The sequence below is a fragment of the Pelobates fuscus genome, chromosome 9 (assembly GCF_036172605.1).
Source record: "Pelobates fuscus isolate aPelFus1 chromosome 9, aPelFus1.pri, whole genome shotgun sequence".
Lineage (NCBI taxonomy): Eukaryota > Metazoa > Chordata > Amphibia > Anura > Pelobatidae > Pelobates > Pelobates fuscus.
In genome coordinates, this window is record NC_086325.1 from 169,867,569 (window position 1) to 169,939,657 (window position 72,089).

General features: G+C 41.0%; 1 protein-coding gene across 1 annotated transcript; it reads right to left on the minus strand.

Moving 5' to 3' along the window:
• Positions 1-3,800: 3,800 nt before the first annotated feature.
• LOC134573739 (uncharacterized) lies at positions 3,801-53,727 on the minus strand. The gene is made up of 19 exons (XM_063433516.1): positions 53,647-53,727; positions 53,030-53,150; positions 51,217-51,432; positions 50,590-50,730; positions 49,763-49,929; positions 44,385-44,497; positions 44,055-44,176; positions 41,339-41,557; positions 40,988-41,134; positions 31,765-31,925; positions 31,069-31,133; positions 30,485-30,600; positions 29,519-29,679; positions 29,216-29,328; positions 18,989-19,113; positions 17,610-17,825; positions 16,453-16,557; positions 12,881-12,970; positions 3,801-3,955 (listed from the first exon to the last, which is right to left on the minus strand). The coding sequence occupies exons 1-19, from the start codon at positions 53,725-53,727 to the stop codon at positions 3,801-3,803; spliced, it is 2,634 nt and encodes an 877-aa protein (XP_063289586.1).
• Positions 53,728-72,089: the final 18,362 nt, after the last annotated feature.

The window sequence follows — 72,089 nt, forward strand, 5'->3', positions numbered from 1 at the left end:
CATTACTGGGAGTATTATTGCTGTGGAGCTCTGTTATACACTCAGACACATTACTGGGAGTATTTTTGCTGTGGAGCTCTGTTATACACTCAGACACATTACTGGGAGTATTATTGCTGTGGAGCTCTGTTATACACTCAGACACATTACTGGGAGTATTATTGCTGCGGAGCTCTATTAAACACTCAGACACATTACTGGGAGTATTATTGCTGTGGAGCTCTGTTATACACTCACACACATTACTGGGAGTATTATTGCTGTGGAGCTCTGTTATACACTCAGACACATTACTGGGAGTATTATTGCTGTGGAGCTCTGTTATACACTCAGACACATTACTGGGAGTATTATTGCTGTGGAGTTCTGTTATACACACATACACATTACTGGGAGTATTATTGCTGTGGAGTTCTGTTATACACTCAGACACATTACTGGGAGTATTCTTACTGTGGAGCTCTGTTATACACTCAGACACATTACTGGGAGTATTATTGCTGTGGAGCTCTGTTATACACTCAGACACATTACTGGGAGTATTTTTGCTGTGGAGCTCTGTTATACACTCAGACACATTACTGTGAGTATTATTGCTGTGGAGCTCTGTTATACACTCAGACACATTACTGGGAGTATTATTGCTGTGGAGCTCTGTTATACACTCAGACACATTACTGGGAGTATTATTGCTGTGGAGCTCTGTTATACACTCAGACACATTACTGGGAGTATTATTGCTGTGGAGCTCTGTTATACACTCAGACACATTACTGGGAGTATTATTGCTGCGGAGCTCTGTTAAACACTCAGACACATTACTGGGAGTATTATTGCTGTGGAGCTCTGTTATACACTCACACACATTACTGGGAGTATTATTGCTGTGGAGCTCTGTTATACACTCAGACACATTACTGGGAGTATTATTACTGTGGAGCTCTGTTATACACGCAGACACATTACTGGGAGTATTATTGCTGTGGAGCTCTGTTATACACTCAGACACATTACTGGGAGTATTATTGCTGCGGAGCTCTGTTAAACACTCAAACACATTACTGGGAGTATTATTGCTGTGGAGCTCTGTTATACACTCACACACATTACTGGGAGTATTATTGCTGTGGAGCTCTGTTATACACTCAGACACATTACTGGGAGTATTATTACTGTGGAGCTCTGTTATACACGCAGACACATTACTGGGAGTATTATTGCTGTGGAGCTCTGTTATACACTCAGACACATTACTGGGAGTATTATTGCTGTGGAGCTCTGTTATACACTCAGACACATTACTGGGAGTATTATTGCTGTGGAGCTCTGTTATACACTCAGACACATTACTGGGAGTATTATTGCTGTGGAGCTCTGATATACACGCAGACACATTACTGGGAGTATTATTGCTGTGGAGCTCTGTTATACACTCAGACACATTACTGGGAGTATTATTGCTGCGGAGCTCTATTAAACACTCAGACACATTACTGGGAGTATTATTGCTGTGGAGCTCTGTTATACACTCACACACATTACTGGGAGTATTATTGCTGTGGAGCTCTGTTATACACTCAGACACATTACTGGGAGTATTATTGCTGTGGAGCTCTGTTATACACTCAGACACATTACTGGGAGTATTATTGCTGTGGAGTTCTGTTATACACACATACACATTACTGGGAGTATTATTGCTGTGGAGTTCTGTTATACACTCAGACACATTACTGGGAGTATTCTTACTGTGGAGCTCTGTTATACACTCAGACACATTACTGGGAGTAATATTGCTGTGGGGCTCTGTTATACACTCAGGCACATTACTGGGAGTATTATTGCCGTGGAGCTCTGTTATACACTCAGACACATTACTGGGAGTATTATTGCTGTGGAACTCTGTTATACACTCAGCCACATTACTGGGAGTATTATTGCTGTGGAGCTCTGTCATACACTCAGACACATTACTGGGAGTATTACTGCTGTGGAGCTCTGTTATACACTCAGGCACATTACTGGAAGTATTAATGCTGTGGAGCTCTGTTATACACTCAGACACATTACTGGGAGTATTATAGCTGTGGAGCTCTGTTATACACTCAGACACATTACTGGGAGTATTATAGCTGTGGAGCTCTGTTATACACTCAGACACATTACTGGGAGTATTATTGCTGTGGAGCTCTGTTATACACTCAGACACATTACTGGGAGTATTATTACTGTGGAGCTCTGTTATACACTCAGACACATTACTGGGAGTATTATTGCTGTGGAGCTCTGTTATACACTCAGACACATTACTGGGAGTATTATTACTGTGGAGCTCTGTTATACACTCAGACACATTACTGGTAGTATTATTGCTGTGGGGCTCTGTTATACACTCAGACACATTACTGGGAGTATTATTACTGTGGGGCTCTGTCATACACTCAGACACATTACTGGGAGTATTATTGCTGTGGAGCTCTGTTATACACTGAGACACATTACTGGGAGTATTATTTCTGTGGAGCTCTGTTATACACTCAGACACATTACTGGGAGTATTATTGCTGTGGAGCTCTGTTATACACTCAGACACATTACTGGGAGTATTATTGCTGTGGAGCTTTGTTATACACTCAGACACATTACTGGGAGTATTATTGCTGTGGAGCTCTGTTATACACTCAGACACATTACTGGGAGTATTATTGCCGTGGAGCTCTGTTATACACTCAGACACATTACTGGGAGTATTATTGCTGTGGAGCTCTGTTATACACTCAGACACATTACTGGGAGTATTATTGCTGTGGGGCTCTGTTATACACTCAGACACATTACTGGGAGTATTATTGCTGTGGAGCTCTGTTATACACTCAGACACATTACTGGGAGTATTATTGCTGTGGAGCTCTGTTATACACTCAGACACATTACTGGGAGTATTATTGCTGTGGAGCTCTGTTATACACTCAGACACATTACTGGGATTATTATTGCCGTGGAGCTCTGAATAGACACACCAACAATATGGAGCTCCTAGAAAAGAGGGACAGAGGGATTTGGGCCCACAATAGGGACTGTCCTCCTATGCAGGGACATTTGGAAGGTATGGATTCCAGCATGGAGACTCGTTACCCTGAAATTGCCTGTTGTGTTCACTGAAACTATCAAATCAAAGCCTTTCCGTGCTTATAATTAGTGAGCTATATGTCATGGCACAATATCATGCCACCAGAGGATCATGGGAAAGGTTATTTTGCATGGAATGCCCTGTCTGTGCCTTTTCAGACAGCAGTGATGTTGTCAGAGTGTAATTTTACACGAGTCACACCAATAACAACTACTGTGAAATGCTGAATTTATTATCTATCCAGCGTGACAGCTCCGTTGTAATAAGTAATACATGTGAACAGTGTAACAATTAGAACAGATCTCAAACAATTCGTAAATCTGCCATTGAATAAACTGCGTTCCTGGGGCGAAATCAGTCAGTTTACTATCAGTAATACGTTTCACTAGTCTGGGATTATAGAGACATAATATAGAGGAAATTCTTCCATCATAGCGAGTTTATGGTAAATTCTCCGTGTTTCACGGTTTAGCGAATCTGCCCCGGTATGTCACATGACACAATATAGCATTATAGAAATGAGATTTAACCCTTTAACTGACAATGCGATCGGCTTATCATGTTCCTGGCATTGGGAGATAAATGATCAGAATGTTTATATCACATTCATAATACAAAGACTTATCCCAGATACATGCAATAAACACTGCGGCCAGCCACGGGAAAGTGGTTATGGTTTGTTATCGCTGTACAGGATGTTTTTGGAAGAATTCTGAGGATCCACGTCTTTATCAAACGGAGACTGACTCAGGAACTGTAAAACCTTATTCTCCATTCCAGCCACAAATGAGACTTCTTCTCTGCTTAGCACCCCAAAACCTCCAACTGGGAGAGAATACAATATACTGAGAGACAGAGAGAGACAGGCACAGAGACAGAGACAGAGAGAGACAGTCAGAAACAGAGAGATAGAAAGAGAGACAGAGACAAACAGGCAGAGACAGAGATATAGAAAGAGAGACAGAGAGAGACAGGCACAGAGACAGAGAGATAGAAAGAGAGACAGGCACAGAGACAGAGACAGACAGTTACAGAGAAAGAGAGAGAGAAAGAGAGGCAGGCACAGAGACAGAGAAATAGAAAGAGGGTCAGAGAGACAAAGAGATAGAAAGAGAGACAGTCACAGAGACAGAGAGAGACAGTCAGAGACAGAGAGAGACAGTCAAAGAGACTGAGAGAAAGTCACAGAGACTGAGAGTCACAGACAGATAGAAACAGAGACAGTCAGAGACTGAGAGAGACAGACAGAGACAGTCACAGAGACAGACAGTTACAGAGACAGAGAGAGACAGTCACAGAGACTGAGAAAGACAGTCACAGAGACAGACAGTTACAGAGACAGAGAGAGACAGTGTCCGGATCCTATCCTGACAAACAAGACTTTTTGTTCGGTTTATTCTGTTCCTTTAAACCCAAGTTCCTGCACTGATTAAGTTTGACCACTATTGGCCTCCCTTGCCTCTAGGTCTGAAAACTTACCTTATAATCCTTACCTGTCTGGACTAATTGAGCCACCTACAAAAGGCTACACCCAACTCACCACATGGCCTTTACATTGAAGATGATGCTCAAAAACACACTGAAACACATCAGATCCTGGCTCATGTGAACCAACCTTTGCTTCAATCCTGCTTCCTTCCAAACCTGCTCAATACCAGCCTGAACTACTCTTCAATCCTGCTTACTACCAACCCCGCTCAATACCAGCCTGAACTACTCTTCAATCCTGCTTACTACCAACCCTGCTCAATACCAGCCTGAACTACTCCCCAATCCTGCTTACTACCAACCCCGCTCAATACCAGCCTGAACTACTCCCCAATCCTGCTTACTACCAACCGTGCTCAATACCAGCCTGAACTACTCTTCAATCCTGCTTACTACCAACCCCGCTCAATACCAGCCTGAACTACTCCTCAATCCTACTTACTACCCACCCCGCTCAATACCAGCCTGAACTACTCCCCAATCCTGCTTACAACCAACCCCGCTCAATACCAGCCTGAACTACTCCTAAATCCTGCTTACTACCAACCCCGCTCAATACCAGCCTGAACTACTCTTCAATCCTGCTTACTACCAACCCCGCTCAATACCAGCCTGAACTACTCCTCAATCCTGCTTACTACCAACCCCGCTCAATACCAGCCTGAACTACTCTTCAATCCTGCTTACTACCAACCCTGCTCAATACCAGCCTGAACTACTCCTCAATCCTGCTTACTACCAACCCCGCTCAATACCAGCCTGAATTACTACCAACCCCGCTCAATACCAGCCTGAACTACTCCTCAATCCTGCTTACTACCAACCCCGCTCAATACCAGCCTGAACTACTCTTCAATCCTGCTTACTACCAACCCCGCTCAATACCAGCCTGAACTACTCCCCAATCCTACTTACTACCAACCCCACTCAATACCAGCCTAAACTGCTCCCCAACCCTGCTTCCTTCCAAACCTGCTCAATACCAGCCTGAACTACTCTTCAATCCTGCTTACTTCCAACCATGCTCAATACCAGCCTGAACTACTCCTCAATCCTGCTTACTTCCAACCATGCTCAATACCAGCCTGAACTTCTCCCCAATCCTGCTTACTACCAGCCGTGCTCAAAACCAGCCTGAACTACTCCCCAATCCTGCTTACTTCCAACCCTGCTCAATACCAGTCTGAACTACTCCTCAATCCTGCTGACTACCAACCCTGCTCAATACCAGCCTGAACTACTCCTCAATCCTGCTTACTACCAACCCTGCTCAATACTAGCCTGAACTACTATTCAATATTGCTTACTACCAACCCCGCTCAATACCAGCCTGAACTACTCCCCAATCCTGCTTACTTCCAACCATGCTCAATAGCAGCCTGAACTTCTCCCCAATCCTGCTTACTACCAACCATGCTCAATACCAGCCCAAACTACTCCTCAATCCTGCTTACTACCAACCCCGCTCAATACCAGCCTGAACTACTCCTCAATCCTGCTTACTACCAGCCCCGCTCAATACCAGCCTGAACTACTCCTCAATCCTGCTTACTACCAACCCTGCTCAATACCAGCCTGAACTACTCTTCAATCCTGCTTACTACCAACCCTGCTCAATACCAGCCTGAACTACTCTTCAATCCTGCTTACTACCAACCCCGCTCAATACCAGCCTGAACTACTCCCCAATCCTACTTACTACCAACCCCGCTCAATACCAGCCTAAACTGCTCCCCAACCCTGCTTCCTTCCAAACCTGCTCAATACCAGCCTGAACTACTCTTCAATCCTGCTTACTTCCAACCATGCTCAATACCAGCCTGAACTTCTCCCCAATCCTGCTTACTACCAGCCGTGCTCAAAACCAGCCTGAACTACTCCCCAATCCTGCTTACTTCCAACCATGCTCAATATCAGCCTGAACTTCTCCCCAATCCTGCTGTGACGAAACCAATCTCGCCACATTGTATTGGAGGAGCCTGGTTGCCCGCCTGCTGCCTTTGGACTATGGGCCAGACTGTAAAAACTTATTTGCCCTGCAGAAAGGCTTCTTCGTGCCTTTTCTGCCGGGGTGTTCGGTAGATTGTATCTACCGAACAAACTACCGATTGCCAGGCCACCCGGGAGCTGGAGTGTGCCCTCAATTTACCTCCGTGAAGCTGCGGTTAACCGCAGCTTAATTGACTAATCCAGGGTGGTCTTTGTTCGTCGACCGAACACGTGGCGGCGGCCATTTTACAAGTACCGTACGGCCAGCGGTGTTCGGCACCTAACTTATGGGACTATAAACGGACACTTATTTGCACGAACACCGCTGAGCCGTCCGTCTCCTGGTTCCTGTTCGGGGGGGATGTAGCCGAACAGCCGTTCATTCGGTATTCTTATGTGAACTGTGGTAACCCAGATAGCTTGCCATGGAGCCTATTCGTGTGATTAAAGACTTTGGCTCCATGGCGATTAAACTGTATTCGTGTAGTCTGGGTGCCATTCACCTAATAATGTGCACCCAGACCTGAGCTATCTGGGGATATGTAACATGCCCATATTTAATGTGTAACAAGTGACTGTATATATTTTAAAGTATATTCTGTATTTAAGTCCCCACATGTGTAATGGAGGTTTGTCTTTGTCCTAGGAGATAATTGGATTACCTCTCCAATTATCTCCAGGAAACCAGGATGCATTGTGGGGATGTTTTTTCTCTGTTTGTCCTAAAATGCTAAGTGTCTGTCTGCTGTTTCAGTCTTCCATCTGGTCCCCTAGGGGAGTGTCCACCAGGTGGGAGACCTGCATAAATACAGGGGCAGGTAGCCCTCAATAAACAGACCACTGCTTTTCCCCCTCAACACGGAGCCTTGTCTCGTTCTTGGGGGGATTCACTGTATGCTGTTGGAGATTGATTGCTAAGGAGTGTAAGCTGATGTCTGCTTTTCCTATTCATCTGCTAGCAGCTATTCGTGAGGTTCCAGCTGGAGTGCTACCTTATTCACCTATATCCAGTTCGTGAGTTTTGATGTTCTGCAGTAGCTGTGCCTGTTTGGAAAAGGGGATTATCGCCTAAACCGATTTATTCCCTTTTATGCTGAAACGGTCCGTAACACCTGCTTACTACCAACCGTGCTCAAAACCAGCCTGAACTACTCCCCAATCCTGCTTACTTCCAACCATGCTCAATACCAGCCTGAACTTCTCCCCAATCCTGCTTACTACCAACCGTGCTCAATACCAGCCTGAACTACTCCTCAATCCTGCTTACTACCAACCCTGCTCAATACCAGTCTGAACTACTCCTCAATCCTGCTTACTACCAACCCTGCTCAACAACAGTCTGAACTACTCCTCAATCCTGCTTCCTACCAACCCTGCTCAATGCCAGCCCAAACTACTCCTCAATCCTGCTTACTACCAACCCTGCTCAATACCAGCCTGAGCTACTCCTCAATCCTGCTTACTACCAACCCTGCTCAACAACAGCCTGAACTACTCCTCAATCCTGCTTACTACCAACCCTGCTCAATGCCAGCCCAAACTACTCCTCAATCCTGCTGACTACCAACCCTGCTCAATACCAGCCCAAACTACTCCTCAATCCTGCTTACTACCAACCCTGCTCAATACCAGCCTGAACTACTATTCAATACTGCTTACTACCAACCCCGCTCAATACCAGCCTGAACTACTCCCCAATCCTGCTTACTTCCAACCATGCTCAATAGCAGCCTGAACTTCTCCCCAATCCTGCTTACTACCAACCGAGCTCAATACCAGCCCAAACTACTCCTTAATCCTGCTTACTACCAAACCTGCTCAATACCAGCCTGAACTACTATTCAATCCTGCTGACTACCAACCCTGCTCAATACCAGCCTGAGCTACTCCTCAATCCTGCTTACTACCAACCCTGCTCAACAACAGCCTGAACTACTCCTCAATCCTGCTTACTACCAACCCTGCTCAATACCAGCCCAAACTACTCCTTAATCCTGCTTACTACCAAACCTGCTCAATACCAGCCCAAACTACTCCTCAATCCTGCTTACTACCAACCCTGCTCAATACCAGCCTGAACTACTCCTAAATCCTGCTTGATCAATACTTACTCTCTCTCTCTCTCTCTCTCTCTCTCTCTCTCTCTCTCTCTCTCCAAATAAAGTACCTGAAGTCAACCCTGGCATAAGTTTCCACTCTGACCTGCTCAGAATCATGACAGACAGTCACATAGACAGAAATAGCTGGACATAGAGAAAGTCACATATAGAGACATACAAAGAGTGAGACAGTTATATAGACAGAGACATAGAAAGAGGAGACCAAAGAGAGAGCACTCAGTCCAGAAATTCACGGTACAGATGATAATGATAATTAAAGAGACACTACGGACGTTAATACGTTTCCCAGACATGCTGTGTTTTCATTGCTCAAAGTTGGCGCCCCCTGTGACACAGTTCTATGTACCCATCTTGACAGTGATAATAAAACTTGTCTGCTGCTCTGGAACCTGGTGATCATGGTAAAATCATGGTGTTTGCAGATTAACCGGGCATTTACCAAGTCTGCCAGCCTCACCTCAAACTCACCGTAACCTACACTCTAACCTCACCGTAACCTACACTCTAACCTCACCGTAACCTATGCTCTAACCTCACTGTAATCTACACTCTAACCTCACCGTAATGTACACTCTAACCTCACCGTAACCTACACTCTAACCTCACCATAACCTACAATCTAACCTCACCGTAACCTACCCTCTAACCTCACCGTAACCTACACTCTAACCTCACCGTAACCTACACTCTAACCTCACCGTAACCTACGCTCTAACCTCACCGTAACCTACGCTCTAACTTCACCGTAACCTACGCTCTAACTTCACCGTAACCTACGCTCTAACTTCACCGTAACCTACGCTCTAACTTCACTGTAACCTACGCTCTAACCTCACCGTAACCTACACTCTAACCTCACCGTAACCTACACTCTAACCTCACCGTAACCTACACTCTAACCTCACCGTAACCTATGCTCTAACCTCACTGTAATCTACACTCTAACCTCACCGTAATCTACACTCTAACCTCACCGTAACCTACACTCTAACCTCACCGTAACCTACAATCTAACCTCACCGTAACCTACCCTCTAACCTCACCGTAACCTACACTCTAACCTCACCGTAACCTACACTCTAACCTCACCGTAACCTACGCTCTAACCTCACCGTAACCTACGCTCTAACTTCACCGTAACCTACACTCTAACTTCACCGTAACCTACGCTCTAACTTCACCGTAACCTACGCTCTAACTTCACTGTAACCTACGCTCTAACCTCACCGTAACCTACACTCTAACTTCACCGTAACCTACACTCTAACCTTACCGTAACCTACACTCTAACCTCACCATAACCTACACTCTAACTTCACCGTAACCTACGCTCTAACCTCACTGTAACCTACGCTCTAACCTCACCGTAACCTACGCTCTAACCTCACCGTAACCTACGCTCTAACTTCACCATAACCTACGCTCTAATCTTACCGTAACCTACACTCTAACCTTACCGTAACCTACACTCTAACCTCACCGTAATCTACACTCTAACCTCACGTAACCTACACTCTTACCTCACCGTAACCTACGCTCTAACCTCACCATAACCTACACTCTAACCTCACCGTAACCTACGCTCTAACTTCACCGTAACCTACGCTCTAACTTCACCGTAACCTACACTCTAACTTCACCGTAACCTACGCTCTAACCTCACCGTAACCTACACTCTAACCTCACCGTAACCTACGCTCTAACTTCACCGTAACCTACACTCTAACCTCACCGTAACCTATGCTCTAACCTCACCGTAACCTACACTCTAACCTCACCGTAACCTACACTCTAACCTCACCGCAACCTACGCTCTAACCTCACCGTAACCTATGCTCTAACCTCACCGTAACCTATGCTCTAACCTCACCGTAACCTACACTCTAACCTCACCGTAACCTATGCTCTAACCTCACCGTAACCTATGCTCTAACCTTAATGTAACCCACACTCTAACCTCACCGTAACCTACACTCTAACCTCACCGTAACCTACGCTCTAACCTCACCGTAACCTATGCTCTAACCTCACCGTAACCTACGCTCTAACCTCACCGTAACCTATGCTCTAACTTCACCGTAACCTACACTCTAACCTCACCGTAACCTACACTCTAACCTCACCGTAACCTATGCTCTAACCTCACTGTAATCTACACTCTAACCTCACCGTAATCTACACTCTAACCTACACTCTAACCTCACCATAACCTACAATCTAACCTCACCGTAACCTACCCTCTAACCTCACCGTAACCTACACTCTAACCTCACCGTAACCTACACTCTAACCTCACCGTAACCTACGCTCTAACCTCACCGTAACCTACGCTCTAACTTCACCGTAACCTACGCTCTAACTTCACCGTAACCTACGCTCTAACTTCACCGTAACCTACGCTCTAACTTCACTGTAACCTACGCTCTAACCTCACCGTAACCTACACTCTAACCTCACCGTAACCTACACTCTAACCTCACCGTAACCTACACTCTAACCTCACCGTAACCTATGCTCTAACCTCACTGTAATCTACACTCTAACCTCACCGTAATCTACACTCTAACCTCACCGTAACCTACACTCTAACCTCACCGTAACCTACAATCTAACCTCACCGTAACCTACCCTCTAACCTCACCGTAACCTACACTCTAACCTCACCGTAACCTACACTCTAACCTCACCGTAACCTACGCTCTAACCTCACCGTAACCTACGCTCTAACTTCACCGTAACCTACGCTCTAACTTCACCGTAACCTACGCTCTAACTTCACCGTAACCTACGCTCTAACTTCACTGTAACCTACGCTCTAACCTCACCGTAACCTACACTCTAACTTCACCGTAACCTACACTCTAACCTTACCGTAACCTACACTCTAACCTCACCATAACCTACACTCTAACTTCACCGTAACCTACGCTCTAACCTCACTGTAACCTACGCTCTAACCTCACCGTAACCTACGCTCTAACCTCACCGTAACCTACGCTCTAACTTCACCATAACCTACGCTCTAATCTTACCGTAACCTACACTCTAACCTTACCGTAACCTACACTCTAACCTCACCGTAATCTACACTCTAACCTCACGTAACCTACACTCTTACCTCACCGTAACCTACGCTCTAACCTCACCATAACCTACACTCTAACCTCACCGTAACCTACGCTCTAACTTCACCGTAACCTACGCTCTAACTTCACCGTAACCTACACTCTAACTTCACCGTAACCTACGCTCTAACCTCACCGTAACCTACACTCTAACCTCACCGTAACCTACGCTCTAACTTCACCGTAACCTACACTCTAACCTCACCGTAACCTATGCTCTAACCTCACCGTAACCTACACTCTAACCTCACCGTAACCTACACTCTAACCTCACCGCAACCTACGCTCTAACCTCACCGTAACCTATGCTCTAACCTCACCGTAACCTATGCTCTAACCTCACCGTAACCTACACTCTAACCTCACCGTAACCTATGCTCTAACCTCACCGTAACCTATGCTCTAACCTTAATGTAACCCACACTCTAACCTCACCGTAACCTACACTCTAACCTCACCGTAACCTACGCTCTAACCTCACCGTAACCTATGCTCTAACCTCACCGTAACCTACGCTCTAACCTCACCGTAACCTATGCTCTAACTTCACCGTAACCTACACTCTAACCTCACCGTAACCTACACTCTAACCTTACCGTAACCTACACTCTAACCTCACCGTAACCTACACTCTAACCTCACCGTAATCTACGCTCTAACCTCACCGTAATCTACGCTCTAACCTCAATGTAACCTACGCTCTAACCTCACCATAACCTACGCTCTAACCTCGCCGTAACCTACGCTCTAGCCTCACCGTAACCTACGCTCTAACCTCACCGTAACCTACGCTCTAACCTCAATGTAACCTACGCTCTAACCTCACCTTAACCTACGCTCTAACCTCACCATAGAATTCCCTGCTGTCACCCTGATCTGCCCCCTGTAGCAGCAGTGATTGTATGAACGCAGTGACGTTACTGTCTCACTACAGTAATGTTTTAGATAATGTGTGAGTCGCTGGAAACGTTTGTCTTGGGCCCAATTCGCTCACCATGTGTTTAATGTAATAATGTCACTACACTTACCGGGACAAATCGGGACGCATGCCGAGCAATCAGCCTGGAGTTTCTGATCTGAACAGAACTTTATACAGTCTAGCACAGGAACATTACACACTGTAACACACAGCATGCCACCATTTATAAACATAGACATATAGCATGCCGCCATTTATAAACACACATATAGCTTCAGGTGTTGGACAAGATATGCCCATCCCTGACGCAAAAGCGGACTGTGTGGATAATTAGGGCATAACCTGAATCAGATACAATGTATTAACTAATATGGATAACATTCCATTCCAAAACTGGAGCCAAACCTCAGTTGTCCGTACACCCCCCCGTTCGTTTACTCTGTGTGGTCCCCTGTTAACACTTCACAATCACCGACCACCCCTGGCTGTTAACCACAAATTGATCATTAGTGCAAGTGTTTTTCCTGTGTGGGCACTGTTCGTATAACCGAACACATGTGCTCCAAGAATTGGCAGCCATTTTGTCTCACATGGTTGTCAACGTCCTGGAACTATATCTCGAATACGCGACCCTGCGAACACTCAGGAAACTAGTACCTAGTTCCCAAACAGTTATCAAAACGGCGTTCGGGAGGCATGAAAAACTGGACATGGAGCATTCACTCCCTAATAGCCAGGGGGAGCATTCATCGGTGTTCGTGTGAGAACCCCCGGAAGATGACCGGTCGTTGCCTTGTTTTCTATGGAACTGTTTTGAGGCATCACCTCGTGACCGACCGGTCAAAACTTCATTTGAATGGAGTTTCCAAACCACCGAAGGGATCTGAGCTCTGTTTCGGCAAAGTGGGCGCTCAGACCCAAGCTATTCGGTGATAGGACTTTTGTGGGGTTCCTATGGTATTAAAATTTATTTTTATGGAAAACTGTAACATTGTGCATGTTTTCTGTATCTAAGAGATAATTGAGTTATAGCTTTCTCACTCAATTATCTCTCAGAAACAGAGACTCTTGGGAGGAAAACCCTTGATTTTCATGTGGAGACCCCATGCTAGGGGTCAGTGTATAAAAACAGCGTGTGGCCAAATTACACTCGGTTGACTCCCAGAACGATGTGTTGTCTAGTTGCTGGGGGGAAAGGGTCTTGGATTACTACAGCGCTCCTTTTAGCTTTGAGGAAGGAATAGCGGAGATACCTATGTGCGGTATTGGAGCTCCGCTACAAAAACCCTTTATTTACTTAGTTTGTCCCAGCTGTGTCCTGGCTCTGCCTACTCCGACGTCCCACGATGAGCGGGTGCTAATGTGCATGCGCGGCAAAGGTCACACGCGCATTAGATCTCCCCATAGTAAAGTATATAGTGCTTTCCTATGGGCACAAATCTGACGCTAGAGACTCTCATGCAGAGCGTCAGATACCGGACCAAAGGTCTGTTTCAATCCACGAAGCCCTCTAGTGGCGGTCTGGTAGACATTCTGGTAGACGGCCACTGAAGGCAGACTTCGTACTGCAATGTAAACATTGGGATTTCTCTGGTAATATTTTACATTGCAGCACAAGGGACACTGCACCCAGACCACCTCAATGAGCTGAAATGGTGTGGGTGCCTATAGTCTCCGTTTATTAACAGAGGAACCAATTGGCCAAAGAATATGAGTTGTTATAGGATCATAGCCGTTCTTCTTGAGGAGATTTATATTTTCAGTCTGATACGTTCAGAATTTACTTTGTTTAAAGAGTCAGCTCAGTTACAATGTAACTCGAGTAATTGGTTATTAAAACACATTCTTCACTTTTGAATTCAGGCTGTAATTTAAAAGATTAAAGGGGCACTATAGTCACCAGGACAACTACAACTTATTGTACATTATACAGCTTATTGTATAGTATACAGCTTATTTTGTACAGTACCCAGCTTATTGTACACTATACAGCTTATTGTATAGTAAAAAAAGCTTATTTTGTACAGTACACAGCTTATTGTACATTATACAGCTTATTGTATAGTAAAAAAAGCTTATTTTGTACAGTACACAGCTTATTGTACATTGTACAGCTTATTGTACATTATACAGCTTATTGTATAGTATACAGCTTATTTTGTACAGTACACAGCTTATTGTACATTATACAGCTTATTGTATAGTAAAAAAAAGCTTATTTTGTACAGTACACAGCTTATTGTACATTGTACAGCTTATTGTATCGGAAATAGCTTATTTTGTACAGTATACAGCTTATTGTACTTTATACAGCTTATTGTATAGTATACAGTTTATTGTACAGTATACGGCTTATTGTACATTATATGGCTTATTGTATAGTATACAGCTTATTGTACATTGTACAGCTTATTGTATAGGAAATAGCTTATTGTACTTTATACAGCTTATTGTGTAGTATACCGCTTATTGTACAGTATACGGCTTATTGTACATTATACGGCTTATTGTATAGTATACAGCTTATTGTACATTATACAGCTTAATGTATAGTATACTGCTTATTGTACATTATACAGCTTATTGTATAGTATACAGCTTATTGTAAAGTATACAGCTTATTGTATTTGTTCTGGTGAGTAGAATTATTATTCCCTTCAGGCTTTTTGCAGTAAGCATTGTCTTTTCAGAGAAAATGCAGTGTTTACATTACAGCCTAGGAATACCTCCACTGGCTACTCCTCAGATGCCTGCTAGAGGTGCTTCCTGGGGCAGTGCTGCACAGTGTGACTGACATTCAGTGTCTCCACCCTCTGCATGGAGAAACTGAACTTTCCTCATAGAGATGCATTGATTCAATGTATCTCTATGAGGAGATGCTGATTGGCCAGAGCTGTGTTTGACTTGTGCTGGCTCTGCCCCTCATCTGCCTCCTTGACAATCTCAGCCAATCCTATGGGGAAGCATTGTGATTGGCTCAGAGAATCACTTCAGGTCAGAGGCAGACAGGGCAGCACAAGGAGCTGTAGAATTGAATACATGTAAGATTTTTCTATATTTAGGAGGGGGAAAGAGGAGGCCAGGGTGCCTAGATTGTGTTTTTAGCACAATAGGGTCAGGAACACATGCTTGTGTTAGATTTAATACATGTTTGTGTTCCTTTAATGTGAGCTCTGTGAGATTGCCTCGGACAGGATAGAATCCTAGAACAGTTGGTTCCTCAGTTAATAATTTCACCTTTTTCATTTTATTTTTGTACATTAATTGGATGTCTTGTGTGTTACGTGGCGTTATACTTTAATAATAAAGACTTAAAAATGATTTAAATTGAAAGTCGTTGGATTACCAAGAGGGATGATATTTGATTGGTCGTAATTTCTGCGGTTTTAGAACGTTTTCCATATTCGATAACACAGAAAATAACCATAGAGTTAAAATGTCAATAATCAGAAATTCACATTTAAAGTCACAAAAGAGGAAAGATTCTTCGTCTGCCGTATTTCCAATTCCCACATTAGTAAATAATGTTATTCTCTCCACGATTATTGCACAGCATCAATCAATCACATTACAATGAAGGGACACGGTATCAGATTCCAGGTTCTGCCTTGGGCGCAGCTAGATTTAGTTTATATTAAGAGAAGTCTACAAACAGACTAAAAGATCCTCTATGGGTCTTACCTACTCCGACAGACGTGGTTATGGAGCCAGTGCAGTCACAAGACACTTTGTCCGTGGGTTTCGTGGGCACGGTGCATGCACTGCCGCTCATCCCATCAGCACAAACTGTATGAACAGATCAATAATCAATATTTATGGGGGTTTTAGTAGTGGAGAGGGGGTGTTAGTAGTGGGGAGAGGGTGTTAGTGGTGGGAGAGGGGGTGTAAGTGGTGGGAGAGTGAAGTTAGTAGTGGAGAGGGGGTGTAAGCTGTGGGAGAGGGGGTGTTAGTAGTGTGGAAGGCGGTTAGTGATGGGGAGTAGAGTTAGTGATGGGGGTTTAATAATGGAGAGGGGGTGTTAGTGATGGGAGAGGCGGTGTTAGAATTGGGGTGTGGGTGATAGTGGTAGAGAGGGGGTTATTGGTGGGAGAAGGGATATTGGTGATGGAGAGGGGGTGTTAGTGATGGGGAGGAGGGTTAGTGATGGGGAGGAGGGTTAGTGTTGGGAGAGGCGATGTTAGTGATGGAGAGTGTGTGTCAGTGGTGGAGAGTTGGTGTTAGTGATGGGGAAGGGGGGATAGTGGTGGAAGAGGCGATGTTAGTAATGGAGAGAGGGGTTAGTGGTGGGAGAGGGGGGTTAGTGGTGGGAGAGGCGATGTTAGTGATGGAGAGGGGGGTTAGTGATGGAGAGGGGGTTAGTGATCGAGAGGCGGGTTAGTGTTGGGAGAGGCGATGTTAGTGATGGAGAGTGGGTGTCAGTGATGGAGAGTTGGTGTTAGTGATGGGGAAGGGGGGTTAGTGGTGGAAGAGGCGATGTTAGTGATGGAGAGGGGGTTAGTGATGGGAGAGGCGATGTTAGTAATGGAGAGGGGGTTAGTGATGGAGAGGGGGGTTAGTGGTGGGGAGACTAAGCATTAATACTGAAGGGTTTTTAAAGAAACATTCCAAGCACCATAACCACTACGGTTAATTGCACTGCAGGGCATAGCTCAGAGGAGCTAACAGAAGTTTCTGTTTAGAAACATTGGTCTCTCCTATGTTACTACTTACAATAGGGAGCGGCAGGGCACCCCTGGCACCGTAACAACTACAATACACTGTAGTGGTTATAGTGCTTGGAGTAATACTGGTAATAGTTCAGTATGCGTCAGTTGTTATGAAAGATAGCTGTTTCTCACTATTTGCTTTGTAAGCTGTTACACCACTGATGGATTGCAGCGCCGCACTGCTGGTGACCAAATAGAACTGCGTCCCGTTTCTTAAAATCATGAAGCACCAGGTTTTTTGGCGCAAGCAGGTTGCTTTAGCGCTGCTGAGGTCTTTCTCAGACGGTAACAAGGTAGAGAGATCACCAGGTAAGCCGCGGTCTGCCGTTTCATCAAACCATTCCGTGTCTGGGGAGACAAGAACAGCCGCTATTATCATTATTTAATTATCTATATAGCGCCAGCAGGTTCAGTAGCGCTGTATCATGGGGCTAATCTCTTAATACTCTATCAGGGCTGTTTACTAAAGCGAGAATTCAGAGTGAATTTAAGGCCAAAATAGCCGAACATTAGCTATTTTAACCTTAAATTTGAAATTCACGTTGAATTCAATTCAATAAATAACAAACACTCACACTCAGCGTAGAACTAAAACACACTTACACTCAGCGTAGAACTAACACACACTCACACTCAGCGTAGTACTAACACACACTCACACTCAGCGTAGAACTAACACACACTCACACTCAGCGTAGTATTAACACACACTCACACTCAGCGTAGTGCTAACACACACTCACACTCAGCGTAGTGCTAACACACACTCACATTCAGCGTAGTACTAACACACACTCACACTCAGCGTAGTACTAACACACACTCACACTCAGCGTAGTGCTAACACACACTCACATTCAGCGTAGTACTAACACACACTTACACTCAGCGTAGTACTAACACACACTCACACTCAGCGAAGTACTAACACACACTCACACTCAGCGTAGTACTAACACACACTCACGCTCAGCGTAGTACTAACACACATTCACGCTCAGCGTAGTACTAATACACACTCACACTCAGCGTAGTACTAACACACACTCACACTCAGCGTATTACTAACACACACTCACACTCAGCGTAGTACTAACACACACTCACACTCAGCGTAGTACTAACACACACTCACACTCAGCGTAGTGCTAACACACACTCACACTCAGCGTAGTGCTAACACACACTCACACTCAGCGTAGTGCTAACACACACTCACACTCAGCGTAGTGCTAACACACACTCACACTCAGCGTAGTGCTAGCACACACTCACACTCAGCGTAGTACTAACACACACTCACACTCAGCGTAGTACTAACACACACTCACACTCAGCGTAGTACTAACACACACTCACACTCAGCATAGTGCTAACACACACTCACACTCAGCGTAGTGCTAACACACACTCACACTCAGCGTAGTACTAACACACACTCACACTCAGCGTAGTACTAACACACACTCACACTCAGCGTAGTACCCGTTTAATAAATGACACACACTCACCCTCACTGCATTTGCAGATGAAGGGCCTTTTCTCGTTGCAATTTGCGTCATTTAGAATTTGCGCCTCTGTGTTAATTTTCACGCAGTCTTTTAACCCTCCGTCCGCCATGTCATCTCTCAGAGATCTAAACACAGATATATTGACTGATTATCAATGAAAGATCAGCTGGGACTCTTTAACCCTTTAACATAGCTCACACCGCGCCTCCTCAAACACCTCACTCATCCGACCAAACAGCAGCGCCTTGGGCACGACGCCAGGATTCGCTCCTAATTACCTGCGTGATCTTTGATTGGTTTCATGAGTATTCCGACCACAGAATAGTGAATGGTGGCCTCCGCCACGGAGCAAGGGTGATAATTCCCACACAATCGCTAATATCGACAGAGGGATTTGGATAAACGGAGGGACTGGGCATTTCATTAATGAAAGGGACAATAAAGCACTCTGTAGTGGTTATGGTGCCAGCAGTGCCCTGGCCCCCCGCACCCCCCCCCCCACTGTAATTAGCCAAATTGTGATTTATCCTTTGACCTTGTTTGACTTTTCTAGCCTAGATTACTATGTAAATAGCGTGATATATTACTATGTAAATAGCGTGATATATTACTATGTAAATAACGTGATATATTACTATGTAAATAGCGTGATATATTACTATGTAAATAGCGTGATATATTACTATGTAAATAACGTGATATATTACTATGTAAATAGCGTGATATATTACTATGTAAATAGCATGTGATATATTACTATGTAAATAACGTGATATATTACTATGTAAATAGCGTGATATATTACTATGTAAATAGCGTGATATATTACTATGTAAATAGCGTGATATATTACTATGTAAATAGCGTGATATATTACTATGTAAATAGCATGTGATATATTACTATGTAAATAACGTGATATATTACTATGTAAATAGCGTGATATATTACTATGTAAATAGCGTGATATATTACTATGTAAATAGCGTGATATATTACTATGTAAATAGCGTGATATATTACTATGTAAATAGCGTGATATATTACTATGTAAATAGCATGTGATATATTACTATGTAAATAACGTGATATATTACTATGTAAATAGCGTGATATATTACTATGTAAATAGCGTGATATATTACTATGTAAATAACGTGATATATTACTATGTAAATAGCGTGATATATTACTATGTAAATAGCATGTGATATATTACTATGTAAATAACGTGATATATTACTATGTAAATAGCGTGATATATTACTATGTAAATAGCGTGATATATTACTATGTAAATAGCGTGATATATTACTATGTAAATAGCGTGATATATTACTATGTAAATAACGTGATATATTACTATGTAAATAGCGTGATATATTACTATGTAAATAGCGTGATATATTACTATGTAAATAGCGTGATATATTACTATGTAAATAGCGTGATATATTACTATGTAAATAACGTGATATATTACTATGTAAATAGCGTGATATATTACTATGTAAATAGCATGTGATATATTACTATGTAAATAACGTGATATATTACTATGTAAATAGCGTGATATATTACTATGTAAATAGCATGTGATATATTACTATGTAAATAACGTGATATATTACTATGTAAATAGCGTGATATATTACTATGTAAATAGCGTGATATATTACTATGTAAATAGCGTGATATATTACTATGTAAATAGCGTGATATATTACTATGTAAATAACGTGATATATTACTATGTAAATAGCGTGATATATTACTATGTAAATAGCGTGATATATTACTATGTAAATAGCGTGATATATTACTATGTAAATAACGTGATATATTACTATGTAAATAGCGTGATATATTACTATGTAAATAACGTGATATATTACTATGTAAATAGCGTGATATATTACTATGTAAATAACGTGATATATTACTATGTAAATAGCGTGATATATTACTATGTAAATAACGTGATATATTACTATGTAAATAACGTGATATATTACTATGTAAATAACGTGATATATTACTATGTAAATAGCGTGATATATTACTATGTAAATAACGTGATATATTACTATGTAAATAACGTGATATATTACTATGTAAATAACGTGATATATTACTATGTAAATAGCGTGATATATTACTATGTAAATAACGTGATATATTACTATGTAAATAGCGTGATATATTACTATGTAAATAACGTGATATATTACTATGTAAATAACGTGATATATTACTATGTAAATAACGTGATATATTACTATGTAAATAACATGTGACATATTACTATGTAAATAGCGTGATATATTACTATGTAAATAACGTGATATATTACTATGTAAATAACGTGATATATTACTATGTAAATAGCGTGATATATTACTATGTAAATAGCGTGATATATTACTATGTAAATAACGTGATATATTACTATGTAAATAGCGTGTTATATTACTATGTAAATAACGTGATATATTACTATGTAAATAGCGTGATATATTACTATGTAAATAACGTGATATATTACTATGTAAATAACGTGATATATTACTATGTAAATAACATGTGACATATTACTATGTAAATAGCGTGATATATTACTATGTAAATAGTGTGATATATTACTATGTAAATAGCGTGATATATTACTATGTAAATAGCGTGATATATTACTATGTAAATAGCGTGATATATTACTATGTAAATAACGTGATATATTACTATGTAAATAACGTGATATATTACTATGTAAATAACGTGATATATTACTATGTAAATAGCGTGATATATTACTATGTAAATAACGTGATATATTACTATGTAAATAGCGTGATATATTACTATGTAAATAACGTGATATATTACTATGTAAATAACGTGATATATTACTATGTAAATAACATGTGACATATTACTATGTAAATAGCGTGATATATTACTATGTAAATAACGTGATATATTACTATGTAAATAACGTGATATATTACTATGTAAATAGCGTGATATATTACTATGTAAATAGCGTGATATATTACTATGTAAATAACGTGATATATTACTATGTAAATAGCGTGTTATATTACTATGTAAATAACGTGATATATTACTATGTAAATAGCGTGATATATTACTATGTAAATAACGTGATATATTACTATGTAAATAACGTGATATATTACTATGTAAATAACATGTGACATATTACTATGTAAATAGCGTGATATATTACTATGTAAATAGTGTGATATATTACTATGTAAATAGCGTGATATATTACTATGGAAATAGCGTGATATATTACTATGTAAATAGCGTGATATATTACTATGTAAATAACGTGATATATTACTATGTAAATAACATGTGACATATTACTATGTAAATAGCGTGATATATTACTATGTAAATAGCATGTGATATATTACTATGTAAATAACGTGATATATTACTATGTAAATAGCGTGATATATTACTATGTAAATAGCGTGATATATTACTATGTAAATAGCGTGATATATTACTATGTAAATAGCGTGATATATTACTATGTAAATAACGTGATATATTACTATGTAAATAACGTGATATATTACTATGTAAATAACGTGATATATTACTATGTAAATAGCGTGATATATTACTATGTAAATAACGTGATATATTACTATGTAAATAGCGTGATATATTACTATGTAAATAACGTGATATATTACTATGTAAATAACGTGATATATTACTATGTAAATAACATGTGACATATTACTATGTAAATAGCGTGATATATTACTATGTAAATAACGTGATATATTACTATGTAAATAACGTGATATATTACTATGTAAATAGCGTGATATATTACTATGTAAATAGCGTGATATATTACTATGTAAATAACGTGATATATTACTATGTAAATAGCGTGTTATATTACTATGTAAATAACGTGATATATTACTATGTAAATAGCGTGATATATTACTATGTAAATAACGTGATATATTACTATGTAAATAACGTGATATATTACTATGTAAATAACATGTGACATATTACTATGTAAATAGCGTGATATATTACTATGTAAATAGTGTGATATATTACTATGTAAATAGCGTGATATATTACTATGGAAATAGCGTGATATATTACTATGTAAATAGCGTGATATATTACTATGTAAATAACGTGATATATTACTATGTAAATAACATGTGACATATTACTATGTAAATAGCGTGATATATTACTATGTAAATAGCATGTGATATATTACTATGTAAATAACGTGATATATTACTATGTAAATAGCGTGATATATTACTATGTAAATAGCGTGATATATTACTATGTAAATAACGTGATATATTACTATGTAAATAACGTGATATATTACTATGTAAATAACGTGATATATTACTATGTAAATAACGTGATATATTACTATGTAAATAACGTGATATATTACTATGTAAATAGCGTGATATATTACTAGGTAAATAGCGTGATATATTACTATGTAAATAACGTGATATATTACTATGTAAATAGCGTGTTATATTACTATGTAAATAACGTGATATATTACTATGTAAATAGCGTGATATATTACTATGTAAATAACGTGATATATTACTATGTAAATAGCGTGATATATTACTATGTAAATAGCGTGATATATTACTATGTAAATAACGTGATATATTACTATGTAAATAACATGTGACATATTACTATGTAAATAGCGTGATATATTACTATGTAAATAGCATGTGATATATTACTATGTAAATAACGTGATATATTACTATGTAAATAGCGTGATATATTACTATGTAAATAGCGTGATATATTACTATGTAAATAACGTGATATATTACTATGTAAATAACGTGATATATTACTATGTAAATAACGTGATATATTACTATGTAAATAACGTGATATATTACTATGTAAATAACGTGATATATTACTATGTAAATAACGTGATATATTACTATGTAAATAACGTGATATATTACTATGTAAATAGCGTGATATATTACTATGTAAATAACGTGATATATTACTATGTAAATAACGTGATATATTACTATGTAAATAGCGTGATATATTACTATGTAAATAACGTGATATATTACTATGTAAATAGCGTGATATATTACTATGTAAATAACGTGATATATTACTATGTAAATAACGTGATATATTACTATGTAAATAACGTGATATATTACTATGTAAATAACGTGATATATTACTATGTAAATAGCGTGATATATTACTATGTAAATAACGTGATATATTACTATGTAAATAGCGTGTGATATATTACTATGTAAATAGCGTGATATATTACTATGTAAAGAACGTGATAAATTACTATGTAAATAGCGTGATATATAACTATGTAAATAGCGTGATATATTACTATGTAAATAGAGTGATATATTACTATGTAAATAACGTGATATATTACTATGTAAATAGCGTGTGATATATTACTATGTAAATAGCGTGATATATTACTATGTAAAGAACGTGATAAATTACTATGTAAATAGCGTGATATATTACTATGTAAATAGCGTGATATATTACTATGTAAAGAACGTGATAAATTACTATGTAAATAGCGTGATATATAACTATGTAAATAGCGTGATATATAACTATGTAAATAGCGTGATATATTACTATGTAAAGAACGTGATAAATTACTATGTAAATAGCGTGATATATTACTATGTAAATAACGTGATATATTACTATGTAAATAGCGTGATATATTACTATGTAAAGAACGTGATAAATTACTATGTAAATAGCGTGATATATTACTATGTAAATAACGTGATATATTACTATGTAAATAGCGTGATATATTACTATGTAAATAGCGTGTTATATTACTATGTAAATAGCGTGATATATTACTATGTAAAGAACGTGATAAATTACTATGTAAATAGCGTGATATATTACTATGTAAATAGCGTGATATATTACTATGTAAATAGCGTGATATATTACTATGCAAATAGCGTGATATAGTACTATGTAAATAGTGTGATATATTACTATGTAAATAGCGTGATATATTACTATGTAAATAACGTGATATATTACTATGTAAATAGCGTGATATATTACTATGTAAATAACGTGATATATTACTATGTAAATAACGTGATATATTACTATTTAAACAACGTGTGATATATTACTATGTAAATAGCATGTGATATATTACTATGTAAATAGCGTGATATATTACTATGTAAATAGCGTGATATATTACTATGTAAATAGCGTGTGATATATTACTATGTAAATAGCGTGATATATTACTATGTAAATAGCGTGATATATTACTATGTAAATAGCGTGATATATTACTATGTAAATAGCGTGATATATTACTATGTAAATAGCGTGATATATTATTATGGAAATAGCGTGATATATTACTATGTAAATAGCGTGATATATTACTATGTAAATAGCGTGATATATTACTATGTAAATAGCGTGACATATTACTATGTAAATAGCGTGATATATTACTATGTAAATAACATGTGACATATTACTATGTAAATAGCGTGATATATTACTATGTAAATAACGTGATATATTACTATGTAAATAGCGTGACATATGACTATGTAAATAGCGTGATATATTACTATGTAAATAACATGTGACATATTACTATGTAAATAGCGTGATATATTACTATGTAAATAACGTGATATATTACTATGTAAATAGCGTGATATATTACTATGTAAATAACATGTGACATATTACTATGTAAATAGCGTGATATATTACTATGTAAATAGCGTGATATATTACTATGTAAATAACGTGATATATTACTATGTAAATAATGTGATATATTACTATGTAAATAGCGTGATATATTACTATGTAAATAACGTGATAAATTACTATGGAAATAGCGTGATATATTACTATGTAAATAGCGTGATATATTACTATGTAAATAATGTGATATATTACTATGTAAATAACGTGATATATTACTATGTAAATAGCGTGTTATATTACTATGTAAATAACGTGATATATTACTATGTAAATAGCGTGATATATTACTATGTAAATAGCGTGATATATTACTATGTAAATAGCGTGATATATTACTATGTAAATAACGTGATATATTACTATGTAAATAACGTGATAAATTACTATGGAAATAGCGTGATATATTACTATGTAAATAGCGTGATATATTACTATGTAAATAACGTGATATATTACTATGTAAATAGCGTGACATATTACTATGTAAATAGAGTGATATATTACTATGTAAATAACGTGATATATTACTATGTAAATAACGTGACATATTACTATGTAAATAGCGTGATATATTACTATGTAAATAGCGTGATATATTACTATGTAAATAACGTGATATATTACTATGTAAATAGCGTGATATATTACTATGTAAATAGCGTGATATATTACTATGTAAATAGAGTGATATATTACTATGTAAATAGCGTGATATATTACTATGTAAATAACGTGATATATTACTATTTAAACAACGTGTGATACATTACTATGTAAATGGCGTGATATATTACTATGTAAATAGCGTGATATATTACTATGTAAATAGCGTGATATATTACTATGTAAATAGCGTGATATATTACTATGTAAATAGCGCGATATATTACTATGTAAATAACGTGATATATTACTATTTAAACAACGTGTGATACATTACTATGTAAATAGCGTGATATATTACTATGTAAATAGCGTGATATATTACTATGTAAATAGCATGATATATAACTATGTAAATAGCATGATATATTACTATGTAAATAACGTGTGATATATTACTATGTAAATAACGTGATATATTACTATGTAAATAACGTGATATATTACTATGTAAATAGTGTGATATATTACTATGTAAATAGCATGATATATTACTATGTAAATAGCGTGATATATTACTATTTAAACAACGTGTGATACATTACTATGTAAATAGCGTGATATATTATCATGTAAATAGAGTGATATATTACTATGTAAATAGCGTGATATATTACTATGTAAATAACGTGATATATTACTATTTAAACAACGTGTGATACATTACTATGTAAATAGCGTGATATATTACTATGTAAATAGCGTGATATATTACTATGTAAATAGCGTGATATATTACTATGTAAATAGCGTAATATATTACTATGTAAATAGCGCGATATATTACTATGTAAATAACGTGATATATTACTATTTAAACAACGTGTGATACATTACTATGTAAATAACATGTGACATATTACTATGTAAATAGCGTGATATATTACTATGTTAATAGCGTGATATATTACTATGTAAATAGCGTGATATGTTACTATACAAATAGCGTGATATATTACTATGTAAATAGCGTGATATATTACTATGTAAATAGCGTGATATATTACTATGTAAATAACGTGATATATTACTATGTAAATAACATGTGACATATTACTATGTAAATAGCGTGATATATTACTATGTAAATAACGTGATATATTGCTATGTAAATGACGTGATATATTACTATGTAAATAGCTTGATATATTACTATGTAAATAACATGTGACATATTACTATGTAAATAGCGTGATATATTACTCTGTAAATAGCGTGATATATTACTATGTAAATAGCGTGATATATTACTATGTAAATAGCGTGATATATTACTATGTAAATAGCGTGATATATTACTATGTAAATAACGTGATATATTACTATGTAAATAACGTGATATATTACTATTTAAATAACGTGATATATTACTATGTAAATAGCGTGATATATTACTATGTAAATAGCGTGATATATTACTATGTAAATAACGTGATATATTACTATGTAAACAACGTGATATATTACTATGGAAATAGCGTGATATATTACTATGTAAATAGCGTGATATATTACTATGTAAATAACGTGATATATTACTATGTAAATAACGTGATATATTACTATGTAAATAGCGTGATATATTACTATGGAAATAGCGTGATATATTACTATGTAAATAATATGTAACAGTTTAACTCTGACGCGCTACCTTCTCCCTGCGTGGACCCCAACAGAGCAATCAGTTGACACTCTCAGCCAATGATCTACCCCAGCACTGCAAGGCTTTGCCCAGGAGCGCTAATTAATCAATAATTATAAAGTGAGCTGGGGACGGGCACCAGGAGCTAAATGGACATTATTTTATCTAATTGTGGGTTTACCTGTGCAAGGTGTGTGAATGGGATTGCATTGTGCACCCCCTGGGGGATTCACAAAGTAAAATAAATCAAAATAAATATATTACACACCTGTGTGGTATTACTGATTGTAATAAAACCCGGTATTCATTTCATATTATTAGCCATTTAATAATTCTCATTATTGGCCATTTATTAATTCACATTATTGGCCTTTAATAATTCACATTATTGGCCATTTATTAATTCTCAATATTGGCCATTTAATAATTCTCATTATTGGCCATTTATTAATTCACATTATTGGCCATTTAATAATTCACAATATTTGCCATTTATTAATTCACCTTATTGGTCATTTATTAATTCACATTATTGGCCATTGACTAATTCTCTTTATAAGCCATGTTAATGGGATTCAAAGCCTCCCAATACTGCAGGAAAATGTGGTGTGATCTACTGTCTCCGACTGGTTACTGTGTGAATTACATGCAAACGCAGGCTCCTTTACATTAAAAGTATATTTCTACTGCCCCCTGTGGGTTACAGTGCAAACTGCATTAATATCTGATTAAATTCCTACAAATTAGTAAAATATTTGCACACATTACTACGTTTACGTAGGAGAAAAAAAATAATCTAGATTTTTCCACTGACACTGTTTTATGAAATGCCGTATTCACTAAACGTGAAAACTTACTGCCAGGGGTGTGTGCAGCCTTGGGCAATAGGAGGTAAGTACTCGCTGTGGAGGCTGCCCTTCCTTTGATTTAATTAATGCCTCTGGGGCAGTGCCTAGTACCCCCCAATGTCTAAATAGAATTGGTTTTTACCCTCAGGTCTAAGTCAGGGGATATTCCTTGATTTATTTATTTTTCGATATCCCTAGTAATATGATAACGTCACTCACTGCGCAACCTCTGGACTGATCGGCTCTCCCGTGGTCCATTCAAACACGGACTCCACGTTCTGATCATTGAGTCCTGTCCACGAAGACCCTTTAAACAAGGAGCAGACCGCGTCCTGGAAGAGATAGAAGATTTATTATTATTTTTTACACTTTCTTTAGTCTGGGACTAAGTCGATTCAGGGATATACTCACTGAACATGAACAGTAACGTTTTAACATTTAAATTCGTTTTTTCTTATGCATTTTACATCTGTTCTCAATTCTGCGCAATTCTCTGTTTAGAATGTAGAAACAGCTTTTCACCTTTTCTTTGGTTGAGGTTAAGTACAGGAGCTTTGTCCCTTTAAAACTGTTACAGTTTAGCCGAGCGTCTTGCCAGCTCAGCGAGAGCGAAGGATCCTGGAAATAACAGTTCCTCCGCCAATGCTGCCATTTTGGATCCACCGGGCAGCGACTTAGCAAACCTGTGGGAGAAATCAAACAAAATCTTATTACATGAGAACTGCTTTGGTTGTAGTAGCCCAGGCTGGCATGGTGTCCGACCGTGAAAAATAATAATAAAGAAATTAAAGGATAAACCGAACTGAGATCCGACACTAAGGCCACGTTCTCCCGGCAGCCCGATCCTCCTGTAGTGGCATCACTCCCCCCTCACTGTATGAAAGGTGGGCTGAGGGGAGGACATGAGCAGCATGGAATGTGCGAGCGCCATTGATTGTCAGTCGCCAACATTCCACGTGTGCAGACGGCAGTCGCCAAATATGCTCAAAATTAACATCAGAGAGCTCAGAACTCTCGTTGCTCGTTATATGAAAATTGTGATAAAAGCAAGTGTGATATCAATATAATGTATAAAGCATCCACATATCCCAGAGTGCAGTACAATGTTCATTTAGCTATTCTATGAAAATGTTCTTTGTTGTGCGGAGTGTCGTTCCTGTAACCAGTTTGCACATGGTACACAGCAATCGTACGCCACTCCGATCAGCTACGCTATTTTAAAGCAATTTGTTTTGTGAGGATTGGGTTTGCGTTGATTTGCTGTGGCTGCGTAAATTAAAGAATATGAAATATGTAAAATGTCTGATTACAAAAAAAATCCCTTCGCTGTAGCAACATAGTGATGGCAGCCTATGGAACCAAAGGCATTGATAGCTTCAATTGCCTAACGGCTGCTGAAGCATCTTGGGAAACGTAGGCCAAAGGGCTGCAATACCCAAAGTTAGCCCACCCTTCACTATTCTAGTAGGTAATATAACTGAGACCTACCTTCTTTACCCTCACATATAAATAAAGATGGCAGCTGGCAGGATCGCACCACGCGCTCTCCGCCAGCTGTGATGGCGGGACAGTCCGATCTCATCCCTGCGCCACTTGCCTGCAGCCTGGAAAAATAATTCATTGTGAACCATTCACTTACTGACCCGACGTCTTCACTGGAGTATTCTGAGACCTTCCACAGGTCCATACGTCTAACACATAATATTGACCAATGGACAATAATGGATCATTTATCCCTTTTCATGCAAATTCCTGAGATACGCACAGAGCTTACTTTCATAAAATTTGCCGTTTCTTTATTTCAGAATTAGCTGTTAGCTCTGCAAGGTCAATTATTTTTGCGCACAAATAGCAGGTTAGAAATGCTATTCTATAGTCTCCTGATAAATAGCAATATTTCCCATAAAGCAGAGTGAGTAGGAGGTGAATTATGGGAACTGTAGTTTAACGTAGTGTGGAAGTCATAGTTTAGACTGTAAAGGTTCAGGACAATGGCAAACAGACCTGGCCAATGTGTGCCCATTACCGTACCCAACACTGTATTGTACAGTCTCTAAATAAATATACTTTACCAGTAAGTACCGCTTTCAGTCCCAGAATCCTGTGTAATTCGCTGAATGGCCTTCACAATCCAGCTCTATAGGTAAAGAAAATAAATAAAGAGCAATTAGTTCATATATTACAGCAGATGTTTCCACACAGACTGTCATATTTATGGTCCCATGGTTGGCAGAGAAGCCTCAGCACAGGGTAGGGGGGGGGGGGGACCAGTGCAGTGACAGCCCCCGACACTTTCTACAAAAGTAACAACCTTAGAATACCTGAAGAACACGGCGATTCTGCGATAAAGGACTAAATACGGAGCAATCACCATGGAAACCAATAAAATGTCTGCCAACCTTTAGCACTTTGCACCCAACATAGCACTGTTTTTGAGTTGATAAATCTCCAACTAAATGTTCGATGATTTCATTATTACCGTTCTCTTTAACTGACAAGATGGGTGGATTTAGAACGTGCATTACGCTAATCTGCCATCTTTAACACATTTATTCGAAGCAAAGCGTCTCCCGGGTGTTTGGTTAGTCTCCGTAAATTAAATTTTTATAATTACCTGCAGCAGACTCTGTGCTGTACAGGTTTTGATGATCACAAACTCATTTTAAAGGAAATCCCTGTTAATTTTGGAACACATTATCAAAAGTACAAAAATAGAAGCAAAAACCAAATCCTCTTATCTATGATTGTTACTGGACCCGGTACGAAACCTTTTCTGTGTCTGTATCCACAGTCAGAAGGTTCGTTTCTCGAAATCTGTCACAGAACAGGGATGAATCTGGAGCAGTTGTAGCGGTTGTCGTCTCTATATAATAACAGCCTTTATTCCATAATCGCCAACGGTCACTAGGGCAGAGGGTGCTGGTCAGAGCTGCATCAAGAAACAAACACCCACAATACAGCCATTAGACCTCAGCCAGGAAATATAATTAGTACAGCCAGTACAGAATTCTAGTAAATACACTAAGTACAGTATATATAGTACGTACAGTTAGTACAGTTAGTACAATACAGTAAGTAGAGTAAATACAGTAAGTATAGCCAGTACAGAATTATAGTAAATACACTAAGTATAGTCAGTACAGTAAGTATACTGAGAACGGACAGCAGCTGAAATAACCTGCCCTTCGGTGAGTCCCCGGTGGATAGATCTCAAGCTGGTTTTAGCTCATCTTGGCCCATTACAGAGAGAACATTGCTGGCATTTCGGATCTGGACTGCCCGTATGGGTGGGATCAGTCTGATATGCTTCAGATATGTTTTCTCTGCTTTCAGTGGGTAGACCTCTCCAACTCCAGAGAGTGTAGCAGGATAGCCCTTACAAGTTCCCACCACATAAGGACACAACGAGGAACAGTGGACTGTTCTGCATGATCATCACCAGTGGGTCAACATCGACGGACAGGAGGCAAGGGGCCTGAGAGACAATGGCGCTACCCTCACCCTAGTACAGCCGCACAAGATAAAGTCCCAAGCCCGCACCAACAAAACAGTAGCTGTGAGGGTGGCAGGAGGAGCCATCTACAAACTCCCAACTACCCGAATGCACCTTAACTAGGGCTCGGAAGCCAAGCATGGAGGTCGGCATTATGAGAGAATTACCCACATAGGTGTTGTTGGGAAATAACCTGGGCTGCCTGACATCTCAGCTCGCCAACCCCTACCCAGAGGAGACATTCCTGGTGACTATAAGATTGCAAGCCCGCCAGGGGGAGCGGTCACACTCCGAGGACCCTCAAGTAGGACCCTGTATGCCATCAATAGCTAAAATTCCCATCTTGTTCTGGGGTACCCCCCAAGGGTTTGAACAGGAACAGAGGGCAGACCCCACATTAGAAGGGTATAGGAAGGTAGCAGAGTCCCCCCAGGGAGATATAGCACAGGAAAGGTTTTAATGGGAGAAGGGGTTATTATACAGGGTGACACAGGGATTGGAGCTGAGCAAGTAGCGAAAAGGCAGCAGATAGTGCCCTGTAAATATAGGGCTGAGCTACTCAAGCTCAGCCACGACATTGCACTAGCAGGACATCTGAGTATCCGGAAAACTAAAGACCGGTTAACCCAGACCTTCTTCAGGACAGGGATCACACGTGACCTGCAGAATTACTGCAGGATGTGTGATGCCTGCCAAAAGATAGGGAAGAGGGGTGGCCTCCCGAGGCCCAAACTTTACCCTTTGCCCCTAATAGAAGAACCCTTCCACCAAGTAGCGGAGGACTTGATAGGCCCCCTTTGTAAGCCCAGCACCTCGGGTAAGAGCTACATCCTTGTGGTAGTAGGTAATGCTATTAGATATCCAGAGGCAGTCGCTTCCCAGACAGGTAGTGTGGTCCCCGGAGTGCGGGGCCGCTTTCCAGAGACTCTAGACAGCACTGAGCGAGGCACCTGTATTGGCCGCCCCAACCTATACTAAAAAGTTTCTTGGGCGCAGCAAGCCAGAGCTCCTGACCAACTGGCTCAAATAAACGCTTAAACACAGCAAAAAACGACTGGTACTCAAGCCTCACACTCTCATCAGGACGGGGGATCCCAGACAAGCAGACCGACACCAAACCCGGGTGTATCTTTTGTTGAGTACCTGGGAACCCTGCTGCGGCCTACCCGGAGCGGAGCTGAGTGGAAGCGGACGATCCTCTCGTGCTCTGGTAACGGAGCCTGCAGCACTCCTACCCCCCCTCTGGACCGGTGGGGGTCATCCCGGTCCCTCTCAAGTGACCTAAAGACTCAGTCCACACCTACTAACTGCGCTAGGCCACGCGGCCTTGATTGGGGATCCAAAATGGCGGAGCTTTGCCCCTTGATGCCGCATGGCAAGGGCTCCAAGCGAGAGGTAATGCAAGATCCCTCAGCAGACTCCGTGAGGAGAATCAATGAAATCTTTGGGAATTTTTGGGTAAAACTGCAGCGCAGACTCTCCTCCACCAACGCTGACAATGAGCAAGGGGAGAAGGGAGCCTGGTGACAGCAGAGGAGGGTGCCGGAGGCGAGATCCAGACAGAGGGGAAAAACCCCTAACCTATCGAAGCAGGCAGTTATGAAGCCTGGTGCACGCTGCCTACCCAAGCTAAAAGCAGTGGAGGATGCGCACCACAGGTTCCAAGCAAGGAGACGACGGGCAGCAAAACAGCTCATGAGAACTGAACGACCGATCTACAAAGACCGGCACCCTATCCCACTAGAGACACGCCTGAAACCTGCCAGATCACAGACCACGGTGCAACCAATGCCGGCTAGCCCTGTGCAGCAGCAGAAGCAGAACACCCACCTAACAGGCACCTGCTCAAGTCCCAGATGGCCCAGAATTCGTCCCAAGCATCCTGGGCAGAAGGCCAAGAGAGGACAGACCCTGGGACACGACCCGCAAGCACAAGGGAAAAGAGAAGAAACCCTCTGCAAGAAGACCTTAAGATCCCCGAGCAGACCGGGGAGGTGAACTCCGGCGGAACCCCTACAGCACTAGCAGTCGGGGCCATCTGGCTCTTACAAATCTGCAGCCTCCCACCGCAGGGCATCGGCTAAGCAGCCTACAGGGAAGCTCTTATCACGCAGAGGACACTTGCGGTATCCTTACCTTGCAATAGATACGCATTCCTTGACTGCAATTACCATACTCACACTGTCCTTTGGCATCCTAGCGAACATGGTTTTGTTTTTCTCATCAGGCATCCCAGCGAACACTGTTTTTTCTTATTTCTCCTTTGTTCTGCTTACACGATTGACTCGCAACCTGCCCTAAAACCCTGAGAGCCTCCTGGGGAATTAATAGAACAAGCACATTGCTAGATCCATAGGATCGCTGTTTATTCTGTATTTAGGTGATTTGCTCCATACCTGCACACAATCGCCTGCACGTGCCTCCCGCATGCGGCATCCTCGGGAAGCCTGGAAGCAGTTCCCATCGGCACCATCGACGGATCCGCTGGACTAAGCCTCACGTAGGTGCATTGGACAGGCAGACTCATCCAGACCACACACGCAGCCCCATGTAAGGGGACGACGGGCAGGGACTGGAATCTCTGGCCGAGGCCACCCTACTCACACCACTGTAAAGCCTAATATCTTCACTTATTCTCACTTGCTTTGGTGCCCCTCTCTCTCAGGACATCTCCCCATGTGTTTAATATTGGCAACCAACTGAGGATCTCATATGTCTATAACAGCATCTGGTGACACCCTTTATATGTGCTAGGTTGACAACTAGCGATATATAGCAAATGTCTCACTGTGGCAACCAGCGATATATTTTGAGCGTTCTATAATCCTGTTTTCCTGTTATAATCCTAATTCTATAAGCCTGTTACTTAACCTCATTAAGCAAAATTACCATTATTAAGCGATGAAGACACGTTACACACACTTTGCATATGTTGGATAAGCATGTGACCCTGCTATTTTACTTAACTCTAAAAAAAATGTGCGAACTTCTATGCCACTGTCTATCATCTGTAATGCTTGCAACACGCTATTGTGGCGTCTGTTTATATCTTGTGATCATCTGCACAACTAAAATAAAAAATAAAAAAAAGTTTCTTGTCCACACAGATGCCTCCATGTTTGGGCTGGGAGCCGTGCTAAGCCAAGTGGGGGATGACGAAATGGAGCACCTGGTGGCATATCTGAGTCAAAAACTGTTCACCAGGGAAGTCAGCTATGCCACCATGGAAAAATGTTTGGCTCTTGTATGGGCATTAAAGAAATTGCAGCCCTATCTCTATGGTCATCCCTTCACTTTGATGACAGACCACAACCCCCTCATCTGGCTGAACAGAGTCGCTGGAGATTAGACATGTGCACAAGTGACATTTTCGTTTCGTACGCATGAATTCGTACTAACTAAAAATTAAATTCGGCCATTCGTTATTTCGTCCGTAAAACATTCGATTTTCAGATGAATTTTGGTGAAAATTAAGATGAAAATAACACTGCACATGCACAAAAGAAAAGGAAGGAAGGAGGGAGCCGGCAGCGCTACTAGCTCCCTCCTTGTAATAAATAACTATTCCTACTCCCTGCATTAAAACCTATGGGGGTCACTATGATCCCCATATTAATTATTAATTACTGCCCTTGCGGTTTTGCACTTAAGTTGCTGGTGTTATCTGGTGTTCTAATGGGGTACAGGGGTGGTCCTCGTTCAGGAGATGAACGGATTCTGTTCATATGAAGTACTCCCGAACGGAAAAAGGATAAAACATACAAAATAAAGGATAAAACATACGAATAGGTGGTAAGTTCCGGCCCAAGACTCTTACACGCATGGGTTAAGTCTCCTGCTGCTGCAGGGAGATCCAGTTTTTTTTGTTTCTCCTAAGTGCTGTGGGGGTTAATTCTCCTCTTTCTATTAAACGAAAGAACTGAAACAAAAAGGTGCATTCGCTATTTGCCCTTTCGTTTCGTATATAATTCGTATGTAGGACTTTTGTTTATGTTATAGTAAACAAATACGAAAAAGTCAGAAAATTCATCCGATAATGAATACACATGTCCACTGGAGATAAACCCTGTTTGCTGCACTGGTGCCTTGCAACCCTACAATTTCAGTACAGGCCAGGCAAACAAAACGGCAATGCAGATGGATTATCCAGGCAGACAGAATTGGAACCGTAATTATTTTTCCTGGACATCCCCAAGCCAACCTGTCGGGGTCTAGGTGGGTATGTGGCACCAGAGAACTGGGGGGGAGCAATGTGACAAAACTATATACTTTATTCCCCAAGTTACTTTCCCTGAATTCGGTAGTTAAATCTACCGAACATCGACCATCCCTCTGGCTCATTAAGAAACCACAGAATTAAGTGCTTTCTCTGTGTGGCGGACCGAAAGGCACCCCTACTAGGTACCTCCACCAATCACGCTTCCTAGTGCTCTAGTACCATAAGCACTGCACCGGACACCATAACCACCGTAGCCCCCTTAGCCAATGCAGTTTTGCTAGGGTCTCGACGTCTCTTCTCACCCTGGACCAAACACCTGGATCCAGCTCCCAGTGGGAAGACCTCTCCTCCAAGAGAGTATAGCTGTATAGGTAGTAATAGAGCAAGTGATATAGTAGTATAGCTGTTCCCCCCACACACGAGCCAAGGCTTAATGCTTGGAGTCATCTCTTTATTAGAGGCCACACACGGCCTTTTATGCAATAGCCCATGCAAGGGGTTTTCTATACAAAACAACAGGGTAATCCCTCCCCTGTGCCTGAGAGATAACTGAGTCAGGAACTGTACAAACGTAATTATCTCCAGGCACAGAAAACACCTTTTACAGATACCCTAAAAGTACCCCCAAAACACATGAAAACCCCACAAAAGTCACATCCCCTGATAGCCCTGATCTAGGTGACCAACATTCTCAAAAATCACCCAGATCGGTACAGGGGTTCGGGTTTTCCATGGAAGTCAAAATTTGACCGACTGCACACATGGTCCTATGCCTAAAACAGTTCCAGGGAAAAAAGTGGTAGCTGTCGGTCAAGTTCGGTAGTTTAAAACTAACAAACTACTGAACGTAGTCAATAGTCATACCGTGGAGCTTGTTCCCCTCATCCAGACGAACTATTCCACCAAACAGTGTCCTTCCAGGTGGTGTAGAAATGAACACAGGCTGATGGAAGTCCAGCGGTGTTCGGGAGTTTTAGTGTCCGATTTCATTTCCATGAGCTCAGCGACTAAACACCGCTGCCTGCGTTCGCGGGAACAAGATGGCTGCGTTCATTCAAACTGCGGCCACCTGGTCGTTCATTCAAACTGCGGCAAACTGGTCGTTCATTCAAACTGCGGCCACCTAGACAGACAATTAGAACACTGTGGTTAGAATCGTTAAGAGTTCATGAGTGTAACGGCACCCCCAGGCATAAAAGGGGTTAACAGCCATTTAGGAGATATTCCCTTCCAGATATACAGGCAGCTACTGTAGACACCAATCCACCAAACCGGAGAAGCATATGAATGCCGTAAACAGGCAAACCGGAACCATACGAATGCTGTAAACAGCCGAATAGGAAAAAAACATACAAATAGGTTTACACTCCTAGCACTCCGAGGGTCAAGCAGTGGTCTGGTTTATTGAGGGCTACCTGCCCAGTATTTATGCAGGTCTTCCACCTGGTGGACACTCCCCTAGGGGACCAGATGGAAGACTGTGACAAAGGACAGACATGAACCAATGACAGACACACAGAGGTAAAACATCCCCACAATGCATCCTAATGTCCCTCCCTCTGTCCTGGAGAAAATTGGGAAGTAATCCAATTATCTCCCAGGACAGAGGCAAAACTCCATTAACCACCGCAGTAAAAGACAGTAAAAGACATAAAAATGTATAAAGTTACAACTGTTGCACAAAACATATACATTCTACCTATCCCCAGATAGCTTAGATCTGAGCGCACATTATTACCAAATGGCGCTCAGATCACATACATACATTTCAATCGCCATGGAGCCAAAGTCTTTCCCATAGTCTTTCGTTACACGAATAGGCTCCATGGCATGGCTATCTGGGGTAATGCTGTTCATACGGTTTAAACTACCGAATGAACAGGCATCCGGATAAATGACCGAATGCAGAAGCAAGGAGGCTGACGGCTCAGCGGTGTTCGCGCAAATAAGTGTCCGTTTACAGTTCCATAGTTTGGGCACTGAACACCGCTGGCCGTTTGGGACTTTAAAATGGCCGCCACCACGTGTTTGGCAAACGAACAAAGGCCACCCAGCATTTGTCAATTAAGCTGTGGTTAACCGCAGCTTCTGGGAGGTAAATTGCCGACACACTCCCAATACAGGTGGTCCAGTCATTCGGTTGTTTGTTCGGTAGATTGGATCTACCGACCGCCGGGCAGAAAGGCACAAACAAGCCTTTTATGCAGGGGAAAAGAAGGCTTTTTAGCATGGGGCCATAGTCCAGAGGCAACAGGCGGGCAACCAGGCTTCTCCAATGCAATGTGGTGAGATTGGTCTCGTCACAATGGGTATGTTTGGTTCCCGAACAGCATGGAGAAATGGCACAAACCAAGTCTTTTCTTCATGGCTTTTACAGGGCCCTTAGTCCTAGGGCAAGAGGCTGGCAAGCAGGCTACTACAGGAGCCCGTGGTGAGGTTACTTTCACCACAGTTCGTATAACCGAACGCCATGTGCTGGAGAAAACGGTGGCCATCTTGTCGCATGAACGCAAGCAGCGGGACTTGGTCGTGGAGTGTCTGGAACTCTAAGTCGGACGCTCGACCTCGCGAACACCCACGGGTAAAAATATAGAATTGCCTGCATCTTCCGCGAAAAGCCAGGAGAGAGCTGTTCGGGAGTTTTTTTCGCATGAACAAGGTAAACAAACACTACCTATGAGCCAGGGGAACCATTCATTTTTTTGTTCGGTTTGGAACTCCCGAAATGGACCGACCGTTACCATTGAAACTCTGGAACTGATTTGGGCAGACGCCTCTTGAGGGGTCGGTCAAAACTTGACCCAAGTGGCGATTCGGCTGTATTCATGGGACCTGAGCACTATTTACATTACTTGGGTGCTCAGACCCAAGCTATCCGGGGATATAATATTTGTGGGGATTCCTTATTGTCTTATATGTGTTTTTATGTATTTTTAATATTTGATGTTTTTATGCAGTCATCCTTACTCAGAAATTCATGGGCGTGTTGTGGGAGTGTTTTGGGTGTATTTGACTGTATCCCTGATGTGTATAAAAGCAGCCCATCTGGCCAGAATAAAATATCAAGTCTCGACTGATGTTTGGGTATGTGACTGACAAACCGCTGGCTTTACTTTATGCAACTTGGATTTCGGGTGAACGGATGAATCAGCACTCCAGGCGAACAGGCTATAGTCAAAGTCCCTAGCCTTTCGGGAGCATACGAACGAACAGGTATACGAAATACCAACCGTTCGTTACACAGTAAATATAGTACGTACAGTTAGTATAATACAGTAAGTACATCCAATACAGTAAATATAGTATGTATAGTTAGTACAATACAGTAGGTGTAGCAATAGAGTAAATATAGTATGTACAGTCAGTACAATACAGTAAGTACAGTTAGAACAGTAAGTACAGTTAATGCAGTCAGTATAATAAATATAGTGCAGTAAATGTGATAAGTACAGAAATAATAGTCAGCAAAGTAAATTCAGTAAGTACAGTTCGTACAATACAGTAAGTATAGTAAATATAGTACATACAGTCTGTACAAAACAGTAAGTACAGTAAATGCAGTAAGTACAGTCAGTACTATACAGTAAGTACAGTAAATGCAGTAAGTACAGTCAGTACTATACAGTAAGTACAGTAAATGCAGTAAGACAGTCAGTACAGTAAATACAGTAAATATAGTAAATGCAATAAGTATAGCAATACAGTTAGTACAGTCAGTATAGCAGTTAGAACAGTACACACAGTTAGTACAGTAATACAGTAAGTACAGGCAGTATAGTCAATACAGTCAGTACAGTCAGTATAGTAAATACAGTCGGTACAGTGAGTACAGTCAGCACAGTTAGTACAGTAATACAGTTAATACAGTCAGTATAGTAAATAGTACAGTCAGTACAGTAATACAGTCAGTACAGTAATACAGTTAGTACAGTAAGTATAGTAAATACAGTTAGTACAGTCAGTACCGTTAGAACAGCTAGTATATTAAATACAGTCAGTACAGTAACAACAGTTAATACAGTAATACAGTTAGGACTGGCAGTACAGTTAAAACAGTAATACAGTTAGTACAGTAAATACAGTTAATACAGGGATACAGTCAGTACAGTAAATACAGTTAATACAGGGATACAGTCAGTACAGTAAATACAGTCAGTATATTAAATACAGTCAGTACAGTAAATACAGTTAATACAGTTAGTGCAGTCAGTATAGTATATACAGTTTATACAGTAATACAGTTGGCACAGTAAGTGTATCATAACTAATAAAGACTGACCGTATACACAATCCATTATTAGTGTCGTTTTGGACACACAAGTCTGTGTACCCTGGCACTCCCCCTGCGCAGAATTACACACCAATCCTGTCATGCAGGCTGGACATTTCTGAGCACATCTGGGGCCATAATACCCCACTGAGCAAGCTGGAGGCAAAACAGATTGTATTATTAATATAATAGCATGAACCCGTTTATCACCAATAATGTGTATGTTGGTTTCCCTATACTGTTACATGGAGTTATTAACAAAATATGAACTAAGGTGGATGCCTAGGGATCATAAGTCAGACAAGGCCCTGATGTGTGTGGACTGTGTGCGTCCTGTGTGCCAGCAGGTTTATCTGTTACCTGATCTCAGGTAGGCTGTGCTCCCCACGAGTTGGCGCTTTACCAGCTGGGTTCCACTAGCAGAGAAATATATGCCATTCCAGAGGGTCACCCCAGTGCATTGTGGGATATTACTCAGACACCCCAACTCTGCAGCCCTCAGTACTGGGTAACCGGCCATACTCGTCGGCAGAGGCTCCAGAATGATCATCCCCGGGATCGGCTGGAAGGGGGTCCGGACTACAGGAAAACAAAACATAATAATCAGAATGTGTACACGGGTGGATCCGGCAACACCTGTCCAAATTGATCCCCCATTTCTTCCTGACTTAAATCCTCCATTCGTTCAATTCATTTCTGAAGATATTTGGCCTAGCGGTGTCTTCACCTAATCCTGCACTTTATGCTCAGAGAGGAACGTACTTTGTATTTAGAGACACCATTACATGTAGCCCCAGACTACACCTGTATGCTAATAATATCCGAGAGGGGACACTTACCTCGTATTTAGAGAATCCATTACAGGCCGCCCCAGACTATACCTGTATGGTAATATCCGATAGGAGGACTTACCTCGTATTTAGAGACACCATTACAGGCCGCCCCAGACTAAACCTGTATAGGAGGACTTACCTAGTATTTAGAGACACCATTACAGGCCGCCCAGACTATACCTGTATAGGAAGACTTACCTCGTATTTAGAGACACCATTACAGGCCGCCCCAGACTATACCTGTATGGTAATAATATCCAAGAGGGGGACTTCCCTCGTATTTAGAGTCACCATTACAGGCCGCCCCAGACTATACCTGTATGGTAATAATATCCGAGAGGGGGACTTCCCTCGTATTTAGAGTCACCATTACAGGCCGCCCAGACTATACCTGTATGATAATAATATACAAGAGGGGGACCTACCTTGTATTTAGAGACACCATTACAGGTAGCCCAGGACTATACCTATATGGTAATAATATCCGATAGGAGAACTTACCTCGTATTTAGAGACACCTTTACAGGCCACCCCAGACTTGCCCCAGAATTGCCGACACACTCCCAATACAGGTGGTCCAATCATTCGGTTGTTTGTTCGGTAGATTGAATCTACCGACCGCCGGGCAGAAAGGCACGAACAAGCCTATTCTTCAGGGGAAAAGAAGGCTTTTTAACATGGGGCCATAGTCCAGAGGCAACAGGCGGGCAACCAGGCTTCTCCAATGCAATGTGGTGAGATTGGTCTCGTCACAATGGGTATGTTTGGTTCCCGAACAGCATGGAGAAATGGCACAAACCAAGTCTTTTCTTCATGGCTTTTACAGGGCCCTTAGTCCTGGGGCAAGAGGCTGGCAAGCAGGCTACTCCAGGAGCCATAGTCCAGAGGCAACAGGTGGGCAACCAGGCTTCTCCAATGCAATGTGGTAATAATATCTAAGAGGGAGACTTACCTCGTATTTAGAAACACCATTACAGGCCGCCCCAGACTATACCTGTATGATAATAATATCCGAGAGGGGGACTTACCTCTTATTTAGAGTCACCATTACAGGCGCCCTAGACTATACCTGTATGGTAATAATATCCGAGTGGGGGACTTACCTCGTATTTAGAGACACCATTACAGGCCGCCCCAGACTATACCTGTATGGTAATAATATCCGAGTGGGGGACTTACCTCGTATTTAGAGACACCATTACAGGCCGCCCTAGACTATACCTGTATGGTAGTAATATCCGAGAGGGGGACTTACCTCGTATTTAGAGACACCATTACAGGCCGCCCTAGACTATACCTGTATGGTAATAATATCAGAGAGGGGGACTTACCTCGTATTTAGAGACACCATTACAGGCCGCCCTAGACTATACCTGTATGGTAATAATATCCGAGAGGGGGACTTACCTCGTATTTAGAGACACCATTACAGGCCGCCCTAGACTATACCTGTATGGTAATAATATCAGAGAGGGGGACTTACCTCGTATTTAGAGTCACCATTACAGGCGCCCTAGACTATACCTGTATGGTAATAATATCCGAGTGGGGGACTTACCTCGTATTTAGAGACACCATTACAGGCCGCACCAGACTATACCTGTATGGTAATAATATCCGAGTGGGGGACTTACCTCGTATTTAGAGACACCATTACAGGCCGCCCTAGACTATACCTGTATGGTAATAATATCCGAGAGGGGGACTTACCTCGTATTTAGAGACACCATTACAGGCCGCCCTAGACTATACCTGTATGGTAATAATATCCGAGAGGGGGACTTACCTCTTATTTAGAGTCACGATTACAGGCCGCCCTAGACTATACCTGTATGGTAATAATATCCGAGAGGGGGACTTACCTCGTATTTAGAGTCACCATTACAGTCCGCCCTAGACTATACCTGTATGGTAATAATATCAGAGAGGGGGACTTACCGCGTATTTAGAGTTACCATTACAGGCCGCCCTAGACTATACCTGTATGGTAATAATATCCGAGAGGGGGACTTACCTCGTATTTAGAGTCACCATTACAGGCCGCCCTAGACTATACCTGTATGGTAATAATATGCGAGAGGGGGACTTACCTCGTATTTAGAGTCACCATTACAGGCCGCCCTAGACTATACCGTCAGGTGATGGGAGCGCTAGTAAGTAAGCCTACCCTGAATAGGTCAGCGGGGCACATGTTCATCTATTAAACCGCTCGTATTTTCCGAGTAATAGAAATAAACTCTTACCAGACTGCTCGCACACCCAGCGGTAAGAGAGAATGCATTCCTGGGCGGCCAGAGACGCCGGCGCGGAGGTGATGATAACACAGAAAGTGTTCTTTATATAACCAAGCGGTGTAACAGAAAACCTGAACAGATCAGAAATCGGTCAATCTTCCCGAATGCATCTGGTGTAAATTATAATAATTGATATTATTCTGGCGGGTCTCTGTGGAGTGGGAAATACTCTACATATTACTATTAAACAGTGAAATGTCTGCTTTTACTGATTTTACCATTAAATTGTAAGCTCTATGGGTGAGTGACACAGACACCGTCAGCCTAGTTATATCGTACCAGGAAGCTGAGACAGTTGGGGTCTGGCCGTCGGCCCAGGTCCATATAAGACCCCTGGATGTGGTACTCAGACCGGTCCAAGCCTGATCACTTATCATAGAGGACACCCATTCCTGCAGACACCAAGAATGTATTTATATAATCTATATAATATTTATCGTTACGCTATATAATAAGTATTTATATAGTCTATGTAATATTTATCGTTACGCTATATAATATGTATTTATATAGTCTATATAATATTTATCGTAACACTATATAATATGTATTTATATAGTCTATGTAATATTTATCATGACGCTATATAATATGTATTTATATAGTCTATATAATATTTATCGTGACGCTATATAATAAGTATTTATATAGTCTATGTAATATTTATTGTGATGCTATATAATATGTATTTATATAGTCTATGTAATATTTATCATGACGCTATATAATATGTATTTATATAGTCTATGTAATATTTATCATGACGCTGTGTAATAAGTATTTATATAGTCTATATAATATTTATCGTGACGCTATATAATATGTATTTATATAGTCTATGTAATATTTATCATGACGCTGTGTAATATGTATTTATATAGTCTATATAATATTTATTGTGACGCTATATAATATGTATTTATATAGTCTATGTAATATTTATTGTGATGCTATATAATATGTATTTATATAGTCTATATAATATTTATTGTGATGCTATATAATATGTATTTATATAGTCTATGTAATATTTATCATGACGCTATATAATATGTATTTATATAGTCTATATAATATTTATTGTGATGCTATATAATATGTATTTATATAGTCTATGTAATATTTATCGTGACGCTATATAAGTATTTATATAGTCTATGTAATATTTATCGTTACGCTATATAATATGTATTTATATAGTCTATGTAATATTTATCATGACGCTATATAATATGTATTTATATAGTCTATATAATATTTATTGTGATGCTATATAATATGTATTTATATAGTCTATGTAATATTTATCGTGACGCTATATAATAAGTATTTATATAGTCTATGTAATATTTATCGTTACGCTATATAATATGTATTTATATAGTCTATGTAATATTTATCATGACGCTATATAATAAGTATTTATATAGTCTATGTAATATTTATCGTTACGCTATATAATATGTATTTATATAGTCTATGTAATATTTATCATGACGCTATATAATATGTATTTATATAGTCTATGTAATATTTATCATGACGCTATATAATATGTATTTATATAGTCTATATAATATTTATCATGACGCTGTGTAATAAGTATTTATATAGTCTATATAATATTTATCGTGACGCTATATAATATGTATTTATATAGTCTATGTAATATTTATCATGACGCTGTGTAATATGTATTTATATAGTCTATATAATATTTATCGTTACGCTATATAATATGTATTTATATAGTCTATGTAATATTTATCATGACGCTATATAATATGTATTTATATAGTCTATATAATATTTATTGTGATGCTATATAATATGTATTTATATAGTCTATATAATATTTATCGTGACGCTATATAATATGTATTTATATAGTCTATATAATATTTATTGTGATGCTATATAATATGTATTTATATAGTCTATGTAATATTTATCATGACGCTATATAATATGTATTTATATAGTCTATATAATATTTATTGTGATGCTATATAATATGTATTTATATAGTCTTTGTAATATTTATCATGACGCTATATAATATGTATTTATATAGTCTATGTAGTATTTATCATGACGCTGTGTAATAAGTATTTATATAGTCTATATAATATTTATCGTGACGCTATATAATATGTATTTATATAGTCTATGTAATATTTATCATGACGCTGTGTAATATGTATTTATATAGTCTATATAATATTTATCGCTACGCTATATAATATGTATTTATATAGTCTATATAATATTTATTGTGATGCTATATAATATGTATTTATATAGTCTATATAATATTTATCGTGACGCTATATAATATGTATTTATATAGTCTATATAATATTTATTGTGATGCTATATAATATGTATTTATATAGTCTATGTAATATTTATCGTGACGCTATATAATAAGTATTTATATAGTCTATGTAATATTTATCGTGACGCTATATAATAAGTATTTATATAGTCTATGTAATATTTATCGTTACGCTATATAATATGTATTTATATAGTCTATGTAATATTTATCATGACGCTATATAATATGTATTTATATAGTCTATATAATATTTATCGTGATGCTATATAATATGTATTTATATAGTCTATGTAATATTTATCGTGACGCTATATAATAAGTATTTATATAGTCTATGTAATATTTATCGTTACGCTATATAATATGTATTTATATAGTCTATGTAATATTTATCATGACGCTATATAATATGTATTTATATAGTCTATGTAATATTTATCACGACGCTGTGTAATAAGTATTTATATAGTCTATATAATATTTATCGTGACGCTATATAATATGTATTTATATAGTCTATGTAATATTTATCATGACGCTGTGTAATATGTATTTATATAGTCTATATAATATTTATCGTTACGCTATATAATATGTATTTATATAGTCTATGTAATATTTATCATGACGCTATATAATATGTATTTATATAGTCTATATAATATTTATTGTGATGCTATATAATATGTATTTATATAGTCTATATAATATTTATCGTGACGCTATATAATATGTATTTATATAGTCTATATAATATTTATTGTGATGCTATATAATATGTATTTATATAGTCTATGTAATATTTATTGTGATGCTATATAATATGTATTTATATAGTCTATATAATATTTATTGTGACGCTATATAATATGTATTTATATAGTCTATATAATATTTATTGTGATGCTATATAATATGTATTTATATAGTCTATATAATATTTATTGTGACGCTATATAATATGTAGTAAAAACCAAAGTAAAGAAAATGTTACTTGCGCTTTTTCCTTAATCCCTATGTATATTTAGACAAATGGAGGTCATTTAGTTGCTCCAATGGCCATTGGAGGGATGCCCGCCTGCCAACGTCAAGGCAGACCCCCCCTAAGCGGGTCCTAACACTGACCCTTCAGCCTGCTTCCTTGAGCTTCTGGCAAAGATATCTCTAATGAGACAGAAAGGGGTATTTTTTATATACACCCCTTTACTTATTAACCCTTAATAGGGAACACATGGGATGGGCAGCAGCATTGTAACCAGGCTGTGTGATACAAAGTAAATACAAATACAAATACAAAAAGAGAAGTCCTGCGCTTAGTCCCATGCTGGACCAGCTGCAATGACTACATAGTTACATAGTTACATAGTTAGATAGCTGAAAAGAGACTTGCGTCCATCAAGTTCAGCCTTCCTCACACCTGTTTTTTGCTGTTGATCCAAAAGAAAAGAAAAAAAAAAAAAAAAAAAAAGAAAAAAACCCAGTTTGAAGCACAATTTTGCAACAAGCTAGGACAAAAAATTCCTTCTTGACCCCAGAATGGCTGTCAGATTTATCCTTGGATCAAGCAGTTATTACCCTACATTGAAAGATTATATCCTTGAATATTCTGTCTTTGCAAGTATGCATCTAGTAGCTGTTTGAACATCTGTATGGACTCTGATAAAACCACTTCTTCAGGCAGAGAATTCCACATCCTGATTGTTCTTACAGTAAAAAAACCTTTCCTTTGCCTTAGACGAAATCTTCTTTCTTCCAGTCTAAACGCATGGCCTCGTGTCCTATGTAAAGTCCGGTTTGTGAATAGATTTCCACACAATGGTTTGTATTGGCCCCGAATATATTTGTATAATGTTATCATATCCCCTCTCAGGCGACGTTTTTCTAAACTAAATAGGTTTAAATTTGTTAACCTTTCTTCATAGCTGATATGTTCCATTCCTTTTATTAATTTTGTAGCCCGCCTCTGCACTTTTTCTAGTGCCATGATATCCTTCTTTAGAACAGGTGCCCAAAATTGCACAGCATATTCAATATGTGGTCTTACCAGTGATTTATAGAGAGGCAAAATGATATTCTCGTCCCGAGAATGAATGCCCTTTTTCATGCATGACAATACCTTACTGGCCTTGGCCACTGCTGATTGACATTGCACATTGTTGCATAGTTTGTTGTCTATAACAATTCCCAACTACAATACACATCAGCCCCAATATATAGTAAAAACCAAAGTAAAGAAAATGGCAGGCTGAAGGGTCAGTGTTAGGACCCGCTTAGGGGGGTCTGCCTTGACGTTGGCAGGCGGGCATCCCTCCAATGGCCATTGGAGCAACTAAATGACCTCCATTTGTCTAAATATACATAGGGATTAAGGAGAAAGCGCAAGTAACATTTTCTTTACTTTGGTTTTTACTATATATTGGGGCTGATGTGTATTGTAGTCATTGCAGCTGGTCCAGCATGGGACTAAGCGCAGGACTTCTCTTTTTGTAGCTATATAATATGTATTTATATAGTCTAGATAATAATTATCGTGACGCTATATAATATGTATTTATATAGTCTATATAATATTTATTGTGACGCTATATAATATGTATTTATATAGTCTATATAATATTTATCGTGACGCTATATAATATGTATTTATATAGTCTATATAATATTTATTGTGATGCCAAATAATATGTATTTATATAGTCTATATAATATTTATTGTGATGCTATATAATATGTATTTATATAGTCTATGTAATATTTATTGTGACGCTATATAATATGTATTTATATAGTCTATATAATATTTATTGTGACGCTATATAATATGTATTTATATAGTCTATATAATATTTATCGTGACGCTATATAATATGTATTTATATAGTCTATATAATATTTATTGTGACGCTATATAATATGTATTTATATAGTCTATATAATATTTATTGTGACGCTATATAATATGTATTTATATAGTCTATGTAATATTTATTGTGACGCTATATAATATGTATTTATATAGTCTATATAATATTTATTGTGACACTATATAATATGTATTTATATAGTCTATATAATATTTATTGTGACGCTATATAATATGTATTTATATAGTCTATATAATATTTATCGTTACGCTATATAATATGTATTTATATAGTCTATGTAATATTTATCGTGACGCTATATAATATTTATCTTCATGATGTATCCAGTACTTTTTTCTATACTATATTTATGTATAATATGTATGTACTAGATTTGATTTAACACTCTACATGTGATGTTTTCAGTTGGCTAAACTATGTGAACTCAGTACCTTCTCCTCCTGACTGTTTATGGTGAGCAGTGAGGTCCCCTTATAGAAGGTGCATGCGTCCTTTGCATCATTCCACGAATTAGTTTCAATATTCTCTGATATAAAATAACAGTGGTCCTCCCAGAACCACCATCCGGGCTCCTGTGGACATTCCAGGCTCACAGCTCCTGCATGGGCAGATCAAAGCTCTGGCACTCAGTGAATGCTCTGCATGGGAGGGGCTTAAATTCTATCCATTGATTTACATAATTACAGTAGGAAGCAGTGGGCAGATGGCTCTTATTATTATTGCGTGGGACCCACTCTTCACACATAGTAACATTTATGTTATCATTATCGAGGTGAATGCAGAAACAATTTTCTAGCAAATAAGAAATAAGATTATCGAATAGGCTCAGCAAACAATAACTGACACAGGAGCAATATCGCCATTGTGTCGCAGTAACAGGTTCCAGCAGTAGAGGGCGCACGCTTGGAGTTTTTTTTCTTGAATAGCGGCTGCGGTGGCTATTTTCTCCTAAAATTTCCCACAATTCCTTGTCTAGTGCATTTACAGTGCAGTATTTATAGAATATATCCTAAACAGTGAGATCGGAGAAGGCGATGACCTCACAAACAGGGCATTCAATCAATATTCACTCCAAGCTTTGTATTTACAGCAATTCTGAACAAAAAGCTGAATGTGGAGGAAATAGAGGGATCATGCGCTTGGTTTCCATGACAACTGCGACACAATGGCGATATTGCCCCAGAGCGTTGCATTGTAGATGTTCCCCATTGTTCCCTCTTAGGAGTTTGCGGTAAATAAATATGAATTATTCCCTTACTTTGACAGCCGGAGAGCTGAAGGCCACCGATGCAGGTAACCATGCTGTCGCAGAGTCCAGTAACGGCGTTGCAGATTAGATTTTGCGGACACACGTAGCATGTGTTGACGCATTTTATCCCATAGTACCCTGGGGCACAGGCTGAAGATAAAAACATTTTAATTCTTTAGCTGTACATCCACCACAATTATAACAAACACAAAGCTATGCTACGGCAACAGGGCCATATTAGACAGGGTCATATTAGAGTGCAAGCTCTGCTGTCTAATGCTCAGCGTGGCAAAGGATTACCATGGTAAGGAGTTCCATTACAGTGGCAGATTTTTTGGAAATGTCTTTTTAAAAACAAACAAACAAACCCAAAAGATATGAAACTAAAACAACAAACTGGAGGTGGGGTGGGGTGAGAAACCGCAACACTGTATACTAGAATAATAATGCTGATAATTAGTGTAATGACTATAACCACTGACACAGTGACCGGCAATTTATAGCAGGAGATAAAACGCCTCGGTCTGCCAGAAACGGAGAGGTTCCATCCATAACAGATGTGGTGACTGTGCGCAATAAACTGGCTGATATCGATTTCATTTTACGGTGAGAGGGAATTGGTGAAAAGGGACCTACCAGTCTTCAGGTAGGCTGTCACTGGAACTAAGGTGGAAAGAACCATTTGGTTCCCAGAAACCAGTACAAACGCTCCCTCCCACTGCGTCACGCCAGTGCAGCTCTCTGATCCCAGAATACACGCTTCCTTCGCACTGCCCAACGAGTCCAGCTGACCCGAACTTGCACGCGGTTTCAGTAATGCGTGGCGTGGATACTCTAGAAATAAATCCACTGCTAAAAAATATAGATCTGCAATTAGTCTGTTAGAAAACATTGGGGGTTATTCAGTAAACTTGAAATGACAGACGAGAGGCTTTCTGTCAATGTTTGGTGGAGAACCCATTGTGACACGGAGGGACGGGGGACAGGGGACACGGAGGGACAGCGGACACAGAGGGACAGGAAACACGGAGGGATAGGAGGCACGGAGGGACAGGGGACACGGAGGGATAGGAGGCACGGAGGGACAGGGGACACGGAGGGACAGGAGACACGGAGGGACAGGAGACACGGAGGGATAAGAGGCACGGAGGGATAGGGGACACGGAGGGATAGGAGGCACGGAGGGACAGGGGACATGGAGGGATAGGAGGCACGGAGGGACAGGGCACACGGAGTGATAGGAGGCACAGAGGGATAGGGGACACGGAGGGATAGGAGGCATGGAGGGACAGGAGACACGGAGGGATAGGAGGCACGGAGGGACAGGAGACACGGAGGGATAGGAGGCATGGAGAGACAGGAGACACGGAGGGATAGGAGGCACGGAGGGACAGGAGACACGGAGGGATAGGAGGCATGGAGGGACAGGAGACACGGAGGGATAGGAGGCACGGAGGGACAGGGGACACGGAGGGATGGGAGGCACGGAGGGACAGGAGACACGGAGGGATAAGAGGCACGGAGGGATAGGGGACACGGAGGGATAGGAGGCACGGAGGGACAGGGGACATGGAGGGATAGGAGGCACGGAGGGACAGGGCACACGGAGTGATAGGAGGCACAGAGGGATAGGGGACACGGAGGGATAGGAGGCATGGAGGGACAGGAGACACGGAGGGATAGGAGGCACGGAGGGACAGGAGACACGGAGGGATAGGAGGCATGGAGGGACAGGAGACATGGAGGGATAGGAGGCACGGAGGGACAGGAGACACGGAGGGATATGAGGCATGGAGGGACAGGAGACATGGAGGGACAGGAGGCACGGAGGGACAGGAGACACGGAGGGATAAGAGGCACGGAGGGACAGGAGACACGGAGGGATAGGAGGCACGGAGGGACAGGGGACACGGAGGGATAAAAGACACGGAGGGATAGGAAAAACAGAGGGATAGGAGGCACGGAGGGACAGGGGACACGGAGGGATAGGAGACACGGAGGGATAGGAAAAACTGAGGGATAGGAGACACGGAGGGATAGTAAAAACGGAGGGACAGGGGACACAGAGGGACAAGAAACACGGAGGGATAGGAGGCACGGAGGGACAAGATACACGGAGGGGCAGCAGACACAGAGGGACGGAGGACACGGAGACACAAGACAAGCTAAATTACCTGGCTGTTCGTAAAAGGCAGATTTGGCTACTTTAACCCAATTTTTGCTGCCATTTGTCCACAATTTGTCTGTGTAATTTAGTGAAGTCTCCATGTAACATGGGTGACCCAGCTATTTCCCAAACAGTCAACCTGGAACCAAATTTCCTTTAACTGCAGACAAACAGCAGCTGAATGCCGGGAAATTCCATGAAAGTGGTAACAAAGCGCTTAGTGTGCTGTTAAAGGGCCAGTAACCCAGTTTACCCGAGCAAGGTGAGAAGAAGTGTCCGTACCTTCATCTCTCTCACAGATCCAGGTTCTCAGAGCCGCGCAGTTTGTCTGTGACGTCACTTTGCCATCAGTACTGATCTCCGCACAGCCAGCGGGAGCTGACTTTAGGTCAATGAGCCTGTGCTGGGGAAATGAGTACAGTTAGGGGTTATTTACTAAACGGGGAATGGTGGCGAACCCACCACGGAATTCTACAATTTAGGTCAAGATAGCCATCAGGAGATTGTTTTCCATTCCAGTTTTTGACCTAAGATGTGAAATTCACAGGTTAATTCTCCACAGATCCATGTTTGGTAAATAGCTCAGATTGCGTTGTTTAACATAATTTAATATGAAACGTGTGTTACAGGCGTGTGTCTCAGCGTGTAGCGTATCAGAATGCTGCCTTGTTTTTCACACACCATGTGGCTGACGTATCAGCTGGTTCACCGCCTGCCCAGCTCCACTTGCCGTCTTTATCGATATCGTTGAGTCCGGTCCAGGAGCTCTCTTTAATGGCGGTAGACACCCAGCTCTGTAACGGCAGGACGGATTTACCATTAATCGTTAGTAAAGTGCCGATCCAGGCTGTGACATGCACAGATATCAATCTGTCCTTAATGTAGTGTGAGTCCTGTACCTTCTCTTCAGGGCGGTTAATAAAGAGAAGCCGTGTGTCCTTGTAATGGGTGCAGGCTGCCTTGGCATCTGTCCATGACATCCGATCCCCTGTCTCTATATAGTAACAGTGTCCAGACCACCCCTGCCAGCCTGGGGGACACGTAGCTCTGACAACACCTGGGAACATAAAGACGGTACAGAGACACATGGCACCTTCAAACATACAGCAGGGACGGAGCAAAACACATTACTGGATGTCTGTCTGTCCAGAATCACCGACATGTGAATAGATCAGTAATTCACCCTCTGACAGTCCTTTACCAGCAGGGATCCATCAATCCCCTCTTCTATCAGGTCCTTCTTCTATCTCTCCATCCCACGTCTGCTCTCCTTCTATCTCTCCATCCCACGTCTGCTCTCCTTCTATCTCTCCATCCCACGTCTGCTCTCCTTCTATCTCTCCATCCCACGTCTGCTCTCCTTCTATCTCTCCATCCCACGTCTGCTCTCCTTCTATCTCTCCATCCCACGTCTGCTCTCCTTCTATCTCTCCATCCCACGTCTGCTCTCCTTCTATCTCTCCATCCCACGTCTGCTCTCCTTCTATCTCTCCATCCCACGTCTGCTCTCCTTCTATCTCTCCATCCCACGTCTGCTCTCCTTCTATCTCTCCATCCCACGTCTGCTCTCCTTCTATCTCTCCATCCCACGTCTGCTCTCCTTCTATCTCTCCATCCCACGTCTGCTCTCCTTCTATCTCTCCATCCCACGTCTGCTCTCCTTCTATCTCTCCATCCCATGTCTGCTCTCCTTCTATGCCACATCATGGATTGTCAGGAGAGTAAAGGGCTCGGCCTTCACATAAGGACAATAGCTAATGACTAATGGCTGAGCCCCCAGTTATAAATTGCCATGTTGCCATAACTCTGACTTAAGGCCACAGGCAATCTAGTCTGTTACATAAAGCAAGATCGAACAAAGGATACAGGCGCCCCCAGAATGGGGGAAATATAACAAATACATACTTGGGAACATAACAGTCCCGAGACAGGGTGAAAAATCCCGGAATAAGATCAGGAACCCCGGGACAGGGTGAAAAATAACGGAATAAGATCAGGAACCCCGGGATAGGGTCAAATATCCCGGAATAAGGTCAGGAACCCCGGGATAGGGTAAAAAATACAGGAATAAGGACAGGGACCCCAGGATAGAAACAGGAAGACTGGGATAGGGACAGGATGTCCAGGATATGGAACACCCAATTCATGCTGTTATAACATTGAGTCCGATATAGAGCCTGTATACATAGAGCTGGAGAGAAACAGATGGAGATCAGACAGGACAAACCGTACACAGAGTGAGAGCAGCCAGCACCGGGCGTGGCAGCATCATCATGCCATGTGCTGGGAGATGCTGGGCACCTGACTAAACTGATACAGAGCAACATGACCAGCTCCCTCTAGAGGAACCTCCGGGCACTGCAGGAACAAGCCTGGGGGTAAAAATACAGCATTGGAAACTCAAAGAAACCGCAGAGATCACGTTATATCCGCCCCATTTCATTTTCATATACCCCAGATATCACAGAGCGCCACAGTAATAAAACTCACAGTAATGTGCAGTGTGTATGAGTGTATCACAGAGCTCCACAGTAATAAAACTCACAGTAATGTGCAATGTGTATGAGCGTATCACAGAGCGCCACAGTAATAAAACTCACAGTAATGTGCAGTGTGTATGAGGGTATCACAGAGCTCCACAGTAATAAAACTCACAGTAATGTGCAGTGTGTATGAGCGTATCACAGAGCGCCACAGCAATAAAACTCACAGTAATGTGCAGTGTGTATGAGGGTATCACAGAGCTCCACAGTAATAAAACTCACAGTAATGTGCAATGTGTATGAGCGTATCACAGAGCGCCACAGTAATAAAACTCACAGTAATGTGCAGTGTGTATGAGTGTATCACAGAGCTCCACAGTAATAAAACTCACAGTAATGTGCAGTGTGTATTAGTGTATCAGAGCTCCACAGTAATAAAACTCACAGTAATGTGCAGTGTGTATGAGGGTATCACAGAGCTCCACAGTAATAAAACTCACAGTAATGTGCAGTGTGTATGAGCGTATCACAGAGCGCCACAGCAATAAAACTCACAGTAATGTGCAGTGTGTATGAGGGTATCACAGAGCTCCACAGTAATAAAACTCACAGTAATGTGCAGTGTGTATGAGTGTATCACAGAGCTCCACAGCAATAATACTCACAGTAATGTGCAGTGTGTATGGGGGTATCACAGAGCTCCACAGCAATAAAACTCATAGTAATGTGCAGTGTGTATGTGTATCACAGAGCTCCACAGCAATAAAACTCACAGTAATGTGCAGTGTGTATGCGTGTATCACAGAGCTCCACAGTAATAAAACTCACAGTAATGTGCAGTGTGTATGAGTGTATCACAGAGCTCCACAGCAATAAAACTCACAGTAATGTGCATTGTGTATGAGGGTATCACAGAGCTCCACAGCAATAAAACTCACAGTAATGTGCAGTGTGTATGAGTGTATCACAGAGCTCCACAGTAATAAAACTCACAGTAATGTGCATTGTGTATGAGGGTATCACAGAGCTCCACAGCAATAATACTCACAGTAATGTGCAGTGTGTATGAGTGTATCACAGAGCTCCACAGCTATAAAACTCACAGTAATGTGCATTGTGTATGAGGGTATCACAGAGCTCCACAGCAATAATACTCACAGTAATGTGCAGTGTGTATGAGGGTATCACAGAGCTCCACAGCTATAAAACTCACAGTAATGTGCAGTGTGTATGAGTGTATCACAGAGCTCCACAGCAATAAACTCACAGTAAACTCACAGTAATGTGCAATGTGTATGAGTGTATCACAGAGCTCCACAGCAATAAAACTCACAGTAATGTGCAGTGTGTATGAGGGTATCACAGAGCTCCACAGCTATAAAACTCACAGTAATGTGCAGTGTGTATGAGTGTATCACAGAGCTCCACAGCAATAAACTCACAGTAAACTCACAGTAATGTGCAATGTGTATGTGGGTATCACAGAGCTCCACAGTAATAAAACTCCCAGTAATGTGCAATGTGTATGAGGGTATCACAGAGCTCCACAGCAATAAAACTCACAGTAATATCACAGGGTATTACAGAGCTCCACAGCAATAAAACTCACAGTAATGTGTAATAAGGGTATCACAGAGCTCCACAGGAATAAATAAAACTGTAATGTGCAGTATGTATGTGTATCCCGGCTCTCCCCCAGTTTTGGTGCGCCCTTGGTAGCCGGCATATCTCAGGGAGTGAATCCGTCAAGGCCGACTCGTCAGACAGACACAGTAACTGAATGTGGTAACACTGGAACAAATTACTGGACGTTAACCCTTTCACTGCCAGAGTTACACTGTGCGGTATGAAGCTGCGTTTAGTGATTTACTTGTTATTTTTATAAAGCCACGGTCAGCAGCCGGGCTTACTCAATCGGTTTCCATTAACCTTTAGTGGTACCATAGACACACACTCATAATGATGCTTGCTCTTGTAACCCTTGCTGGCAGGCAACAAAATCAGAATTAACGGGTATACGGAGTATTAATCCCCGGGTAACAGTATGAGTATTAGCCGGTTTACTGAGTAATAATACCCGGGTAACAGTATGAGTATTAGCCGGTTTACTGAGTAATAATACCCGGGTAACAGTATGAGTATTAGCCGGTGTACTGAGTAATAATACCCTGGTAACAGTATGAGTATTAGCCGGTGTACTGAGCAAAAATACCCGGGTAACAGTATGAGTATTAGCCGGTGTACTCAGTAATAATACCCGGGTAACAGTATGAGTATTAGCCGGTGTACTGAGCAATAATACCCGGGTAACAGTATGAGTATTAGCCGGTGTACTCAGTAATAATACCCGGGTAACAGTATGAGTATTAGCCGGTGTACTGAGCAAAAATACCCTGGTAACAGTATGAGTATTAGCCGGTGTACTGAGCAATAATACCTGGGTAACAGTATGAGTATTAGCCGGTGTACTCAGTAATAATACCCTGGTAACAGTATGAGTATTAGCCGGTGTACTGAGCAATAATACCCGGGTAACAGTATGAGTATTAGCCGGTGTACTCAGTAATAATACCCGGGTAACAGTATGAGTATTAGCCGGTGTACTCAGTAATAATACCCAGGTAACAGTATGAGTATTAGCCGGTGTACTCAGTAATAATACCCTGGTAACAGTATGAGTATTAGCCGGTGTACTCAGTAATAATACCCGGGTAACAGTATGAGTATTAGCCGGTGTACTAAGCAATAATACCCGGGTAACAGTATGAGTATTAGCCGGTGTACTCAGTAATAATACCCGGGTAACAGTATGAGTATTAGCCGGTGTACTGAGCAATAATACCCGGGTAACAGTATGAGTATTAGCCGGTGTACTGAGCAATAATACCCGGGTAACAGTATGAGTATTAGCCGGTGTACTCAGTAATAATACCCTGGTAACAGTATGAGTATTAGCCGGTGTACTGAGCAATAATACCTGGGTAACAGTATGAGTATTAGCCGGTGTACTGAGCAAAAATACCTGGGTAACAGTATGAGTATTAGCCGGTGTACTGAGTAATAATACCCGGGTAACAGTATTAGTATTAGCCGGTGTACTGAGCAATAATACCTGGGTAACAGTATGAGTATTAGCCGGTGTACTGAGCAAAAATACCTGGGTAACAGTATGAGTATTAGCCGGTGTACTCAGTAATAATACCCGGGTAACAGTATGAGTATTAGCCGGTGTACTGAGCAATAATACCCGGGTAACAGTATGAGTATTAGCCGGTGTACTCAGTAATAATACCCTGGTAACAGTATGAGTATTAGCCGGTGTACTGAACAATAATACCCGGGTAACAGTATGAGTATTAGCCGGTGTACTGAGCAATAATACCTGGGTAACAGTATGAGTATTAGCCGGTGTACTGAGCAATAATACCCGGGTAACAGTATGAGTATTAGCCGGTGTACTCAGTAATTAGTAAAAGTATTAACCGGTGTATGGTATCTGCGTGTGCTCACCGGATTAAAGGAACGTGCGCTGTATGGATACGGTTAGATTGGAGTAGGGTGCACACAGGGTTAAATCTCATCTCCAGCAATAAGGAGAGCGGGCGGCTCGTTGTGTAAAGTTTGGGAGGAGGGCTTGGCTTTCCTAGAATCACAGGGTGTTTATTCCTGATAATCTGCCTTCGGATAAAGTCAGGGAAATAGGCTGAGCTCAGATTGTCCCAGGGTCACACGTTACTGGCTGTAAAATCCCTGGAGAATCCGGTAAGAAACGTCTTGCTCTGTTCTACGCAGACAGGGGGAATAGTCTGAGATTATTTCAATTTAATGATCAAACGTTGAACTGGGGGACGTTTTACAGAGATCAAAGTGGGATCTGTTTTGGGGGTTCAGGATATGCACCCCCAATCTGTATCAATTCAATGTAAGTTCCTTAAAACCCCCTAAATACTGCAGTCCTCCCTGCCCCCTGTTTAGGTCTCTCCGACTGCCTCTTTATGCAGATTTTTCATTTTGTAACAAATTTGTTAAATTAGTATTTTCTAAATACAGATTAGATGGTGTTAGTCTCTGGGTGCACACAGTTATGCTAGTTTAATCCCCCATGTGTGACATGTCATGATTCCCTTTTAGGCTGCAGGCTGGGCCGCGTATCGTATAGATCTGACGTAGATACTGAGTGCAACTAAATCGTATAGTCTGCGTGGGACGGGGATTCATATTTTCACACTTTCCTTCTGTGGATTTTTATAATTTTATGCTCATTACTAATATCAATGCATGTTCTGAGTCACATCTTGCCGTTTTTTTAATCTCCCAGAGACCGTTACGTGAGAAAAGACGAGATTGAAGCTCGTCAATCATTGTGTCTCAGAGAGAGAACTGGTCTGGTCTGGATAATCTGGGTTCTGTTATCCTGTCTGCAGGGAATGACTGGGAGAGTGAGGATTAAAAGCGTCAAAACTGCGTCCTGATACATTGTACGAAGGTATATTGGCATCCAATGTGTAGACATCACTAAGATCCATCACTAAGATCCATTAGAGATCCATCACTAAGATCCATTCTACATCCATCTCAGATCCCTCATCCAGATCCACCATAGATCCAATGGACCGAAGAATCTATTCTAATATTGATAACGTTGACCAACAGAGACCCCGTCAGATGTCCTCTAGTGATCCTCGGGGTCTGTGCCTGAATGTGGTGCTAAAGATGAAAGATACATGTGGTGGTCATGTGGCACATGGATGTGGCTATATGTGCCATACAGAAGGAGCCCCCTCAGACTGTCGATACAAATCTCGGCTGGTTGCGGGAGTCTTATTAAGCTTGGTTGTGATGGTTGCCTTGCTTCTGTGGAATTATAAATGTATTGTGATCGATCGGTTCTGTGAAGGGAACAGCGAATTATTGACTCCAATATTTAAAGACAATTAGGGTTTGTTCTTTGTGAATCTATTTGCTCCCATTAAATGAAAGATACCTCAGGTTTACTGTGAAACATGGCACCCCAAATGACTACATATTATCATTGCTCCAGTAAGGGGAATGGCTGACATGAGTGTGTGTGGTCGGCCGATCCCTGTGTAACGGCAGGGAATTCACCAATTGCAATCTAGGATCAGAAATAATTCTGGGTCATTTAAACCAAGAGCTGATTGCTTTAATGAAGAATTAATTTACTTTAAATGGGTTAAAATGGTTTTCCACGCAGAGATCGTCCAGTAGAGGCCTCCATGACATGGGGCTCAGCACTCAGCACTTTCAGCCATAGATACAGGTTCGCTCATGGAAACCTATGATGCAAAATACAAACCAACCAGATATGTTTGGGATACGGCTGAACGATCTACAATTAAAAAACACATTTATACATAGTGTAATACAGTATAAATAATGAATAGATGCACTCACAAGATTAGATGGTAAATAGCGCTCAAGGCTGCCTCCCCTGATAGTAGTGGGAGGCTAAAATCTTCCTCCAGTTACTCCGAAGATATAGATGCAAAATTCATCCTTAATAAAGCCGTTTTGAATTTTTCCTACCATCCTGGGAGTCCTGTTTTGGCATCTATATCTTCGGAGTAACTGGAGGAAGATTTTAGCCTCCCACTACTATCAGGGGAGGCAGCCTTGAGCGCTATTTACCATCTAATCTTGTGAGTGCATCTATTCATTATTTATACTGTATTACACTATGTATAAATGTGTTTTTTAATTGTAGATCGTTCAGCCGTACGATCCCAAACATATCTGGTTGGTTTGTATTTTGCTGTGTAAAGGTCATTCATTCTGGGTATTGACCTGGGAGGTTGTCTTACTTGAATACTAAGATACGGTAAGTACTTTCCCACTTGTATTCACTATGCACTATGTGGTGATATTAGGAATCTTTTTTGTCTGTTGTACCTTAAACCTATGATGCAGGCTGCTGCGCTGCTTAACAAACCTTATACCATCACCACTTCCTTAGCCTCTCATTTTAATGTGTTCCTTTTCCTGGGTTTGGCTTATATTATTACATAAATACTACGGTTATCGATGTGTTCTGCTCAGATTCATTTCTTTATTCTATTTTGTTTTATTGGAACGATGCCCCCCTCCCCCATATTGTGATTAAAAACGCTGTTTCCTGGTTATACTCAAATGTCTCTTTTCACAATATTTACTCTCCCAGGTAATAAATGGCCGGCGTTACTATGGATATGGCAGAGGCGTGAGGCGGAAGCAGTAATGGCTTCCTGTCGCCTGCTTTGGCTGAGGGTTTATGGTTTTATTGGCCACTACCCAACAGTCCTTGCTGCTGCAGCCTGGCAACGCACACGTTCTGTATGTGGGGCAAGTGATGTATGGTTACCGACGGCCAGCAATCATTATTTATTGTAAAAACCAAAGAAAAAGTTACCTGCGCTCTCTCCTTAATCCCTATGTATATTTAAACAAATGGAGGTCATTTAGTTACTCCAATGGCCATTGGAGGGAATGCCCACCTGCCAACGTCAAGGCAGACCCCCCTAGACGTGTCCTACTCTGACCCTTTACCTTGCTCCCTTGAGCTTCTGGCAAAAACATCTCTAATGAGACAGAGAGGGGTATTTTTTATATACACGCCTATATACTTATTAACCCTTAATAGGGAACACATGGGATGGGCAGCAGCATTTTAACCAGGCTGTGTGATACAAAAAGTGAATACAAATACAAAAAAAACAAGGCCAGCGCTCACTCATTATTTATTACTGACAGCTAGAAAGCGCCAACACATTCCGTGGTACTGTACAATTGGGGAAAAACAATACAATATAAACAGACCGATACAAAAGGTAGAAGGCCCTGCCCGTGAGCTTACAATCTAAAGGTAATCAGTTAGTATAGATTTTTTATTAGCCAGTTCTGTCCTGGGGGGCTAAACACGTTTATAGCGGACAGCAGTCACACCCCAAGTCTGCCCACACGGTTACCTGGTGATCTGATGGCACAGCTCTCTCATACCTGGGGGTGTCTGATCTGGACTGGCCTGATAAAATCAGGGCACTTAGCGGCTATTCCCACGGCATGAACGTATATAATCTCATGGTATCTCAAGATACTGACTGCTAGAGGGGAATCAGACAATGCAGGCAGGCCCCCCTAGACGGGTCCTACACTGACCCTTCACCTTGCTTCCTTGAGCTTCTGGCAAAGATCTCTCTAATGAGACAGAGGTATTTTTTATATACACCACTATACATTATTAACCCTTAATAGGGAACACATGGGATGGGCGGCAGCATTGTAACCTAGCTGTGTGATACAAAAAGAAAAGTCATGCGCTCACTCCCATCACTCCTTTGGTTTTTACTATATATTGGGGCTGATGTGTACTGTAGTCATTGCAGCCGCCCAGGAGTGATGGGAGTGAGCGCAGGACTTTTCTTTTTGTATTTGAATACAGGCAGGGTACGTGTCTATCCAAGGCCCGGATTATTACTAAACAGCAGCGTGGCCGCCATTTAATACTTTCTGTTTAGCTTTTTGTATTTTTCCGTTTTTGTATTTTTTTTTTTTTTATATATATATTTCGTTTTTTATTTTTTTTTTATATTTTAATATTTTGAAAAAAGTAATTTTACAAGTTCATTCAAAATGATGAAATAGTCTGCATGGTGTTTATAAAAGACTATAGTGTGCTATCTTTTTATCCTTGCAATGTATTCACTAGAACGGGAGCAGCGGTGAGCTGACAGCTGAATAAAACACACGTTTCATAGACAATCATTCGGTAATAAAGTGCTTTATTACAAACACCAAGAACGCAGGTTGGCTCCGGCTCAGGTCTCCCCTGGTGACGCAGTCTGGATAACGATGATTTATTTACCTCTGAAACCAAGATGACATATCTTATTATTCTGGGACATAATACAAACTAAGCAGATTCACTAAGATAACTTGTAACCGCCACAAATTCTAGATAAATAATCTAAATGCCGTGATTGGTAATAATTTGTCTTTTTATGTTTTCACACACATTTGCCCATTTTGGTTGGTTTTGGGAGCATGACACGGCAGGGGAGGAGCTTTTATTGCGCAGTGACATCATCAGTTTGTTCTATAGTCAGAGAGCCTGTAATCGCGGGGGGCTCTGTGACACTCTATTACAGTCAGAGCTAAACCCTAGCAAACTGTAAAGCCAGCCGGAATGTGATGTCTCACATATTCTCTCAAACACACAATATCCTGCTTGTTTTAGGAAGGCGTTCGGGGTGGGGCGGAGGAATTAGTTATTATTTATAAAAACAAGTCACCAGATCCTATGCAGACCCTGCATGGGTTAATAGAGGATTTGGTGAGGTCACGTTACAAGTATAAATACAGGGAGGCTCAGCATGATGACATTTGGAGTTCTGATCACTTACCCCGGGGGATGCTTCTTGTTCCTAAAAAAAAAAAAAGAAGAAAAAAAAAAGTATTACATAGGAACAAAATGACACAGTGAGCGAGTCCGTCTCGGACGGTTTATTAATTGTTACATTTACACTTTACACATAGCGACCCCGCCGGATCTATTACCTGCAGATGGCGTGGTATTGGTGGAGGGTTTACTATTATTATTGAAGCATTTTCCCCAAAATAATTCACTAAACGAGCTGGTTATACTTACAAATAATGATGGAGTATTGAATAAAATCTATAGACCCGGGTAACATCCATCTTTAGATCCAGAGATCCAGGGGGTTTCATACTCCTGATTCTGGGATACCCTGGGCTGCTTGACAACATGCTACATACAACAACCCCGGATACTCACAGCTCTCCATTCTTTAGGAAAAGGATCCAAATGGTGACCATGAGTAACGTGATGAGGTAACACATAGATATCGTCATCATCGCGCTGGAAAAGCGTTTGGACATCATGAACTGGCATTCGCACTGATCAAACACTGCATGAGGGAAACAGACAGAACGACACGGTCCGTATCATGACACAGGGCTATTTACTAAGGGGAAAATTCAAAGTCAACTCCAAATGTAAGGCCAGAGTAGCGTAATTGGGCACAGAGCTGACTTAGAGGATTTTTTTCCAGCTCGGCTATTTTAACCTTAGATTAGAAATTCACTTTGAATTCTCACTTTAGTGCATCAACGTGACACTCACCGCTACTTCCTAAACATATTATTATTGTAGTGCTTTGCCCAGTAAAGTTGCTCAAATGGTTTATTCAGTAAAAACAGAACAGGAGTGATTTAAACAAAAACAGTCGACTTAGTGAAATTCTCCAGCTCGCTACAAACATATTTGAATAGTTTAGCTTTAATTTGCAACTTGGAGTTTACTGAATAAAATCCCAAAAATCTAATTGACATTATTTGACTAACTTGGGAAGAATAAAATGATGGTCAATCGGCTGGGTATAAAACCTTCAACACTGAAGTTTGAACAGGTAGAGCAAGTGGTGCACGAAAACTCAAACTTGTCAAGTGAAATCCAAAACAGTCTCTAGCAGGGTGACAGTTTGATTAGTTTAGCCGGGATTCAGACATTTAGAGGTCAGTTTGGTGAATAAATCCAGTTAACTTTATTAGTGATTGTAAAAGTGTCGGAGTAACACGACTCAAGGGGTAGGCTGCCCCCATGTTTACCTGGATACATGTTATAAGCCATCGATGCCCTGAGTTATGTATAAATGATACGTTGCTAGAGGGAGATTGGTGAGCTAGTCTGGGCTCTATTTAGGATTCCTATTGATTAATGAATTGATCTGCTGTCTGTCACATTACGCAAGGCAGCACTTTTCATGCTCTGACCATCCTGCGCCCAGGGAACCTTGTTGGGATCTAAATGTCTAGAGTTCATGAAGATGGCGGTACGTCAGTTTTCCATAAACGTGTGAAGGATTCATAGATAGGGGCTGCTTATTTGAGGGACACTAGGCCAGCCAGGAAAATGGCGCTGGCGAGGGACGCAAGACATGGAGCTGTAGACGGCTCACCTTTATTAGCCATGTGTTGAATCGACGTCAGGTTTTCAATCTAGAAAGAAGAAAGGATACTCTGTGACGTGGTGCCCTGCTAATAAAGGACAGTCTGTAGAATGTGATGTTAGCAGAGTTAAGATTCAACAGTTTTTGCCAAAATGCAATAAATTGAACGAGACGTGTTAAAGCCAGAATGAACCCCAATCATCCACCTTCGGAGGGGAAATCCGTCCATGAGAGCATTAAAGGGTTATTTACTAAACTACGACCCCAAACCGAATGAGGCAAAACTATTCGGCTGAATGCGTGGCCATTCGTTTATCGAACTCATCAATGTTTGAATTTTATAAGTTGTGTCCCAAAAGGGCCTGAATTTAATCCGGATTTCAGCCCAGCACCGCTGGACAGCTGAAATCCTGGCTGAATTGATTAAATCCAGGACCAGAGGTTTCATCTCCGAGCCTGGATTAAAAAATAATCAGACCCGTTCTCCTGCTTGCAGCGTTAGCAGCCAATGGACTAATCGGTAAATCCATCGATGGCGCACGGGTTAATTACGTAACAACCAGCCAACACTTGCTAGCCAGCCGCCACATGGAAATAGTAAAAAAAAAAGTCATGCCCCCTGTCCTACTCCCAAAACCCAATATTAAATTAAATAGAAGGCTTGGAAACGCAGCATCAAGCCACGCCTCCAAGCCCTCACACGGTAACATTCTGTGACGTCACACGTGCCTACGGGGGGCCATCACAGTCGGCCATAGAGAATCCCAAAGTCAATGATTCTATATAAAGGAATTGTGTGCAAATGCTGATCATGAACCTATGTTTCCCAATGCTCCAAGCAAGGGGTCACAACAGCCCTGTGGGAGACTCAATTCTGGGGAAAAGGTGAGTAATTTGTTTATTTTTTAATTTTACAGAATGGGAGTTTAATTTTACAATATGGCAGTGTTCCTTTAATTATAAAATAGCGGGGCTGGACATGTCATTGTCCACCGCCCCCAATTATCTGTGAGCACCCTTCAGGTGTCTAGGGATCCCCTATTACCCTTACCTACCCCCTCATCTTAATAATAGTGGGGGCCAAAAATGTATTACCTGTAAAAACCAAACATTATACTTACCTTATGAAGTTTCCTTTCTTCTAGTCTTCTGCTTCAAAAAAGGGCAAATACAAATCCAGAATTACCAACACCAATAATTCAAATAAAAAAACAAGAAAAAAAAATCAATCTCACCCATGGAAGTCTCACTGCAGAATGAGCGCTGGTAGCGGGGAACGTCCTTTTATAGGCTTGCCACGCTATGACAGGAATTGCAAAGCATGGGAAAATGTCCCCTCTTAGCAATCTCTGATTGGCTAGCAAGACAACCAATCAGGGAGCTCTGACAAAACGTCTCGAGAGAAGTGAGATGGGGCCTTTTATAGTGACTGTGCAGTCACTGGTTCTTAATGTGTAACAGACATGGGCATATGGAGGTACGTTACCGCCATTATAGTAATATGGGGGGTCACTAAACTGTTTTTTAATATGGCGGCTGGCTAACAAAGTGCTGGTCAGCAGCCAAATAATTAATCCTTGTGCGCTGCTGTAGGCCCGTTAGCTGCTAGCAGGGTAAGCGTGTACCCTGCCGTAGACGGTCACTTCATCCTTGGCCGCCACGTGGTCATGGATAAATATCAGATTCCGTAAATTAGTTTGGATACGAAAACCACTAAACTTTCCAAACAAATGTTACAGAATCGCTGAGACCGACACAATCAGAATTTGGTCAGTGAATTCAAAGAGAATTGAAGCTTTAGACCAAAGTAGTCGAACTGGGAGCATAGCTGACTTTTTTGAGTCTGGGTATTTTGGCTTTAGTTAGTAACCCTGCAAAATGAATCCATTAGGATTCCCCCCCACTCACGCCCTCCAGCGAGGCTCCCTTATCTAACCAGATCTGGAACTGGGAGCTGGTTTGGATTTTATTCCAAGTTATTCTCTGTATGCATGCTCGATTCTTTACATCTCATTCAGGAATGCTAAAATGAGACTTACCTGCTCGGTCTCCTGATTTCCGGTGGCACTGGCCACATCATCCTGCTCATATACATCATTACCCGATTCATCAAGAGCTTGTTTCCGTTTGCCAGAGACTGTGGACATGGAGAGAACACATTGTACGAGATTTCCTTCTAACTAACAGACAACAGCTCGTTATGGAAGAGATTAGACAGCAAGTACGTCACGTAAAGGGAGTACAACAGAGGAAGGAGATGGGGACAGGAAGTTATATATAGGAAGTAATGGAAGTACAGCAGAGGAAGGAGATGAGGATAGGAAGTAATAGATAGGAAGTAATGGAAGTACAGCAGAGGAAGGAGATGAGGATAGGAAGTTATAGATAGGAAGTAATGGAAGTACAGCAGAGGAAGGAGATGGGGACAGGAAGTTATAGATAGGAAGTAATGGATGTACAGCAGAGGAAGGAGATGAGGATAGGAAGTAATGGAAGTACAGCAGAGGAAGGAGATGGGGACAGGAAGTTATAGATAGGAAGTAATGGAAGTACAATAGAGGAAGGAGATGGGGACAGGAAGTTATAGATAGGAAGTAATGGAAGTACAGCAGAGGAAGGTGATGGTAATGAGGTACAGTGTCCAGGGGTATCTTACAATGTTCATACCACCTGTGCAAAAATATTGGGGCTTTATTTCCCTTCCAGCCTGTCCATTGTCAATGAGCGAGGGGCAGTACTTCCTCTAAGCAGTGCATCTGATATTTAGCAAAACAGACAGACTGACTGCTGTCTGTAGAATACTCAGGGAACCCAGCAGCTCACACTGGAGGGGGGGTGGGCAATTAACCAAACCCCCCCAATATCTTTTACACTAAAGGGATACGGACATTACAATGTAACTGCTGTCTGTAGAATACTCAGGGAACCCAGCAGCTCACACTGGAGGGGGGGTGGGCAATTAACCAAACCCCCCAATATCTTTTACACTAAAGGGATACGGACATTACAGTGTAACTGCTGTCTGTAGAATACTCAGGGAACCCAGCAGCTCACACTGGAGGGGGGGGGGGGGGCAATTAACCAAACCCCCCAATATCTTTTACACTAAAGGGATACGGACATTACAGTGTAACTGCTGTCTGTAGAATACTCAGGGAACCCAGCAGCTCACACTGGAGGGGGGCAATTAACCAAACCCCCCAATATCTTTTACACTAAAGAGATACAGACATTACAGTGTAACTGCTGTCTGTAGAATACTCAGGGAAACCAGCAGCTCACACTGGAGGGGGCAATTAACCAACCCCCCCCCCCCCCCCAATATCTTTTACACTAAAGGGATACGGACATTACAATGTAACTGCTGTCTGTAGAATACTCAGGGAACTCAGCAACTCACACTGGAGGGGGCAATTAACCAAAACCCCCCCAATATCTTTTACACTAAAGGGATACGGACATTACAATGTAACCGCTGTCTGTAGAATACTCAGGGAACCCAGCAGCTCACACTGGAGGGGCAATTAACCAAACCCCCCCAATATCTTTTACACTAAAGGGATGGGGACATTACAATGTAACTGCTGTCTGTAGAATACTCAGGGAACCCAGCAGCTCACACTGGAGGGGGCAATTAACCAAACCCCCCAATATCTTTTACACTAAAGGGATACGGACATTACAATGTAACTGCTGTCTGTAGAATACTCAGGGAACACAGCAGCTCACACTGGAGGGGGCAATTAACCAAACCCCCCAATATCTTGTACACTAAAGGGATACGGACATTACAATGTAACTGCTGTCTGTAGAATACTCAGGGAGCACAGCAGCTCACACTGGAGGGGGTAATTAACCAAACCCCCCAATATCTTTTACACTAAAAGGATACGGACATTACAATGTAACTGCTGTCTGTAGAATACTCAGGGAACCCAGCAGCTCACACTGGAGGGGGCAATTAACCAAACCCCCCAATATCTTTTACACTAAAGGGATACGGACATTACAATGTAACTGCTGTCTGTAGAATACTCAGGGAACTCAGCAACTCACACTGGAGGGGGCAATTAACCAAACCCCCCAATATCTTGTACACTAAAGGGATACGGACATTACAATGTAACTGCTGTCTGTAGAATACTCAGGGATCCCAGCAGCTCACACTGGAGGGGGCAATTAACCAAACCCCCCAATATCTTTTACACTAAAGGGATACGGACATTACAATGTAACTGCTGTCTGTAGAATACTCAGGGAACTCAGCAACTCACACTGGAGGGGGCAATTAACCAAACCCCCCAATATCTTTTACACTAAAGGGATACGGACATTACAATGTAACTGCTGTCTGTAGAATACTCAGGGAACACAGCAGCTCACACTGGAGGGGGCAATTAACCAAACACCCCCCAATATCTTTTACACTAAAAGGATATGGACATTACAATGTAACTGCTGTCTGTAGAATACTCAGGGAACCCAGCAGCTCACACTGGAGGGGGCAATTAACCAAACCCCCCAATATCTTTTACACTAAAGGGATACGGACATTACAATGTAACTGCTGTCTGTAGAATACTCAGGGAACTCAGCAACTCACACTGGAGGGGGCAATTAACCAAACCCCCCAATATCTTGTACACTAAAGGGATACGGACATTACAATGTAACTGCTGTCTGTAGAATACTCAGGGAACTCAGCAACTCACACTGGAGGGGGCACTTAACCAAACCCCCCAATATCTTGTACACTAAAGGGATACGGACATTACAATGTAACCGCTGTCTGTAGAATACTCAGGGAACCCAGCAGCTCACACTGGAGGGGCAATTAACCAAACCCCCCCAATATCTTTTACACTAAAGGGATACGGACATTACAATGTAACTGCTGTCTGTAGAATACTCAGGGAACACAGCAGCTCACACTGGAGGGGGCAATTAACCAAACCCCCAATATCTTGTACACTAAAGGGATACGGACATTACAATGTAACTGCTGTCTGTAGAATACTCAGGGAACCCAGCAGCTCACACTGGAGGAGGTAATTAACCAAACCCCCCAATATCTTTTACACTAAAGGGTTACGGACATTACAATGTAACTGCTGTCTGTAGAATACTCGGGGAACACAGCCAATCACGCTGGAGGGGGGCATTAACCAATATCTTTTACACTAAAGGGATACGGACATTACAATGTAACTGCTGTCTGTAGAATACTCAGGGAACCCAGCAGCTCACACTGGAGGGGGCAATTAACCAAACCCCCAATATCTTTTACACTAAAGGGATACGGACATTACAATGTAACTGCTTTCTGTAGAATACTCAGGGAACACAGCAGCTCACACTGGAGGGGGCAATTAACCAAACCCCCCAATATCTTTTACACTAAAGGGATACGGACATTACAATGTAACTGCTGTCTGTAGAATACTCAGGGAACACAGCAGCTCACACTGGAGGGGGGCAATTAACCAACCCCCCCAATATCTTTTACACTAAAGGGATACGGACATTACAATGTAACTGCTGTCTGTAGAATACTCAGGGAACACAGCAGCTCACACTGGAGGGGGCAATTAACCAAAACCCCAATATCTTGTACACTAAAGGGATACGGACATTACAATGTAACTGCTGTCTGTAGAATACTCAGGGGACCCAGCAGCTCACACTGGAGGGGGCGATTAGCCTCCTGCCTAGAGCTCCTACCAGTAAACGAGGAACAAAACGCAGCACAGAGAAGAACGCATGCCATTAAACCCATTGCACAGACTGCTGGACATGTCACACGGCACACTGGCTGCAGGACATTCCATGGCCACCTGTCTTATGATGTCATAGTTACATAGTTGTCTAGGTTGAATAAAAGCTTGAGTCCATCAGTTTCAACCTAAACCTGTACTTTGATGCCAATTACCCAATTATAGCCATTTCTAATTGCCACAAAAAGAGAAAATTCCTTTTTGTCTCCATAACAGCAGTGCAGTAATGTTAGAGACTGGGCCATACGGTAATGTTAGAGACTGGGCCGTACAATAACGGCAGTGCGGTAATGTTAGAGACTGGGCCATACAATAACGGCAGTGCGGTAATGTTAGAGACTGGGCCGTACGTTAATGTTAGAGACTGGGCCGTACAATAACGGCAGTGTGGTAATGTTAGAGACTGGGCCGTACAATAACGGCAGTGCGGTAATGTTGGAGACTGGGCCGTACAATAACGGCAGTGCGGTAATGTTGGAGACTGGGCCGTACAATAACGGCAGTGCGGTAATGTTAGAGACTGGGCCGTACAATAACGGCAGTGCGGTAATGTTAGAGACTGGGCCGTACAATAACGGCAGTGCGGTAATGTTAGAGACTGGGCCGTACAATAACGGCAGTGCGGTAATGTTAGAGACTGGGCCGTACAATAACGGCAGTGCGGTAATGTTAGAGACTGGGCCGTACAATAACGGCAGTGCGGTAATGTTAGAGACTGGGCCGTACAATAACGGCAGTGCGGTAATGTTAGAGGCTGGGCCGTACAATAACGGCAGTGCGGTAATGTTAGAGACTGGGCCGTACAATAACGGCAGTGCGGTAATGTTAGAGACTGGGCCGTACAATAATGGCAGTGCAATAATGTTAGAGACTGGGCCGTACATATTAACCAGCAGGACAGAGGTTTGGAGACGTGTAGGACTGATTGCTGTCAGATTGGGGTGAGCATTGCAATATTTAACTCTCGTCGCAGGCACACATGGTCAATACATCTAAATAAACAACAGATTTACACACACAGGATTCACTGCAGATCCAATCCATCCATTTGGACGGTTTGTTTACCAAGTAAGAATTAAAAGTGAATTTCACATTTAACCCCTTAAGGCCCAAACTTCTGGAA

Coding starts and splice junctions, on each gene's coding strand:
- LOC134573739 (XM_063433516.1), bottom strand. CDS start 53,727: ATGTCATGGACAGATGCCAAGGCAGCCTGCACCCATTACAAGGACACA. Junction 53,151..53,646: donor TTAACCGCCCTGAAGAGAAG/GTACAGGACTCA, acceptor TCATTTCCCCAG/CACAGGCTCATTGACCTAAA. Junction 41,135..41,338: donor CACAGCCTACCTGAGATCAG/GTAACAGATAAA, acceptor TTTTGCCTCCAG/CTTGCTCAGTGGGGTATTAT.